Source organism: Lathyrus oleraceus, chromosome 5, assembly GCF_024323335.1.
Source record: "Lathyrus oleraceus cultivar Zhongwan6 chromosome 5, CAAS_Psat_ZW6_1.0, whole genome shotgun sequence".
NCBI lineage: Eukaryota > Viridiplantae > Streptophyta > Magnoliopsida > Fabales > Fabaceae > Lathyrus > Lathyrus oleraceus.
The window spans coordinates 522,524,950-522,597,038 of NC_066583.1; positions in this window are offsets into that span (position 1 = coordinate 522,524,950).

The following is a 72,089-nucleotide window of genomic DNA, read 5'->3' on the forward strand; positions in this document are numbered from 1 at the left end:
TAAGGAAATTGGCAGACACAAGAGGTGTGTAGTCCACCTCCTGCTATTCTGTTGAGTCGTCCCTTGGCTCACATCACATGTTGATGCCTTGTGGACATTAACCCAAGATCAGTTGAGTCAGTGTCTTAAGTGTAGAAGGGTTCCCACTTTCTGAACCCACACTTCCTTGTCTGAAGCTCTCCCTGGCCAGGGATAAGAGCTGTGAGGCACACCCCTCACTCACCTTTCATCAGCTTCACCCTGACTCTCAATGTCAGGGGTAAGAGCTAACACCACCCTGATACAGTTGACTTGCTTTGGCAGTCTAACCCTTGATTGAGCCACATCTGTTTGTATATAGTGTGTGCTAACTGTGAATGTTGGATTTGTTTTGTTTATGCTTGCGTGCTTTGCTTTTTCCTGGTTAGGATTAGCTTGCTGTTGTGCAAGTAGATAGCAAACCTTAACTTAGGGATGATTATGCATGATAACATCTAGGCTCGAGTTAGTCTCCCTAGTTGTGTCTCCCTCTGTTATCTAGTTAGGCTAGTCTTTCTCCCCTGTTGAGGGGAACTACGTTGCCCTGATCCTCATACCAGATGAGGTACGTAGGCAGGAGGTCGCGCGAGATCTCTCCGAGAAAAACTTTTTTTTTCTTTTTGTGTGTGTTTGCTTGACAGTTGCTAGGCTCGAGTTCCCGACTCCTTAGTAACTTGTTGATTGTTTCTTCTTGTGTGTGTAGGAGACGGATGTAAGCCCAGCCGTTGGCATTCCGTATCCTCTTGTTGTGTGCTTGGAGTCCGGTATAAGTCCATCAAGTGGCATCTGGTTTCCAGTGTGGGTTTGTCTGGTTCGGAAGCTGATGTAAGTCCAGCTATTGGCGTTCGGGTTCCATGTTTGCCTTTTTGTGCGTGTGTTTGTTTCGGCGTGTGCGAGCCGAACTACGGTAGCTCTGATTCTCGTTCCAGACGAGATACGTAGGCATAGGACGCGATGTCCTAGCGAGCCCTCTCCCCTTTTCCCACCTGTGTTTCTTGTGTGTGTGATGTTTGTTTTAGCAACCTTTTTCTATCTTTTGAGCGTGGATCCCGTCGAGTACGACGGACGTGAGGGGTGCTAATACCTTCCCCTTGCGTAACCGACTCCCGATCCCTTTCTCTTTGGTCGCGAGACCATGCTTTTCCCAGGTTTACTTCGAGCGTTTCCTTTCCCTCTTTTGGGATAAATAACGCACGGTGGCGGCTCTGTGTTGTTTTTGTTTTAGCCCGCCGGTTGTTTTTCGCGTATGCGACAGCTGGCGACTCTGCTGGGGACTATAGAAGTTGACCTATTGCTGGTCCATCTTCCCTAAGCGAGTCTCTCCTAGCGCTCTAGGATAGTTTAGGTTGCTTGTGCCGCTTTATTTATTGCATTTATTATTCTGACTGTGTGTATATTTGCATAAATATTTGCATGCATCATACTATCATGTTGCCGTCCTCTGTGCAGGTGGTTTCTCTGTTTTGGGGTGGGTGTTCTGAGTGGGGCTAAAACCCAGGCCCGAGTATACACCTAGGATTAGTGTGGTTTCATGTTGCCTCTTTCATGTTAGGTCGACATGTGTTTGGCAGTATGATGTACCACAAGCCGGACGAGGTTCTTTTGAGGGAGCTTTTCCTTTGTGGAGTATCCACTTTGGTTGAGTGACTTCATCTGAACTATTGACTCTGGTGACCGATCATTTCCCGGATCTTTGGTTTAGACGATCTCAGGAGAGCTACAATGGCACACCCGAAAGGGCAAACCCATTGAGTATCTTTGCCCGATTGTCGAGACTATTATCCGCCTTAGGATGACCTGATTAGAATTTACCTGTGAGGGGAGGGTGATTCTTACAGATGCATGTTCAGATGGTGACTTTGATGGTGACTATTGGTTCCGTTGATCAGAGTCCTATTTATAAGTCGGATTTATGGCCATTTATTTCTGAGACGCCGGAGTGCTGTCCGTGTTATTTATCAGTGGGGATCTGTTTATTTCAGGATTCCCCGGGCCGATTCAGATCTTGTGGTTATCTGCTCAGAGTTTGTCTGGTGATGATGATGATGATGTATCTTTCAGTTCCGTTTATTTCGGAACCCTTGAGTTGGATTTGTGGTTACATATTCCCTCAGATGGTTATGATCAGTTCAGAGATCAGGGCTGGGCCTCAGTGCAGCGGATGATCAGATGACTTGGAGGATGGCACAATGCATTGCATTCATTCATTAGCATCATCCACATTTTGCATTCACCTGCATCAAACCTATGCCTAGCCATATGGGGAGTATTACAGATCGAGAATATGGTTGAGAGACATCTTAAATGTCAGAATGTTATTGTCGAAATATTATCTGTCTCGATGAAACCAGGATCAAAAGACAGAAGCTTCCTCGTATGGATAGACGTTGCATTCATGCATATTAACCGGTTTGCTGTTTTGCAGGTATCAGTTCTAACGTGCTTGATTGTTTTAGGAATCATTGCTCGTGCTCGTAGAGTTGTACCTTTGCACTCAACACACCCGCACAGATATTTCACTCGACGCAATACTCCCAGACTGATGGATCTCCCGAACACAGATATTCTCGAGCTGAAGGACAAGATGAATGAGCTGATCAACATCATGCAGGGTTTTGCAATTGGTCAGAAAGCTCTAGCTGACAAAGTTGAGAAGCTCGAGCGGGCTTCTACTGCTAATAGTGGTGTGAACCTGGATGGTGTCTCCAACCAGGGGTTGGGTGGTTCTAGAGATGGTGGAAAAAGAACGATCGTGGGTATAGTAAACAATGCTGGAGGTTTTGGTGCTGCCACTGGTGGTCAACCTGTTCAGATGGGCAACGATATGAAAGATAGTCTATTCCCGCCATTCTTTGGAGTTGATGATGACAGGGAGGAAGACAGGGAGGCTGATCAATTCTCTATGCACAACGAATCGTTCGGTCAGTATGGTGCCCAACCACAGAATAAGGAGATTCAGTTGTTGGCTGAGAAGATCAGAGCCTTGGAGAGTTATGCCACTCCTGGGGTGGTCAATATGTCGAATATGGGGATGGTAGAGGGGATTGTGATCCCGTAGAAATTTAAAGCGCCCGCATTTGATAAATATAATGGGAGTTCTTGTCCAGAAACTCATCTTCAAGCCTTCGTCCGCAAGATCTCTGCATACACTATGGACCAGAAGTTGTGGATGTACTTCTTCCAAGACAGTTTGTCTGGAGGATCCTTGGAGTGGTACACCAAGTTGAAGTCTTCGGATATCAAGAGCTGGCAAGATCTGGGTGACGCTTTCTTTAAACAGTATCAGTTCAACGCTGACATGGCTCCTAGCCGTACCCAGCTGCAGGGTATGTCTCAGAAGCCGAACGAAGGGTTTAAAGAATATGCACAAAGGTGGAGGGAGTTGGCTGCCAGAGTGCAACCTCCACTGGTGGACAGAGAGATGTCTGATCTCTTCATGGGTACCCTGCAGGGGGTTTTTGCTGAAAGAATGGTGGGTTGTCCCGTCACCAACTTTGCTGACATTGTGGTGGCTGGGGAGAGAATTGAAAGTTGGCTGAAAATGGGGAAGATCCAGGGTGGTAATGCTTCATCATCAGGACCGAAGAAACCCTTCGGAAATGGCCAAAGGAAGAATGAGGGTGAATCGAGTGTTGTGTATGCCCAAAGGGGACACGGTAGGGATCGTTACTACCAGCACACTGCTGCGGTAATCACCCCTACTGGTAATCGATCTACACAACAGCAACAACAGCCACCTCAACAGAGAGCACAGAGAGATGGCTACCAAGTGAGAGGAAAAGGGATTGATCGCCATTTTGATAGGCCACCCGTGACATATGCTGTTCTGTTTAAGAAGTTGATGGATCTTGGGTTGGTTCAGCCAAGGACGATGGTTCCGTTAAGATCGGATCAGAGGCCTCCTAACTATGATGAGAACGCCCAGTGTGAATTCCATTCTGGAACACCGGGGCATAACATTGAGGGCTGTAGAGCTTTTAAGCATGTCGTCCAAGACTTGGTAGACTCCAAGGCCATCAATTTTGCACCATCTCCGAATGTTAATGCCAATCCCATGCCGGCGCATGGTCAGGCGATGGTAAGTGCAATTGCTGAAGATTCAGATTACGCCGTCGCAGTAGGTGAAGAGACTGACAGTGACTGCGAATTTGAGGGTTGGATAAAGCCGTGCGCACCAGGGATGGAGATCCAGAACTGGAAGGCCTAAAAAGATCATCACTGTCATTTATCCGGAAGAGTAATATTTCTGTTTTCAATTTTGTTTGCATGAAAGCCTTGCGTGTTGCCCGACACGTAATGGTTCATTGTAAGGGCCACCTCATGTTCATATTTGCAAAATTTTGCATCATTAATAAATGGATGTTTTTCACATTAAAAGCGGCGTTCCTTGTTTTTCATTTATTTTTGCAGTTTTAAAACAAATAAAAATGGCAACGTTTGTTTTCATTTTTCCCTTTTTTTGATTGGTCTCGTTCCGACTTCGAAAAGTAATTCTCCGGATCTCATTGATAACAATTTGGTTACACCTCATATGACTTCGACAATCCGATCTATCATGCCGAAGAAGAAGGCGAAGAAGATTGTGATCCGCTAGAAGATTAGCCAGGTTGTTGAGACAAGAGGAGAAGGTGATTCAGCCGCACGTGAAGCGAGTTGAGATTGTTATTCCAAGTGCCGCCGAGGTCAGAAAGGAAATGAAAATTGGGGGCCGTTTCAGAGGCGAGTCGAGAGCAGGACGGTAGCCCGTTGAAAGAACATGTGGATACCTTCGCCTGGTTGTGTCAGGATATGCCAGGGTCGGATACCGATGTCATTGTGAACAGGCTACCATGGAAAGAAGACTGTCCTCTAGAGAGGCAAAACGCCGGTGCTACTTATCAGAGAGCCATGGTGACTTTGTTTCATGATATGATTCATCATGAAATTGAATGCTATGTTGATGACATGATAGCAAAGTCCCGGACAGAAGAGGGGCATCTGGCAGATCTGGCCAAGTCGTTTGACCGCTTGAGATAATTCAGACTGAGGTTGAATTCGAATCAGTGCACTATCAGAGTGCGGTCCGGTAAGATGTTGGGGTTCATTGTAAGAGAGGAATCGAGGTTGGTCCTGTTAAAAAAAAAAAGAAAAAAAAGAAAGAAAACAAAACAAGAAATGCCTGAACCGAGAACAGAAAAAGAGGTTCGTGGTCTATTAGGTAGATTGAACTACATGCCATGGTTCATGTCTCACCTAACAGCCGCGTGCGAACCTATATTCAAGCTGTTGAATAAAAAGAGATCAAACGGTCAGGTGAAATATTGATTGCCAAGGGGCATTGAAAAATAAAGGAATAATTTGCGGGAGCCTCTGATTCTGATAACTCCTGTGGGAGGAGCAATTGTTAATCTGTACTTGACGGCCTTCGAGGGGTCTACGAGGTGTAGTGGGTCAGCATGACGAGTCTTGTCGAAAAGAGCATGCAATTTACCTTAGCAAAAAGTTTACCGACTGTGGAACAATACATTCACTGTTCGAGAAAACTTGATGTACTTTGGCATAGGCTGCTCGCCGACTGAGACAGTATATGCTGGTTTATACCACTTTGTGGATTTTGAGATGGATCTGATCAGGTAGATTTCTGAAAGAGCCAGCAATGACCGGGCGGGTTGCGAAAGGGCCAATGATTTTGATTGAATGCGATATTCGATATACCTCTTAGAAAGCAATCAAGGGGAGTGTATTGTCTGATTACATCGCCCAGCAACCCGTGGAGGATTATCAACCGATGAAGTTTGAGTTCCCTGATGAGGGCATCTCGAGGTGCTCTAATCGAAAGATTGAGAGTAACCGATCCCGGAGGAGGGGCCTGACCCTGAATCCGAACGGATTCTGATGTCTGATGGGGTTAATGTGAAGGAGTTATTGCTGCTTTGGTTACACTGAAAGGATCCCACATTCCTTTTGTTGCCCGGAAAGCATTTGAGTGCACCAACGATGGTGGATGAGTACGAGGTTTGCATTCTGGGTATTGAACTCCGATGCGTACATCTACTGGGGCAACGCCTTTCTCGTTGGTATATGGGATGGAAGCCGTGCTACCAGTTGAGGTTCAAATTCCCTCTTTGAGAGTCCTGATGGACGTGAAGTTGCAAGAGGCTGAATGGGTAAGAACTCGGTACGAAGAGTTAAGCCTGATTGAAGAGAAGAGGCTGGCAGCCATTTGTCATGGGCAGTTATATCAGCAGCGGATGAAACGTGCTTTTGACAGAAAGGTGCGACCTCGGGTATATCACGTAGGTGATATGGTGCTGAAAAGGATCCTTCCTCCTCAAAACGATCGTAGGGGCAAATGGACACCCAATTATGAAGGTCCATTCGTGGTCAAGAAGGTTTTCTCTGGCGGAGCCTTGTTGCTAACGACCATGGATGGCGAGGATTTTCCATTCCCTGTGAATGCAGACGCAGTTAAAAAATACTTCGTATAAAGAGACCCGATGGACGAAAAGAACAAAATAGTCCAGGCAAAAAGGGGCATCCCGGCGAACCAAAAAACAGAATGAAGAAGGTTCGGGCAAAAATTAGGGATAAAAAGAAAAAAGTACACCCGACAAGTCGAAAACCTGAAGAGGCGACTTGGGCAAAAAAGGGTATCCCGGTGGACTGAAAACCCGAAAGGGCGGTCCAGGCAAAAGAGGGATTGAAACGAATAGCTGCGTCTGGCATGATCGTTTGCGCTTTGGTTAAAGCAACACGGATAATCCCCGGTAGGGATCGATCAGAAAGCGTCTTATTCAGAAGGCAGAAAGCACGGAGAGTCTGAGGACATAGGGGGTGTAACCGAGTTGAGACTCGATGAGATCACGGGTTTCACATTGCCATTAGGATAGATTTTTCCTTTTGTGCGCAATTACCTCTTTTCAGGAATTGCTTCCTTTGTATTGCTCAATTTGAGCCACACACTTTTCATTCAATAAAATGCATATTCAGTCAAATAATTTTGTTTTTGTTTTTCATTACCGCTTTGATTGCAAAAACATCCGATTATTTTGATAAAGAATCTTGCATTTTAAGACATACAGGTCCCTTCCAATGCATGCTTATAAGATTGAAGCTTGAAATCTTATTCGGAAGGTTGAGTGACCCAAGTGTTGAAATCTTGACACGCCTGGGGCATGGTTTTATCTAACGATCTATTTTGCAGGTACTGTTAGATCTTTTCACTCACTTGCAGGTTGTGATGTGGAAGCTTTTGACAAAACAAATCCCCATGGAGTCCAGTCAGGGACGAATGATGAAAGAAACGGTGAAAAGACGGCGAGACGTACGACGATCCTTGGGATTAATCAAGAAGACTCTTCAAAGTCTGAAGATTGAAAAGTATGTATAAATCCCAGGAGTTCGCTCTCCGTCGAGCGCGGAGCAGTTGGGAATACGAGATGATGGAGCAGAAAAGGTCCCGACGAGTCTGGGAGTTCTCAAAATTGGAAAGATGACATGGGAGTTGGATATGAATGCCGTGGTTCGATGAGTCGACGGGTGTTCAGTACCAGACTGTCCTCCTCCCCAAGCAGAGTCGGAATGACTAATTCCCCAGCAGATTCAAGGTCTGTGGATTCCCTAGCAGGGTCAGGATGGTTATCCCCAGCAGGTTTTAGATCGATACTTCCCCAGTCGCCAGGTCTGAAGGTTGCTATTTCCCAGCGGAGGTATATGTGAGTGGTGGTTCCCCAAACAGAGTCTGGAGTGTTGCATCCCCAACAAGTCTAAGACTGGTGTTTCCCCACAGAGTGCATTGGTGGTTCTTTCCCCAGCAATTCCCCAAGCGGATCGGGTGCAAAGGAGGTTTTTCCCCAGCAAGGGTTGCCTTTTCCCAGCAGCAGCGCTATTCCCCAGCAGGGTGGAGATCGGAGTGATGGCGAGTTCCTCAGCAGAGTGTCTCGTGCTCCCCAGAAGAGTCCCTTGAGGGGGATACCTTTTTTATACATTCATCATGTAGATGAGCATAGCATATTGCATAAAAAAAATATAATAAATCGCGTAGCATTTCCATAATTATAGAGCATTACGCAGAAAAATCAATCATGCATCATATTGCAAGCATAGGCTAGTCTCAAGTCGTGGTTACCGTTTGAGGTATGGTTTTGCCAGTGGATGAAGATGCTACTCAAGCCGTGGTTACCGTTTGAGGAGTGGTTTCACTAGTTGGAAAATCAGTAGCATTGCAAGTATTAGTTACTCGAGCCGTGGTCACCGCTTGAGGCTGGGTTTCGCCGGATGGTGAAGATGTTACTTTGAGGAGTTTAACATTGTGGTGATGGATCAACAATATTCCCCGGTAGTGCGATACTGGAGGAGATTTTTGTCGTGCGAGACAGAAGTTGGAAGATGTTACTCTGAGGAGTCTAGCATCGTGACGTCAATGTTCCCCAGTAGTGCGATACTGGAGGAGACTTTTCCGTCGGACAGAGATGGAAATGTTACGCGATCAGCGCGATTCAAGCCGTGGTTACCGCTTGAGATTTGGTTTCGCTGGATGGTGAAGGTGTCACTCTGAGGAGTTCAGCATCGGGATTTTGGAGCACCAGTATTTCCCAGTTAGTCCCTGGCAAGCATCTGCCTGGTTTTGACATATGTGGATGTCGTCCTTGCGATACCAGTAAGTGTCGTGTCGATCCCTATCTGGTCGAGTTTTCTTTGGTGTCAGTCAACATCATTGTTCGATGTCCAGTAAACATCATTGTTCGATGTCCAGTAAACATCATTGTTCGATGTCCAGTAAACATCATTGTTCGATGTCCAGTAAACATCATTGTTCGATGTCCAGTAAACATCATTGTTCGATGTCCTGTAAACATCATTGTTCGATGTCCAGTAAACATCATTGTTCGATGTCCAGTAAACATCATTGTTCGATGTCCCGTAAACATCATTGTTCGATGTCCAGTAAACATCATTGTTCGATGTCCAGTAAACATCATTGTTCGATGTCCAGTAAACGTCGAGTTTTCTCCCGGTCATTGGTTAATGTCTGGTCGAGCTTTCTTTGGTGTCAAGAAAACATCATTGTTCGATGTCCAGTAAACGTCGAGTTTCCTCCCAGTCATTGGTTAATGTCTGGTCAAGCTTTCTTTGGTGTCAAGTAAACATCATTGTTCGATGTCTAGTAAACATCATTGTTCGATGTCAAGTAAACATCATTGTCAGGTGTCCAGTAAACATCATTGTTCGATGTCAAGTAAACATCATTGTTAGGTGTCTAGTAAACATCATTGTTCGATGTCAAGTAAACATCATTGTTCGATGTCAAGTAAACATCATTGTTCGATGTCCAGTAAACATCATTGTTCGATGTCAAGTAAACATCATTGTTCGATGTCAAGTAAACATCATTGTTCGATGTCCAGTAAACATCGAGTTTCCTCCCAGTCATCAGTATATGTCTGGTCGAGCTTTCTTTGGTAACAAGTAAACATCATTGTTCGATGTCCAGTAAACGTCGAGTTTCCTCCCGGTCATCAGTCAATGTCTGGTCGAGTGTCTTCTGATATGTCGCCATCGGAGTGGCGTTTTGGTGTTACTTCCGGCGTTGCCAGCAGAATTATCACAAGAAAGCGGAGAACGGGGTTCAAATGGAGAAAGGGAAATGTTGAGGCATTTTCTGGAGAACGGGGTTCACAATGGCGATCACAAGTTATCGTCAGGCGACTGGGGTTCAAATGGAGAATGGGGTTCATCATTTGGCAAACAAGATGTCGGGGTTCAAATGCAGTGATCCGGGATCATTTGCGCGAAAGAAAATTTTGGGGTTCAAGAAAACGAAAAAAGAGAAAATTTCGGGGTTCAAGAAAAAAGAAAAAAGAAAAAAGAAAAAAGAAAGAGATGATAATCCCCAGCGGATATGTGGTGTTCAGGCCATGGTTATCCCTGCGTTACCATTTATTTTGATATCCAGGTCGACGCTTCTGTTTCGGTATTCAGGCCGACTTTTCTCCGTACCAGACGGATTCTTCTTTCGAGATTGTTTCTTTGCCGATTCTGACAGGCATGGTTAATTATTTTCCCATCGGAGTGCAAATTGTTCGTCTGTTCTTGGTATTCAATCACTCTTCATCCTGGTCATCTGAAAGCCGAGGCTATTCATATCGACAGGTTCATAGTGGATTGAATAGGGGCAGCTGTAACACCTCAAAATTTGCCCTCCTCTCTTGGGACTAGCTTAACACTTTGCATATCATTTGTAGGTCATTAGGCATTGCATATTTGCATATCATGTGGCTACATTGAACAAGTCATCCTCCTAGGTCTTGGTTAGAAGATAAAGAGGTTGAGATTCAAGCCTGAGGGTTTATGGAGTGATCACTAATCATCTGAGGGTGTGTGATTCAAATTAGGGTTTCTTGATTCCTCAAGGGGGGTTGAGCTTCATCTTGGTTGAAATGATACATAATCATCATCATGGTCTTGTCATTACCAAGGGGTTCATCATGCTTGATTAGATACATTGAGATTAGGGTTTTGGCCTCTCGTCAACTCTAATCATCTGCATTGGGCCAATCAGGGCTTGGCAAGGAGATGAGGTTTTCAATGGATATGGGAATAATTTTATGATTATATTGAGCTTATGGAAGCTAGGGTTTCATCATTGAGCCATTTCATCAGGAGTTTGAGGCTCAACTTGATCAGTGCACAGCCAATTCATCTATCAGTCAGAAAAGTCAATTGTGGTCAACTGTGCCTGAATTGATGGATTTGGAGGTGGGAGAGGGTTAGATACACTTCATTCATGTCTAAACAAGTTTCATTTGACATTTCAAACATCAAGAATGAAGAAAATAAAGTCAGATGGAAACTTTCCAAAAATAGAAAGTGACTTGTAATTGAAAACTGCCAAAAATGGAAAGTTTTTTTTCTCAAAATTACATGTCCAAAAATGCTTCAAATGAAATTTTGTCCAACATGAAAGTTGTAGATCTTGCTCTCACCTTTCCAAAAAGTCCAAGAACATGAATTGCTCATTTGTGGTTGGCAAGTTATGGATTGATCATTGTCCAAAAAAGTTGAATTTCAAAGTGGCATAACTTTTGATTCACAAGGCCAAATTGAGTGAGGTTTCTTTGAGCAAACTTCATTTGACATGTACTATCATGATCCATCATCACATTTCATGAAAACTCATCACATAAAAAGTGCATTTTTTAAGTGGACTTAATTTAAAAAGTGGAGGGAAAAAGTGCATTTTGAGAAATATTCATTATTTTCACTCCATTCCTTTTGCACTAGCTCACATATGCCATTTGAAACTTGCTGCAACAAAGAATTTTCACTGTTACATTGGTTTGGCATAAGTGAGGGTGAATTGGTAATTGTCCATTTAGCATGAAAATGCATTTTCACTAATCCATTCCATTTTTCACTAATTGTGATTACTAACATCATTAACATAACATATATAAACATAATCCTAACTGTTTTTTGATTAACCATAACAGAATTTCAGATCTAGATCCAAAATTGCACAATTCTCTCAACTTTTCATCTTCACTTTTTTTGCAATTTCTTCAAAAACCTTGCTTAGATCTTCATTGTTTCATCATCCACATGCATTATTTAAGCTAATTGAAGCAAGAATTCATCATTTCCAAGCCAAATTTTGGACTGTTAAAGTGAGGTGCAACAATGGCAATTCAAGATTTCATCAAGATCGTGCGTAATTGAGCAACAAGACTTGTTCCATTCACTTCTACAAGCATCATAGAAGTTCTGTTTTCACATTTCAAGGCCTAAAACGCGCGATTTAGCAACTGTCCTCAAATTAAGGTGAGTTTTCGACTTCAATGATTCTTGAAATTGATTGATGCTTTGGATAGATCTTGTTTAGTAGAGAATTCTGCACTTTGAACCACTAAATTTGGTTGAGAAACGAGGAAGTTATGATGATTTGAAGTTTTGTGCACAAATATGTTTTGATTCGATTTTTTTATTTAGCAAGAATTAGGCTTAAATAATTATGGATTCATGATGTACGTTGAAAGACCTTTCCGTTGATATAAAGTTTGTCCAATTTGGTGAACATTTGTTCTTGAGCCTATGAACACATGAAGAACATGAAGAACACTTGAAAAATTTCAAAAAAAGCCATGCTAGATCCAATTTTCGCTCACTGTTCATGTTTAGAAGTGTTTGGGCGCCACTTTTTGAACTGGACCACGCTTCGAGTCCTGCTGGCGCCATTTCACATTTTTGCCTTGGCATTTATTTTCACATGCTTCATATGTTCCAACATGCTTATTTCATCTTTTTTTTTATTTTTTCCTTACCTTCAAAAATTCATATCTCCCAAACCATAAATCCAATTGATATGAAATTTTTTGCACCGTGATCCTTGCCCTATCTAGTATTTTTTGGTGATTTTTATGGAAATTGTGCACGTGTAAATTTTGGCATGGCCTAGGGTTTGTATGAACATATGTTTGCTTGCACCTTGCTCACTCTTTTGCTCATAAAATGATGATGCTTCATTAGAAATTCATGAAATTTTTTATTCTTAAACTAGACTCATTCCTGGTCATTTTGATATGTGGTTTGTAATTTTTGAGTTCCTGGATTGAGAGATATGATATGATCTTTGGAGGTGTGACATTTTGTATCACACCATATCTTGTGCATCTTCTTGATTTTATTTGCTATGATTATTGAACTTGAATTGAGCTGGATTTCTGCATGAGGATACTTGTGAATGTTGAGAATGCATGTGAATTTTTCTGGAATTTTTGAATCCATTTCCTATTTGATTGGTATTTTATTTGCTGTTTAGCCATTTGTGAACTTTTTGTGAGACATGTTTTTAATTGATTTGTGAAATTCTGGATATGTATTGGATGGACTTGAAATTTTGTGGAGTGATTTTAGACACATTGAAGTGTTTCATGGTTTTCGTTTGGTGCATTTATCATGTTCCTACACTGTTTTATGCTTGCTTGAAGTTGATACATGAAATTGTGCCTTGTTTGGACTTGTATAAGCATGACTTGACTTAGTGAATTTAATTTCCATACTTCCTCTTGTCCAAATAGACTGAAATTTGATATGTTGCTAATTGAATATGTTCTGTTTATGCTTGAATTTTCTTGGAATTTATTGAGCTATTTTGGTATTGGTTTGATTGTGATCATTCTGTTTGCTCCAATGTGATTCCAAAGTGCATAGTTTGACATGTTTTGTGTATGAAATGGATTTGGTGCATAGTTTTGATGTGAGACCAATTGGATTCTACTCTTGTTTGATAAATCTTGATTTTGATCAATTTTCACTTGCTGTTTTGAATTTTTCACCTCCTTTTGACCCTAGGCTTGTCCTAGTGGTCTTGTTTCTCATGTTTGAGTTTGCTTTTCAGGTTAGGAAGCAAATGCTTTAAGGAGATTAATGCAAGTTGATTGTTATGAACTAACTTGTTCTATTTTGTAGGATGCTTAGCTCACTTGCTTTGGGCTTGTGATTTGCACATGTGATTGATTGTGTTGACTGTTGGTTCTTATCTGTTTGTTTTGACTTTGTGATTGGTATACTGATTATATTTTATCGATTTCAGGTACATTAGTTGCTAATAGTTCCTTGAGAACTTGCTTGTGCTGTTGCTTGGTTGTGTTAACCAATCGAGGTAGAATTTCTTTTCTCCATGTAGTCTGGAAGACCTGGCCTGTTACTTGGCCAGGCACCTGTCTGAAGTCCTTCTTAAGAGGCAATGTTTGTGCTTGTTTATCTTTGTCCCCAAGCAGGAAAAGACCTTTGTTAAGGCAATTGGCAGACACAAGAGGTGTGTAGTCCACCTCCTGCTATTCTGTTGAGTCGTCCCTTGGCTCACATCACATGTTGATGCCTTGTGGACATTAACCCAAGAGCAGTTGAGTCAGTGTCTTAAGTGTAGAAGGGTTCCCACTTTCTGAACCCACACTTCCTTGTCTGAAGCTCTCCCTGGCCAGGGATAAGAGCTGTGAGGCACACCCCTCACTCACCTTTCATCAGCTTCACCCTGACTCTCAATGTCAGGGTTAAGAGCTAACACCACCCTGATACAGTTGACTTGCTTTGGCAGTCTAACCCTTGATTGAGCCACATCTGTCTGTATATAGTGTGTGCTAACTGTGAATGTTTGATTTGTTTTGTTTATGCTTGCGTGCTTTGCTTTTTCCTGGTTAGGATTAGCTTGCTGTTGTGCAAGTAGATAGCAAACCTTAACTTAGGGATGATTATGCATGATAACATCTAGGCTCGAGTTAGTCTCCCTAGTTGTGTCTCCCTCTGTTATCTGGTTAGGCTAGTCTTTCTCCCCTGTTGAGGGGAACTACGTTGCCCTGATCCTCATACCAGATGAGGTACGTAGGCAGGAGGTCGCGCGAGATCTCTCCGGGAAAAACTTTTTTTTTCTTTTTGTGTGTGTTTGCTTGACAGTTGCTAGGCTCGAGTTCCCGACTCCTTAGTAACTTGTTGATTGTTTCTTCTTGTGTGTGTAGGAGACGGATGTAAGCCCAGCCATTGGCATTCCGTATCCTCTTGTTGTGTGCTTGGAGTCCGGTATAAGTCCATCAAGTGGCATCTGGTTTCCAGTGTGGGTTTGTCTGGTTCGGAAGCTGATGTAAGTCCAGCTATTGGCGTTCGGGTTCCATGTTTGCCTTTTTGTGCGTGTGTTTGTTTCGGCGTGCGTGAGCCGAACTACGGTAGCTCTGATTCTCATTCCAGACGAGATACGTAGGCATAGGACGCGATGTCCTAGCGAGCCCTCTCCCCTTTTCCCACCTGTGTTTCTTGTGTGTGTGATGTTTGTTTTAGCAACCTTTTTCTATCTTTTGAGCGTGGATCCCGTCGAGTACGACGGACGTGAGGGGTGCTAATACCTTCCCCTTGCGTAACCGACTCCCGATCCCTTTCTCTTTGGTCGCGAGACCATGCTTTTCCAAGGTTTACTTCGAGCGTTTCCTTTCCCTCTTTTGGGATAAATAACGCACGGTGGCGGCTCTGTGTTGTTTTTGTTTTAGCCCGCCGGTTGTTTTTCGCGGATGCGACAAGAGCAGAAAGGAAGGAACACCAGGGATACCGGTTTGTAGGTATGTAATAGGTGACCGACCAAAGCGTGAATTGGTTTGTGTGCCAAAACACTCATCATCCTGAAGAAAGCTGGAAAAGCAGACTTGATTTTTTTTATTTTTTTTTAGGATGGATGTTCGACTCCACAAAGGGAAATACGAATCTTACTCGATTGGAGAAGGACAAAAGGCTTCAACCAAAGAGCGCATGAGATATATTATCTATTGCCGTCATAACGTAGATAATATACTCGCATGGAAGATTATCCATAACCGGGTTGTAGGTTGTTAAAGGATAGATCGACCGAAATCGTGAATTGGTGTGTGTTCCAAAACACTCATCATCCTGGAAGAAAGCGAAAGAAAACTTGTTAAAGGATGGACATTCGATTCCGAAAAAAGGAATACGAATCTTACTCGATTGGGAAACAAACAAAGGATTCAACCAAAGAGTGCATGAGATATATTATCTATAGCCGTTAAAACGTAGATAATACACTCGCATGGAAGATTATCCATAACCGGGTTGTAGGTTGTTAAAGGATAGATTTACCGAAATCGTGAATTGGTGTGTGTTCCAAAACACTCATCATCCTGGAAGAAAGCAAAACGTAAACTTGTTAAAGGATGGACATTCGATTTCGAAAAAAAGGAATACGAGTCTTACTCGATTGGGGAAGAATGAGACTTCGACCAAAGAGCGCATGAAATATATTATCTATTGCCGTCAAAACGTAGATAATATACTCGCATGGAAGATTATCCATAACCGGGTTGCAGGTTGTAATAGGTGACCAACCAGGGGGAGAAACGATCATTACCAACAAAAGGGTAGATGAAAGATGACTCGCAGGGGATATATTGATAAAAAATCAAAGATCCGGGGAACATATCACTGGCAAACGGTGAAAGAACCCGCTGGGGATAAAATTGCTTGCTCGGAGCAATTATCCACAAAAAGAGGGGCTATCAAGACCGAATATTGGATAATGATAACCACCAAAGAGTAACCGTCATCAACAGGGATGAACAACAAAGGTTAACTCTGCACAGGGGCAAAAGTAGGGTTTACAACTACCGGGTAGTGGGTAGAAAACCAACAAAAGTAGGACTTATAACTACCGGGTTGTAGGTATAAGGCCACAAATTATGCTGAGGGGAAGGTGAATAATCAATGATTACTGAACAATATTCACGCAAAAGAGGGATTACACCTACCAGATGACTGGGTAGGAAACCACAAACTCTGCTGAGGATAAATTGCTTAATCGAGACAATTATCCGAGCACACGAGGGAATATTAACATCGAATGTTGGATGAAGATAGACACCAAGGAAGGGATTACACCTACCGGTTAGTGAGTAGGAAACCACAAAATAGGACTTATAACTACCGGGTTGTAGGTAGAAGGCCACAAATTCCGCTGGGGATAATATGAATGAATTATTCATTTATACCACGGGGAAGCACGAGAGACAGTTGCAAAAAGGCCAATTCAGGATCAAACCAAAAAGGCAAACTGAATCAAGACTCATCCTAATGAGGATATAACTCAATAGGGAAATCCATCCCAATATATGTGTTGGGAGGAAACGGAAACAACCGTCGTCCACGAGGATGTATCTCAGTGGGGGAATGGCAGGAAAGGATAGACACTTTCTGCTTATGGGGGTGACTCTTAATGGGGAGATCAGACACACCGATATCTGCTTGGGGAAAATTGTATCACCAAAAAGTAGGAGGCAACAATCAAAAGATATATGGCAAAGAATGCAACATGAATATCTGAATGTTATGATTATGTATGAATATGCATGATTTATGTTTGATGAATGCTGACAAACAGACATTTCTAACACAAACAGGCCCAGGGAACGAACGCCCGGTACTACACCACCGGAGAAAAAGCCAGGATCACCGGAGAATAAACAATTCTGACGGGGATCAGGACATAGCAAGATCTCTGCTAGGGATGAATCACCACAGATAAAAATCCACCACCACAAATCTACTGGGGATTTATCCGAGGAAGAGAAGGAGAACTGGGGATCAACCACCAAATACCGAACCTTCCACAAGGAATCACAACTGCTGAGGAGGAAAGAATCACTGCTCTGCTAAAGGGAAGGGAGGTGAAAACCTCAACAAGCACTCTGAATGAGGAGGAGTCATAATAAAGGCTCTGCTCAACAAAGTCTGTTCGGGAGAAATCCCAACAAATACCCTGCTTGGGGGGGGGGGGGGGGAAATCTCGACAGAAGCTCTGCTTGAGGAGCAACCCCAACAACAATCTGGAGAAAGAGGATACAGCCAATGCCAGGAATATGAACAAATGTCTTACCCTGTCGGAAATCATGCCACCCTTGGGAGAGCACTGTGGATTTCTTAAGTATCCTTTCATCATTGTGAATGTTCACTTTGTTTAAAAACAAATTTTGAAAAATTTATTTGTTTAAAAACAATGATATTTTATCAATTAAAACATGCAAAACATTTGTTGAATTGAAACAAATAAGAGTGCAAATAATTGGATAAAAGCTCAAATTGATTTGATGGAATGGTAGTCTGCAAATGGAAAGACTCCATATATCTGTACAAATTTGAAATCGGCAATATATATTGGAAGAGGGCTACATTGAACATAATGACCATTTCTCTACCAATTTGAATCCGATGTATTTGAAGCATCAGTTGACGATGACTGAGCGAGAATCTCTGACGAAAAGACGGTTGTGAAACAGAAAGTCTTGTCAGGATGAAGTTACTTGCCAAATCCCTAATTTTTGCCTAGATTGCCCTAGGGTGAGGTACTCAATCTAGCGGGATGTAAATAATTATTTTTTTCATGTCTCTAATTTTTTCCTGGATCGCCCTTTCGGGTTTTCAATCCACTGAGACGCTCATTTTTGCCTAAGCCGCCCTTTCGGGTTTTCAACTTAGCGAGCTATTCTGTTTTTGTTTTTTTAGGCAAAGTATTTCTTGACTGCATCTGAATTCACAGGACGAGTGAAATCCTCCCCATCCATAGTTGTAAGTGTCAAAGCACCGCCTGAAAAGGCTCGCTTGACAACATATGGACCCTCGTAGTTTGGATTCCACTTGCCCCTGGAATCGGGCGTGAAAGACAAGACTTTCTTGAGCACAAGGTCACCTTCTCGAAACACACGAGGCTTGACCTTCTTATTGAATGCTTTCTTCATTCTCTGCTGATATAACTGACCATGGCACATGGCAGTCAATCTCTTCTCTTCGATCAGATTCAACTGGTCGTAACCACTCTGAATCCATTCAGCATCAGTCAACTTGGGGTTTGAGTGTGCAATTTTACTTTTATTTTTCTTTTATTTTTTTTTTGTTTTGATTTTGGATTTTGATTTTGATTTTGATTTTTCACCCCTCTTTTTTTTTTATTACATTTGTAATGCCCCAGTTTGACTGTTTTGTTGATTCTCAGGATACAGCTGAATGATCTTCTTTTCTTGCTCAAGAAGACGGGTAATCTCGTCAGGAATCCCTTCAACATCATCTTCCTCTGCTTCGAATACAGGGAATTCAAAATTGGGAGATGGCGTTGGATCATTATGTTCAATGGGTTTAGAAATCAACTTGCATAATGATTTTAGATATAAAAGCTTTTTAGAAATCAAACAAGGCAATCATTATGCAGATGAAAAGATTGATTTTATTCTTGTTTTTATGGTTTTTTGTGATCACCAATTTCATGCAAAAAGCAAAAAGTGAAAACAATTGGAAAAACAAATGTTTAACATGCGTTTATTGAATGAAATATCATTGTATATATGATGCCAACAATGTCATCACTCCTCCTTTTGGCATGGGAGAAGGGTTTTTAAACAATGCAAACATATTACGCTGACTTATGAATGACCGTAGGAACATCCACAACGACCCAATTGTGGCAGATCCCACCAGGGATGACAAAGTTGTCAGAGTCCTCTGCATCCTCTTCCAAGATAGCAGCAGCTTCTTCAGCTTGATCGGTGTGGATGGAACCTTCACTCTTGAACAGCCCTTGCTCGTTGAAGACCCCTGAAGAATAGCCAATGCCAGCCCGGGACTTATTGTCTTCAAGCTCGACCATTTTTCCTAGACCAGTAACTGCACCACATTCAATGGCCAGTTTTGCATCTCGATAGGAAGCAAATGAAGGAGTCCTTTTCTCAACAGGCTCGGCTATAGATAAAGCTTGGAAAGGAGTTCCAACTTCATCCTCAGCATCTATGTATGAGAAGGAAGACAAATGGATAACCAGGAGAGCTCGTTCTCCCCCTACCACAACCAGTTTCTTATTCTTGACGAATTTCAGTTTCTGGTGTAGGGTGGATGTCACGGCACCAGCCTCGTGAATCCATGGTCTACCAAGGAGACAACTATAAGATGGGTGAATATCCATAACCTGAAAGGTAATCTGGAAATCACTTGGTCCAATCTTGATTGGGAGATCAACTTCCCCAATCACAGTCTTACGCGACCCATCAAAAGCTTTCACAACGACTCCACTCTGCCTCATGGGAGGCCCTTGATATGACAATCTAGAGAGAGTGGTCTTCGGCAATACATTCAGAGATGACCCAATGTCCACCAGCACGTTGGACATGGCATCGTTCTTGCAATTCATGGATATATGTAAAGCCATGTTGTGGTCTCTTCCCTCCTCAGGGAGATCAGAGTCACAGAAACTCAGAGTGTTACAAGCAGTAATATTTGCAACAATGTTGTCAACTGTTCAATAGTGACATCATGATTGACATAAGCCAAGTCCAAAACTTTCTGCAGAGCCTCTCTATGCGGTTCTGAATTCAGAAGTAGAGATAACACGGAGATTTTGGACGGCGTTTGTAGAAGCTGATCTACAACGTTGTACTCACTCTTCTTGATGAGCCTCAACATCTCATCACAGTCTTCATTCATAGTGCCACTAGGGCCAACAGAAGCGGGAGTCTTTTGTACAGAGGAGGGTTTAACAACAGGTGTCGGATTCGGAGGATTCAACGCATTCCCAACTGGACGCTCAACAAAATCAGCCTTAGTCTGAGGCTTCGGCGGTGCAGAAAACACACGACCGCTGCGGGTCAAGCCACTGACATCAGCAATGTTCACCACAGAGGATGAAGGCAAAGGCACTTCTTTCCCATCTTCAACAGCAACAGCGCTGTAACGAAAGGGAATTGCTTTATCAGATGAATAAGGCACAGGACCGGCAGGCTTGATAACCAGGGAAGGAGAAACCTTCTGCTTGCTACCATCATATTTAATGATAACAGGTTCAGGTACTCGAAACACTGGAGAAATGACGTTGACCTCTGGCTCAACCTCGTCAACATTCCTGTTCTGGAGGATCTCAATGGTTCCCTCGTCCAACAATTCCTGAAGATCTCTGCACACTTGGCGACAACCCAATCTGTTAACAGAGCAGATTCGGCATTTATCATGATCATGCTTCAGATGACTGTAATCACACAGCAGACGGTGCAACTCAACAAGAGACTGTCGAATATGGCTAACATATTTGACCTTGTACTTGCCAGGGCAACCCTGGACCATGTTAACTGACTTCCCATGCTCGGGCAATGGGTTCTTTGTAACATTAGGACCTACGTCCTCAAAGCTCAGGATACCACACCTTACAAGGTCTTGAACCTTGATCTTCAACTGCAAGCAATTATTCACATCGTGGCCGGGAGCACCCGAATGATACACACAATGCAACTCAGGCTTATACCACCACTGAGGGTTAACAGGTATAGCCGGTGGGTCTCTGGGAGTAATCAATTTCCGCTCTATCAAAGAGGGATACAGTTCTGCATATGACATCGGAATCGGATCGAAAGTGATCTTCTTCCTCTCATAACTCGTACTGGCTTGATTACTGTTGTTGCGAGGCTGGTAGGCTTGCTGCTGAGGACGATGCTGTTGCTGATGATACTGCTGAGTTTGTTGTTGATTGGGATGCTGATATTGCTGATTGTCACAGAAAACAGGTGCTACATGAGCCACCTGGTGCTGACTGCTGGCATGACGCACAGACTTCTTCTTCATAGAGGGTCCTCTGGATTTCACATGGGATTGCACAGCATGTGCCTCTCCATCTTTCTTTTTCGTGAACGCCCCATATCGTTTGGTATAAGAGCCTTCATCTTTAGATAGACATCCTTCACGGACTCCTTCCTCTAGACGCATCCCCATGTTCACCATCTCGATGAAGTCAGAAGGAGCGCTAGCAATCATCCGCTCATAATAGAATGAACTCAAGGTCTTCAGAAAGATCTTGGTCATTTCCTTCTCTTCTAGCGGAGAAGTAATCTGAGCTGCCAACTCTCGCCACCTCTGGGCGTACTCCTTGAATGTCTCTTTGTCCTTCTGGGACATGGCCCTGAGCTGATCCCGATCGGGAGCCATATCCACGTTATATTTGTACTGCTTGACGAAGGCCTCGCCAAGATCATTGAAGGAATGGATGTTCGCACTGTCCAAACTCATATACCAACGCAGTGCAGCACCGGACAGACTGTCCTGAAAATAATGAATGAGAAGCTGGTCATTATCCGTTTGAGTTGACATCTTCCTGGCGTACATGACCAGGTGACTGAGAGGGCAAGTATTCCCTTTGTATTTCTCAAAGTCAGGCACTTTGAATTTCACCGGAATCTTGACATTGGGAACCAAACACAGCTCGGAAGCAGATTTGCCAAACAAATCCTTTCCTCGAAGGGTCTTCAATTCCTTGCGCAACTCAAGAAATTGGTCATTCATCGCATCCATATTCTCATGAACATCTGGGCCCTCAGACGGCTCAGAATGATATATGGTGTCGTCTACCCTAGGAACGGTATGCACGACAGGAGGAGGAACAACAAGGACCATGCTAGATGCCGGCATGGAAGCAAAAGTCGGAGCAGGAATCTCAGGCACAAAGTGAGGAGGCATCCCCCACGGAAACCCGGATGGCATGGCTGTTGGCACAAAATGGGCACTGGCAGCTGGCACTGTCGAAGAGACAATCTCAGAAATAACAGTCCTCCGGGGAGGAGTTGCAGGTGTCGGAGACGATTGGTTCTGAGCAGCCAGAAAAGATTCCATCAAAGCAGTGAGTCTGGAGACTTCGTCCTTGAGCTCATGGTTCTCTTGCTCTAGATGATCCATCAATCTGGAAGAGTTGGCTCTGGTGTAGTACCGATGAGTCATCTTGTCTTCAAAATAAATGAAGAGCACAAAATTAGGCCACAAGACCAGAGGCTGAGAACAACACCTGCTTATGCAAATGATGCATGTAATGCTTGTGCATATGATTTGTTTTTATATTTTGAAGGAACTTTTAGGGTATTATTTGAAAATTTTGAATATTAAGCAATTGATCGCATATGGAAAATATCTCATCAAATATATTTGAGAAAAGAGGTACAACATTGTCAATCATTACAAGAGAAAAGGAAAGTAAACATCCTATGGATCCCTAGAAGCTCGGGACGTCGGAAGATAAGCTGCACGGAGCCTCTTAACCTCTCTCTCATATGCTGCTTCCATATCCGTTTTCTCTTTGGCGAGTCTGTCATACCTCCTTTTCCTGAACTTGGAAGACTGGGGAAGTAGAGAAGTCCATGCATCGTTAGGATCGTCAATGACCTGATGCTCAAGGAACTCAATCAGAGCATCCTTCTCCTTAAGATGTTGGAGCAACTCTTCTCTTTCACGGATCCAGGCACGTGAAAGGTCTTCGTCTCTCAACTCCTCTACTCCTTGGTTAGGGAGGGTTGAAGGCCCAGCCACAACCAAAGGTGTAGGTCTCGGATAATCGTAAGGCATGAGATACTCAGATGCTCTCTTCCTTACCTAAGTAGTATACGGCTCCAGAGCAATGCAATTCTTTGGACCCAACTCACTTCTACCCTTCTTGTGAATCTTGCGCCAAGCGCGAACCATCCTGGTTTTCAAGCCTTGGGGATCTTTACCCTCCTGAAAGAACACACCTTCTAACAAAATGTTATTAGGTTTATCCTTTAGGGGGAACCCAAGCTGACGTCGTGCTAACACAGGGTTGTAACTAATCCCACCACATGTACCAAGAAGAGGCACATTGGAGAACTCACCACAAGAGTCAATAATCTGCACTCCATCATACACGCGATCATACCAAGAGATATCATCATTAGTGAGAGACATAAGTCTCGTAGACCACCGTAGACATCCCTTATTCTCCTTGAAAGCGAACATCTGCGGTAAGTGAGAAATAAACCACTTATACAACAGAGGTAAACAACACACAATAGCGCCACCACCCTTTGCATTCCTCAGATGCAAAGAGAAATAGGTATCACCCAACAGAGTCGGGACGGGATTAAGAGCAGAGAAGATCCTAATGGCGTTCACATCCACAAATTTGTCGATGTTGGGGAACAAAACCAATCCATAGATGAGAAGCATAAATATGGCTTCAAAGGCATCCTCACTCATGGCCTTCCCATAAACGGTAGCTTGAGCGATGAGGAACTCAGAAGGGAGACCTTGAATTCCACCTTTGGTAGTCATATGAGCTTTAACCAAGGATTCATCTATGTGCAACATGTCAGCTATCTCTTGAGAAGTAGGAATACTCTCCAAGCCACTGAACGGCAACTGGTCCAGAATAGGAATACCCACAAGATGAACATACTCCTCAAGGGTAAGCAATAGCTGAAAGTCTGGAAAAGAGAAGCAGTGATACAGAGGATCATAGAACTGCACCAAAGTACCCATCAATCCTTCATCAACCTGAGTAGTCAGAAGAGGCAGAAGCTTCCCGAAACGAGCTTTGGAACCCAAGGGATCTAATACATAGGATGTCAGATTCCTTAACTCTTTCAGATCGGGCTGTCTGAAGCTGTACTTCTTTGTATGCCTTTTTTGTCTTTCCATGTCTGAAAATTTTGCAAATAAACCCCTCAAGTTCCTTGAAAAAAATTCTCATTTTTTGATGATATGGATGCGGATGAATGCATGAATGCATGAATGCAACAATCACACTCAAGAATCAAGCAAAGCACACCAGACAAAGGTCATGGGATGGTTCATATTATCCCTAATATCAATCATCCATTTTGGTGGATTATGGTTTTCACCTTATCGACACCCAAGTTCCATTGATATTAACGATACATGAACGGTTCAAACCTCCTTAATATCAATCATCCGTTTTGGTGGATTATGGTTTACACCTTATCAACACCCAAGTTCCATTGATATTAAGGCTGCCTGAACGGATCAACCATGAATCACGTGTGAGTCACGAGCATGGAGTCTCGGTTAAGAACCACCCAAAGGGAGTGTACTAGGGTTTAAACCTGCCGAACATGTTCTACCAGAGGTTCCCATAGTCATCATCCCATCTTTCGAATATTATCGGAGGAACGAATACTCATATTCCAAAAATATTCTCAAGAGAGACTCTTATGAGTGTAGTATCGCGTAACAATCGCATCAGATATTACATCTGAACGACCTCCTCACTACGTCCTAAAAATAGGCCAAGATGGGCTTGGTAAACTAAGGTCCTTGGCTTCTATGGCACATATTGAAAGAATAATGCCTAACCACAAATGACTTGTGTGACATCATTAATCCAACATGACCTCCACCAAGTGAATGGACTCGCAAGTTAACTTGCTAAGGAATAACTCCACACAAGTCGACGAGACTATGCCATTCTCCTATCCTAAGGTGCACTCGAGTTCGGGTATAGAACTCATCTCGCAGAGATCACCAAAGCAATGCAAGCAATTGATATATCAAGCAATTCAAACATTACAATCAATACAGTAATCCCAAATTGCACCAAAAATATGTCATAAACAATATAACACAACAAGTGTGAAAAGTAGGCAAACCCACTAGGAATTTGCTCCCCAGCAGAGTCGCCACTTTTCTGTAGCGGTGTAATCGTCACCATTAGAAATATTAATTAGATCCAAGGTAAATCATACAAGGTAGAGTCGCCACCGCACTTCTATTTATCCAAAGGAATGGCTAGAAAGCGAACAAAAGCCTAAGAAGTTTTGTAAAGAAAACTAATAAAAGGAATCAGAGATCTGGGTAAGGGGGTAATTATGCTATGGGAAGGTGTTAGGCACCCACAACATCCTAGGTACTCCTAGGGAACCCTTTTCACAACTTGTTGCAAAAGGTATTGTTTATGAAATATTTATTGTGCAAACATGATTGAAGAGATGAGAAAAGAATGTGCAAATTAGTTATTTTTGTGTTTGGATGGATGAACCCATTGCCTACGTACCTTTTCATGAAAGATAAGGATCAAAACCCCGTAGTTCGGGTAAAAAATTTCGAAACAGATGAGTGGGTTGATTTTAAACAAAAGCCTTAAGGTCTTTCATTATCCACGGGAGAAAACTCAACCTGAGCCAACAATCCACCATGTGAGAATAACTTCGACATACTAGAGGGGTTAACCCTGTTATCAGTATGGAAGACTTACAATTTGATCACTAAGGATGCGGTGAGATTCACATCAACCACTAAGATAATTCAGATCTATGGCTAATGTATGAAAACTTGATTAAGAAGTGGACAAGGGTCACAAAAGCAATTGAGTGGGTTGAATTAACCAATTAGAAGTATTCCACAAAATGAAGTCAAAGTATAAATTAAAGTTCAATTCAGAAGAAGTATTAGGAAATGAGAGTTAGAAAATCAAAGGCTTAAGGCCTAGGTTTCTAGTTTTGAAAACAAGTGAAAATGTTTGCACAAAAGTTTTCTGGTTTGGGTTAAAGATGGAAAACATGGATCAAGGTTAAGCACAAAAGGGTTAAGGGAACAAAGCCACAAACAGGAGTTGCTTTCTCAAGATCATAGAAATGATCCAAGGAAGTTTCTTTGGAAATAGGCAACACAAAGCAATAAGCAAGGTCTCATAAGAGAACAACAAAAACTGGAAACGGAGTGCCAATCAATGGTCTTACATCCAACTCCACAAACAAGTTGGAAACAGATAGCCAATCAATGGTCTTACATCTAACTCCACAAAAGAAACAGGAAACAGATAGCCAATCAATGGTCTTACATCTGACTCCACAAAAGAAACAGGAAACAGATAGCCAATCAATGGTCTTACATCTAACTCCTCAAACAAACAAACATGCATGAAAGCAAACATATGAATGATTCACAAATAAGCAAATAAACAATCAAGTATCACACTCTATACACAAACAAGAGGCTCAGACAAGTTGGTTGGGCTTTAGTCAAGGGGTCATATCAACCTCGACAAACAAGCCAAAACTGTATGGGTGTTCTTGAGCTCTTAACCACTAACATTGAGAGTTAGGGTGAAGCTGATGAATAAGAAATGAGGATAAGACCTCATGGCTCTTAACCCTGGCCTGGGTGAGCTTGAATCAAAGAAGGTGTGGGGATCCAGAATGAGGGACCCTATTCCACATGACTGACTCTATACAAGATCTTGGGTGTTTATTCAAAAGCTTCAGCATGTAGTGCGAGCATAATGAAAGACTCAACTGAATAGCAGGGGATTGATTGCAAATCCCTTCTATCTGCCAATTGCCTCTTCACTTAGGAGGACTTAAGTCACATGCCTCGACAAGGAGGTCTTTAGCACAAAAGTAAACAATCATAGACATTGCCTCTTAAGGAGGACTTCAGCCAAATGCCTGCCAAAAGAAACGACAGGGCTTCTAGACTACATGGAGTTAGAGAGATTACCTAAGTGGTAAACCAACCACAAGCAAAGCAAAGCTCAAGTAATGAGCAAAAGCGACTAATGCACCTGTATGAAAAGCCAAACAATCAGTAGGATATTCAGACAAACAACCAATAGACAACAACAGTAAGACATTCCCATATGTACACAAAGCAAGTCCTAAAAGGCAATCACTCAAGTGAGTTCACCACAAAAGGACCTACAACACAATTAAAGTTAGTTAACCAAAGTAACTTGCATCTCAAGTAATGAGATCACATAAACCATTATAGCTAATTGCTTGAACCTGAAATACAAAGCTCAAAAGGTGAGTACAAACCACTAGTGCAAAGACTAGGGTCAAAGGCAAAACAAAAAGTCAAAACAGAAGTTGATGTTCAACATGAAGCACATTTAATCAAGTAAGAACATGTCCTAAAAAGGATCAAATCCAAATCAATAAGAAAAGCCATCAAATGAACAAGATAAGGCAAAGGCAATCACAATGCATCACAATTGGACATCAAACATAAAAAATCCACATTAAAACAGAAATGAGTCCAATGATCATGAAAATTTTTATGTGTGCACAATATGTTAAACACAAGCATCATGCAAAAAATTGGAATCAGAAAAGCTCAATTGACATGTATATGAAAATGAACAAGAGCAACATCAAAATGTGTGACACACATTGTCACACCATACATCCATGTGTCCAAAACAGAGATGGAATATGCTAAAAATGCCAAACAAAAGCTCAAAAATCATGTAACATGTTAGGAATCAACATATCAAATTTCAAGGTAATTGGACAATCAATGAGCATTTCACAAGTCAATTGGTGCAACATGTCACATTTGCATCATGTTCAAATAAGCAAGCATATTCCAAATTCCAGCAAGGCAAAAATCCAGAAATTCACATCACAAAATAAAAGACATTCAAATCATGTAGAAAAAAGTTTGGATTTATTTGGATTCATTTACTATTTTTAGTGATTTTTTGAATTAACATGAAATAAAAGGAAATACATGTGAATCATGGAAATAATATGAAATGAAATGAAAAAATAAAATGCATCAACAGGGATTCGAGTCCAGGTCATGTATGTCCAAGGAGGCGCTACAGTATGAAAGTTAATTGGAATAAAAGTGCATTTGCTGAGAATCGAACCCTGGTTTCAGTGGTCATATAAGCGCTCAAATAAAACAATTGAGGAAATCCAAATCAAGCGCACGCTGGAATCGAACAGAGGTGAGGTCGTATGCAAGCGCGTTTAAAGAAAATTAAAACAAACAAATGCCAAATGACGGATTCGAACGCAGGTCAGTGAGTATGCAAGCGCTCCAACAGTGAAGCCCTAGAACTGAACCAGATGACCGGAACAGTGTTTCCGGTCATTTTCTCCGGCAGCTTTCCGGCGACACTCAACAAAAAATTTCCAGAATTATGCATGGCATATATCATTGGAACCGTCTCAATGCCAGGAACACGGATCTAACATCCATTTAGTCTAAATCTCAATGAATCGCGCGAATCGAATAAAAACATAATTGCAATCAAACTTTCAACTCAGCATATCTCATTCAATATTCAACCATTTCAAATTCTATTCATATCAATCAGTGATAAAAGCTCTACATGTTCATGGCAATAGAATGAAGAATTAGGAGTTTCGAATTCCAACCTTTTTTTAGAGTAGTGGATGAAAACAGTGGATTTAAGAGCTCCAATCCTCCAGATCTCCTCTATCAACCTTGTAGTGAAGCTTTATGCGCGAAATATGACTTGAAAAGGCTCGGATCTTGATTAATTTGCAACTTCCATGTTCATCTTCATGAGCTTGATGTGCACGAATCTTGGCCAAAATCTTCAATCCAATGCTCAATTCTTCATCAATCACACTCAATAAACACAATTATGCAGTAAAATCAATGAGTTGTGTGCAAAAATTTGAAGTTTCAATTGAGAGAAAATTTGGAGGGAAGTGAAATTTCTAGATCTAGAATGTGATTGTTATGAAAATTCTGTTACAATTAAGCTTATATACCTTCCACTAATCATGCTGAAATAGTAATTAGGCATTGGCTAATTGTAATTAGGAAGATATGAGGTGTAATGCACAAATGGTAAGTGCACCCTATGCATGACAACAATGGACGTGAACAGTACTATGTGGAGGTGTATTTTCACTCAAAATCAACTCATGCACATAATTGGATTGGAATTAAACATGTATGATGCACCAAATTTGAATTAGGCATTTTCCCTCCAAAATACTCATGCATGGCCAAATGATCATGTGATATTATTTCATGCAATGCAATGATGGATTTGGAAAATATTGGTCACAAGGATCATTTTGAAAAAAGAGTGACTCAAATTGGAGTTTTGGATCAAAAGTTATGGCATGTTGAACTTCTATGCACCCTTGGCAATCATTTGATCATAATTCTTCAACCATTCATCAGATGCTCATGATCTTGGACTTTTTGGAAATGGGAGAGAGAGATCTTCAACTTTCATGTTCAACAAAAATTCATTTGAAGCTTCTTTGATGTTGGAAAGTTTAGTTGAATGTGAACCAAAAACTTGCCATTTTTGGAAACTTGAAATTATAGGTCACTTTCCATTTTGGGAAACCTTTGCACTGGCTTCAAATTCTTCAAGATAGATGTATGACATGATGAAATAAGCTTTGTTTGAACATGAATGAGGATGTTAAGATCAATTCCCCAACCTCAAAGCCTTCAATTGACTGTACAGTTGATTGTATTGAGCCTCAGATGACCTGAAAATGTCTGATGAACTTGGGCCTTTGCCACTTGGTAAATTTGCTTCAAAATGGAACCATTGCTCATGTAAGCTCACAATAACAATCATATGGTCCTTATCTCAAGAAAATACCATCAGCTCTTGTACAAATGATTCTCTTGAATTGCCTTGACCTGTGGCTGCTTAGACTGCAAAAACAAATGTTAGATGACATATTTTTGGTGCTTTTGGTTAGTGATTAAACAAGAAAAGCAATAATATACAATGCAAGCAATGCCTGGTGATCCAAAACCACTCACATAAGATCCCACCCAAAGGGAAAGGAAGCCAAAATGCTAAATGATCCTTGAGGCTATGCAATGCTATGATATGAAGCCATGAGGGATCTTAGGGACAAAATTGGGGTCTTACACCAACGGGCAATCCTCCCAGTTAAAGCAGGCCTGTCAAAGATATACTTGATTGGATCCATCTTAGAGATCAACCAAGTTGTATGATTCAACATATACTGGCGTAAGCGCTCAGCAGCCCAAGCCAAAGCACAACACGTTTTCTCAAGCATTGAGTATCGAGACTCACAATCAGTGAATTTCTTACTCAGGTAGTAGATAGCATACTCTTTCTTTCCTAATTCATCTTGCTGACCAAGGACACAACCCATAGAGTCTTCAAGAACTGTCAGATACATAATCAATGGTCTCCCTTCCACAGGCGGAGACAGAATCAGAAGCCCAGACAAATACTCTTTAATACTGTCAAAGGCTTTTTGGCAATCCTCGGTCCAATCATGAGACTGATCTTTCCGGAGGAGCTTGAATATCTGTGCACATGTGGCAGTCATGTGGGATATAAATCTGGAAATATAATTCAAGCGGCCAAGAAAACCTCGGACTCGTTTCTCAGTTTTGGGCGCAGGCATCTCCTGTATTGCTTTGACCTTTGCAGGATCAACCTCAATACCTCTTTCGCTAAAAATAAAGCCCAATAACTTGCCAGAACGGACTCCAAATGTACACTTGTTCGGATTCAGACGAAGCTTATACTTCCTCAAATGCTGAAAAAGCTTCAACAAGTGCTCTACATGTTCAACTTCCGTTCTCGACTTAGCAATCATATCATCAACATATACCTCGATCTCCTTGTGCATCATATCGTGAAATAAGGTAGTCATAGCTCGTTGATACGTGGCTCCGGCGTTCTTCAAACCGAAGGGCATCACTCGATAACAGAATGTTCCCTAAGGTGTGATGAATGTTGTCTTCTCCATATCCTCGGGTGCCATCTTGATCTGATTATATCCGGAAAATCCGTCCATAAATGAGAAGACATTGAATTTAGCTGTATTATCTACCAACATATCAATATGTGGTAGAGGGAAATCATCTTTCGGACTAGCTTTATTCAAGTCTCTATAGTCCACACACATTCAGACTTTTCCATCTTTCTTAGGCACGTGCACAATATTGGCCACCCATTGAGGATATGTAGAAGTCACCAGAAACCCCGCATCAATTTGCTTCTGAACTTCCTCTTTGATCTTCACTGCCATATCAGGATGAGTTCTTCTTAGCTTCTGCTTTACAGGCACGCACTCAGGCTTCAAAGGCAGGAAATATTGCACAATATCAGTATCTAGACCAGGCATGTCTTCATAAGAGCAGGCAAAGACGTCGACATATTCTCGTAGCAACTCAATCAACCCCTTCTTAACATATTCTTCCAGGAGTGCCCCAATCTTCACTTCTCGCACACAATCTTCGGACCCCAAGTTGACTGTTTCCAGATTCTCAAGATGCGGCTGAATGACCTTCTCTTCATGCTCAAGTAGACGGGTAATCTCGTCAGGAATCTCTTCAACATCATCTTCTTCCGCCTCAAATACAGGGAATTCAAAGTTGGGAGATGGTGTTGGATCATTATGTTCAATGGGTTTGATCAACCTGCATAATGATTTTGGATATAAAGAGATTTTAGATTTCAAACAAGGGAAATCATTATGCAGATGAAAAGATTGATTTTATTCTTATTCTAGGGTTTTATGTGATCACCAATTTCATGCCAAAGCGAAAAGGGAAAATAATTGGAAAACAAACATTTAACATGAATTTATTGAATGAAAATATCATTGTATTTATGCGCCAACAATGTCATCACTCCTCCTTTTGGCATGGGAGAAGGGTTTTTAAACACAATGAACATTACTTTGAGTTATCGATAACTGTCGGAATATCCACAGCGACCCAATTATTGCAGATCCCTCCAGGGATGATGAAATTGCCAGAATCCTCTTCATCTTCTTCCAGAATGGCAGCAACCTCTTCGTCTTGACCGGTGTGGATAAATCCACCACTCTTGAACAACCCTTGCTTGTTGAAGACCCCAGAAGAATAGCCTATGCCATCCCGGGACTTATTGTCTTCCAGCTTAATCATTTGCCCCAAACTAGCAGTTGCACCATGCTCAATGGCCAGTTTTGCATCTTTATAGGAAGCAAATGAAGGAGTTCCCTTCTTAATAGGTTCAGTGATAGACAAAGCTTGGAACGGGGTTCCAACTTCATCCTCAGCATCTATATAAGAGAAGGGAGACAAATGGCTAACCAGGAGAGCCTTTTCTCCCCCTACCACCACCAACTTCTTGTTATTCACAAACTTCAGTTTTTGGTGTAGGGTGGATGTCACAACGCCTGCCTCGTGAATCCATGATCTACCTAAGAGACAACTATATGATGGGTGAATGTCCATGACCTAGAAGGTAATCTGGAAATCACTTGGTCCTATTTTGACTGGGAGATCAACCTCTCCAATCACAATTTTACGCGACCCATCAAAAGCCTTCACAACTACTCCATTCTGCCTCATGGGAGGCCCCTGATATGATAACTTTGCAAGAGTGGACTTTGGCAATACATTCAATGATGACCCAGTGTCCACCAGTACATTGGACATGGCATCATCCTTGTAACTCATAAATATGTGTAATGCCAAGTTGTGGTCTCTTCCCTCCTCGGGGAGATCAGCATCACAAAAACTCAAATTGTTACAAGCGGTGATGTTTGCAACAATGTTGTCAAATTGTTCAATTGTGACGTCGTGATCCACATACGCCACATCCAACACCTTCTGCAGAGCTTCTCAGTGTGTTTCTGAATTCATCAGCAAGGATAATACAGAGATTTTGAATGGCGTTTGTAGAAGTTGATCTACCACGTTGTACTCACTTCTCTTGATGAGCCTCAGCATCTCATCACAGTCTTCTTCCGCATTGCCACTCGGGCCAGCAGAAGCAGGAGTTCTCAACGTAGAGGCAGGTTTAGCAACAAGTTCCGGATTCGGAGCATTTAGAGCATTCCCAATCGGGCTTTCAGCATAATCAGCATTGTCGTTCCTTCGAGCGTCAGCTTGCGGCTTTGGCGGAGCCGAGAAAACACGACCATTGCGGGTTAGGCCGCTGACGTCGGCAATATTAACGACAGACGAAGAGGGCAGGGGCACCTCTTTCCCATTCTCCAATGCTACAACATTGTAGCGATAGGGGACCGCCTTCTTAGAAGAGTACGGTATAGGGTCGGCTGGCTTAATAGTCATAGCAGGAGAAACCTTCTGCTTGCTACCATCATACTTGATGACAACAGGCTCAGGTATCCGGAATACCGGGGAAATTACGTTGACTTCAACAACATCTTCGTCAACATTTATGTTTTGAAGGATCTCAATGACTCCCTCATCCAGCATTTCTTGAACATCCTTGCGCACCTGGCGACAACCTCTTTGATTAACGGAACATACTCGACATCTATCGTGGTCATGTTCATAATGGCTATAATCACACAGCAAACGATACATCTCGACTAGTGATTGTCAAATATGACTGACGTATTTGACCTTGTACTTGCCAGGGCAGCCCTGGACCATATTGACAGATTTCCCATGCTCGGGCAATGGGTTCTTCTTCACATTCGGACCTACGTCCTCGAAAAACAAAATCCCGCTTCTCACAAGGTCTTGCACCTTGGTCTTCAAGGGATAACAATTCTCCACGTCATGTCCGGGAGCACCAGAATGATATACGCAATGAAGCTCAGGCTTGTACCACCACTAGGGGTTGGTAGGTACAACGGGAGGGTCTCGTGGAGTAATTAACTTTCTATCAATCAAAGATGGATAGATTTCAGCATAAGTCATCGGAATTGGATCAAAGGTGACCCTCTTCCTCTCGTAGCTGGTGCTGGTATTGTTGTTGTTGTTTCGAGGCTGGTAGGCCTATTGTTGTGGACGATGCTGTTGTTGCTGATGTTGCTGAGATTGTTGTTGTTGATAATGTTGGGCTTCTCTGAAAACAGGTGCTATATGAGCCACCTGATGTTGGTTGTTAATGGGGCGGGCAATCTTCCTCTTCACAGAGGGTCTTCTCTTGACATGGGAAGACACAACATGTGCCTCTCCCTCCTTCTTCTTTGCAAAGCTTCCATATCTCTTTGCTGAAGAGCCTTCATCTCGAGTCAAACGTCCTTCACGGACCCCCTCTTCCAGTCTCATTCCCATATTCACCATCTCGGTGAAGTCTGAGGGAGCACTGACTATCATTTTCTCATAATAGAATGAACTCAAGGTCTTCAAAAAGATCTTGGTCATCTCTTTCTCCTCAAGGGGTGGCACTATCTGAGCTACTAACTCGCGCCACCTCTGGGCGTATTCTTTGAAGGTCTCTTTCTCCTTCTGGGACATTGCCCATCAACTGGTCCCTATCAGGAGCCATATCCACATTATATTTATATTGCTTGACGAAGGCCTCGCCAAGATCGTTGAAAGAGTGGATGTTCAAACTTTCCAGACCCATGTACCACCGGAGAGCGGCACCGGACAGACTGTCCTGGAAATAGTGGATGAGCAATTGGTCATTATCAGTTTGCGTCGACATCTTGCGAGCATACATCACAAGATGGCTGAGAGGGCATGTGTTTCCCTTATACTTCTCAAAGTCAGGTACTTTGAATTTAATAGGGATCTTCACGTTGGGCACAAGGCACAACTCAGCGGCAGTTTTACCAAAAAGGTCCTTCCCCCTCAGAGTCTTCAGTTCCTTGCGAAAGCTCAAGGAATTGGTCTTTCATGTCATCCATCTTTTCATAAACATCTGGACCTTCAGATGGTTCAGAATGGTAGATGGTATCTTCAACTCTTGGTAGTGTGTGCACAACGAGAGGTGGCACTGAAAGGACCGGGCTAGATGCCGGCAAAGAAGCAAGAGTAGGAGCAAAACCCTTTGGCACAAAATTGGCGGGCATTCCCCACGGGAACCCGACCGGCATAGATGGCGCAAAGTGGGTTGTTGCAGCAGGCACAGTAGAAGTTGCGATCTCAGAAATGACCGTCCTCTGGGGAGGAGTTGAGGGTGTCGGAGAAGACTGGCTCTGGGAAGCCATAAATGACTCCATCAGGGTAGTCAATCTGGCTACTTCCTCCTTCAACTCGCGGTTCTCTTGTTCCAAATGATCCATCAGTCTTGACATGTTGGCTCTGGTGTAGTACCGGTGAGTCAGCTTGTCTTTGAAATAAATGAAGAACACAGAGTTAGACCATAGGACAAGAAGCCTGGAGCAAAACCTACTTATGCGCATGATGCATGCAATGCTTGTACATATGATTTAATTTTATATCAGAGGAACTTTAGAGTTCTATCTGCAAATATTGGAAATATTAAACATTTATCACATATGGAAATATCTCATTAATAATATCTGGAAATATTTTTACACCAAAGAAGTACAGTTTTGGTAACCAAATACAATACAAGAGAGAAGGAAAATGAACATCCTATTGATCCCTAGAAACAATCATCTAAAGCCCTAGACACAGGAAGATAAGATGCACGGAGCCTCTTCACTTCCCTCGCGTAGGCTGCCTCCATATCTGCCTTCTCCTTGGCGAGTCGATCGTACTTCCTTTTCCAAAACTTGGAAGACTGAGGAAGTAGAGAAGTCCATGCATCATCGGGATCATCAATAACCTGATGCTCAAGGAACTCTATCAAAGCATCCTTCTCCTTGATCTGCTGAAGCAACTCCTCTCGTTCACGGATCCAAGCACGTGAACGGTCTTCGTCTCTCAACTCCTCAACTCCTTGGTCAGGGAGGGTTGAAGGCCCAGCCACAACCAAAGGTGTATGTCTCGGATACTTGTAAGGCATGAGGTATTCAGAAGCTCTCCTCCTAACCCAAGAAGTATAAGGTTCCAACGCGATACAATTCTTCGGACCTAGCTCCTTTCTTCCTTTCTTATGAATCTTGCGCCAAGCGCGGACCATCCTGCCCTTCAAGCCTTGGGGATCTTTACCCTCCTGGAAGAACACACCCTCTAACAGAATGTTATTGGGTTTATCCTTTAGGGGGAACCCAAGCTGACGACGTGCCAAAATAGGGTTGTAGTTAATCCCACCACATGTACCAAGAAGAGGCACATTGGAGAATTCACCACAAGAGTCGATAATCTGCACACCATCATACACACGGTTGTACCAAAAGATATCATTATTGGTGAGAGACATAAGTCTCGTGGACCACCGTAGACATCCTTTGTTCTCCTTGAAGGCGACCGTCTGCGGCAAGTGACAAATAAACCACTTGTACAACAGAGGCAAACAGCACACAATGGTACCACCACCCTTTGCATTCCTCATATGCAAAGAAAACTAAGTGTCACCCAACAAAGTCGGAACGGGATTAAGAGTAGAGAAAATCCTAATAGCGTTCACATCCACGAACTTGTCGATGTTGGGGAATAACACTAGCCCATAGATGAGAAGTACAAATATGGCCTCAAAGGCGTCCTCGCTCATGGCCTTCCCATACATAGTAGCTTGAGCGATGAGGAACTCAGAAGGGAGACCTTGAATTCCACCTTTGGTAGTCATATGAGTACCAACCAGAGATTCATCTATATACAACAGATCAGCAATCTCTCGAGAAGTAGGAATACTCTCCAAGCCATTGAACGGAAACTAGTCTAGAATAGGTATACCCATAAGGTAGGCATACTCCTCAAGTGTAGGAAAAAGCTGGAAATCCAGAAAAGTGAAGCACCTATACAGAGGGTCGTAGAACTGCACTAATACACTCATCAATCCTTCGTCCACTTGAGTAGTCAGAATAGACAGAAGCTTCCCAAAACGAGCTTTGAAACCCAAAGGATCTAATACATAGGATGTCAAATTCCTTAGCTCTTTCAGGCCGGGTTGTCTAAAACTGTACTTCTTCGTATTCCTTCTTTGTCTTTCCATGTCTGAAAATTTGCAAATAGACCACTTTAGTTCCTTGAAAATTTTATTATTGTTTTGATGATATGGATGCAAATGGGTGCATGAATGCATGAATGCAACAATCACACTCAAGGATCAAGCAAAGCACACCAAACAAAGGTCATGGGATGGATCATATCATCCTTAATATCAATCATCCATTTTGGTGGATTATGGTTTACACCCTATCAACACCCAAGTTCCATTGATATTAAGGATACATGAACGGATCAACCATGAATCAAAGGTTTGTTGCAAGTCACGAGCATGGAGTCTCGGTTAAGAACCACCCAAAGGGAGTGTACTAGGGTTTAAACCTGCCAAACATGTTCTATAAGAGGTTCCCATAGTCATCATCCCATCTTTCGGATATTATCGGAGAAACGACTACTCGTATTCCAAAATATTCTCAAGAGAGACTCTTATGAGTGTAGTATCGCGTAACAATCGTATCAAATCTTACACTTGAATGACTTTCGCACTACATCCTAAGAATAGGCCAAGATGGGTTTGGTAAGCTAAGGTCCTTGGCTTCTAAGGCCTATATTGGAAAGAGTAATGTCTAACCACAACTACTTGTGTGACATTATTGATCCTAACATGACCTCCACCAAGTGAATGGTCTTGCAAGTCAACTTGCTAAGGAATAACTCCACACAAGTCAACAAGACTATGCCATTCTCCTATCCTAAGTGCATTCGAGTTTGGGTATATAACTCATCTCACAAAGATCACCAAGCATTCAAGGAATTAATATTCAAGCAATTCAATCATTACATACAATACAGTAATCCCAAATTGCACAAAAATATGTCACAAAACAATATACAATACAATACAACACAATATGAAAAGTAGGCAAAACCCACTAGGCAACTCCTCCCCAGCAGAGTCGCCACTTTTCAGTAGCGGAGTATTCGTTACCATTAGAGATATTGACTAAATCCAAGGTAAACCATACAAGTCGAGTCGCCACCGCACTTCTATTTATCCAAAGGAATGGTTAGAAAGCGAACAAAAACCTAAAAGTTTTATCGAATCAAAAACTAGTAAAAATGTCAGAGATCTGGGTAAGGGGGTTGGTTATGCAATGGGAAGGTTTTAAGCACCCAAAACATCCTAGGTACTCCTAGGGAGCCCTTTTCATACTTGTTGTAAGGTTGGTGTTTTATGAAAATTTATTTGTGCAAACATGATTGAAGAGATGAGAAGAGAATAGACAAGTTTATTTACATTTTTGTGTTTGGATGGATAAACCCATTGCCTACGTGCCATCTTAAAAAAGATTAGGATCAAAACCTCGTAGTTCGGGGTAAAAATCTCAAAATGAGTTGGTGAATTGATTGGTCCAAAAGCCTTAAGGTCTTTTGTTATCCAAGGGAGAAAACTCAACCTAAAACCACAAATCCACCATGTGAGGATAGCTTCAACATGCTAGTGAGGGGTTAACCCTATAATAAGCATGGAAGACTCATTGTCCATCACTAAGGATATAGGTGAGTATTACATCTACCTCAAGGAGAACTCAAACCTAATAGCTAAAGGTTATGAAAAATTTGAGTAAGAAAGTGGCCATTGAAACCACAAAAATACATTTGAATGGGTTATATTTACCAATGAAAAGTATGTACAAAATATGGTCAAAGTTGACTTAGAAGTTCAATTCAAAATAAGTGTTATGAAAAGAAAGTTTGAAAATCAAAAGCATAAGGCTTAGGTTTCTAATGTTTGAAAAGAAATGTTAAATGTTTGCACAAAAGTTTTGGCTTGGGTTAGAGTGGAGGGAAGAAGAAGAATGGCTAAAGTCCTAATCATGCAAGAGGTAAGGGATAAGAAACAAGATCACAAATGGAGTTCCTCTCTTGAGATCATATTGATGATCCAAGTAGCTCCCATCCTTTGGAATATGCAAGCATAATAATAGTAAGCTCAAGCAAGTAACATAATCAAACAAGCTCCTTAGGAGATCCCCAATGGATCTTGGATCTCTCTCTCTTAGAAGCCTATGGCAATGGTTCCTCAATTTGGCTCAATGTTGGAATTCCTAGCATAAGAACACACATATCAAAAAGTTCTATCAAACAAACAAAGAATGAACAAGAAGGAGTTTAGAGATTTGTTCTTTCAAAGTCCTCTTCAACATTCATAGCATTCTAAAGGCTCAATTGCCTAGTTGCTCTTTGACTTTTATAGCACTCTAAAGGCCAAATGCCTAGTTGCTCTTTGACTCAAAATTTTGCATAGGGGAAGTCCTAAAGTCTAAGTCCATTTGTCCATTTCTTTGCATTTGGTCCACAACAATCAAAACAAAACACAAGCACAATAATATATACACAATTATGTGCTCAAGTGAGCAAAAGGCAAATTGCATTAACATAAACATGTGCTCAAATGAGCAAAGGGAAAAGCAAATGAATAATATGTACAAGAATAGTAAATTGCATAAAAGTAAAGAGCAAAAAGTAAAGGTTAATGGTTAATGGTTAGTGTTAGTAGTTAGTGTGCCATAAGGCAAATTTAGCGCTATGTTAAGCAATCGTAATTGAACTTATGTAGAAGTCACAACTATCTAAGGCCGGTCAATAATAATGTAGGCAACAACACAAGTTAGAGATCTTGATTAGTGAATCAAACTCCAACAACTTGCCATGCCAAAAAAGAAGAAGAGAAATGATTTTGTATTGGTTTGAGTCCTTTGCATGATTTAGAAAGCAACCTATCCTTAATGCAAAGCCATTCACTTGATCATTTGATCAAGATGAATTAGATTTGAATCAAGGAAGATTAAACCTCCCTAATCAATGCTAACCATCAACCTCTAACTCATTGATCAAAGAGAAAAGAAGAAGAAGAAGAAGATGGATAATGGAAATGAAGAAAAATAAAGTGCATTAAGTGAAATGGAATGTACCAATCCACAAATGTTGACCAAAGATAGGGAAGATCAAGGTCAAACCATAAAAAACAAAAGTGAGATGAAGATTGGAAGTCAAGAAATAAACAAAATATTTTTGGCATTTTTAATATTTGAAAATAAACTTGAATTAAAATATTAAAGAAAGGTCAAACTTCAAATTAACTTTGAAAAGTCCAAGTGAATTATCCAAAGTTCAACAAGGTCAAACAAAGTTTGACAAAAAATTTCAGCATTTTTAAAAGTCAGAAACTATTTTTAATCAATTAAAAATGAAGAAAAATAACCTAATTGAACTAAAATCTCAAATAAATCTCAAATCAATTAATAAATTGATGAGAATATTTTTCATAGATCTATCATCATTCAAAGAGGTTGAGAAAATATTTTTGTATTTTTTGAATATCGAAAACTATTTAAAATGAATTAAAAATAACCAGAAAAGGGAAAATTACTAAAAATAGCAAATGATAAAATAAAAAATATTAAAAATCATTTTTAGAAACTAGAAATTAAAAGAGAAATAATGCAATTGGTCCCATAATTTTTGGACCAATAATAAAAGAGATATGAATTTTAGAAAATGAAATGGAATTAAAAAATGAAATAGAAAATAAAATCAGAAAATGAAAATATGGAAAATCCACACGCGTTGGATCTAAGCTCATTAATTGAGCTGGATCATTAAACGGCTATGACATGCGCGCGCATCAAACACTCCAGTCAATGAGTCACATGGATATTAAATAAAAGTCATAACAATGGAGCGTGGAGATTAAATCTGGAGAATGCATCGCACGACTCAGATTGGATCTGGCAAACAGACGGTGGCCAGCGCCACCGTTTTCTCCGGCAAGCTCCGGTGAAGATCAAAAAACACAGAGATTCAAATGTTAACTAAAATGAACGATCCAGGCACCATTCGAAAGGTGAAGGGATGTACATCACTCCTATGCCATTCAATTCCACTCTAGATTCATACTAAGAGAGAAATCGGAGATGGAAGTTTGGTGGTGTTCAACTGAACTTGCTCGATTCCAACAATTAAACACACAATAATGATGCCTCTATAGAGAGGACTTCAGACAACCCAAGATCAAGGCAAATGAAGCAAAGTATAATGAGATTCGAAGCAAATTTCAGTCGAGCAAAACCTTTGGATTGTGAAGAATTGAGTCACTCTCTTTGGTTCCTTTTACAAATAGAAGCTTCAATGGATCAAATGGTGAAGGTCTAGGAACTTTAGATCTTAAAATTCAACCAAATGCAATTGAATTTTAGATCTGAAAATTTGGAGAAAAATGGAGTTTGTTCCTTTAGGTATGGCTAGGGATTCAATCTTGCAGCACTTCAGGCGCCTTCAGGTTACCTTTCAAGTGAAGCAATGCATTCTATTTATAGCTGGAGCTCAAGGAGAGTGTGATGAAAACCGTGTGCATGAGAATTGGGTCCTCCATGCATGGGCCTGTACAGGTGCATGTGAGGCCCAAATCAAATGGTTTTGCATGCTGAACTCAAATGAATCAACTTTGGACGTGTAAATTGAAAGGCATTGGCTTGTGCATGAAGATTCATCATGAAATGCATAAATGGTCACAAAACTTCAAGTCTTCGAAAATCCCTTTTGCAAAATGGAAACATAGGCATGTGGGTAATGGTTGGAAAGGTCTTGACATAAGGAACAAATGTTATGTTGGACAAAAACTTATTTGGAGTGTGGAATTTTATGAAAACATGCCATGAAGTTCAATGTACAAAATATGCCTTTGAGAATTTTGTCAAGATGAACCACCTTCAAGCCCTTATGTTTTGATGATGCAAGCTTCAAATGGAAAAGCCTCCAACATTAAAGTTGTAGATATTTTCAAGACAATAAATTTGGACTTAAAGTTTGCATCATTTGGATTTTTGATGAAGAAATTATGGGCACTTGAATTTGGGCTTTTTCACATTTCAATGCATTTGGTCCAAAGTGACCTATAATGTTTTGCATTATCACATGTATTTATTTTGGGATTATGAAATTTTGTCCAACAGAAAATTTGAAGTAGACATCTTAATATTTCCAATGCATTTAGTACCACCTCAAAATCATAAAAAATGAATGAGTTATGTTCTTGGGAAGTTGACCCAAAATTAGGGTTTCAGTCAAAATGACCTATAATGTCTTGGAGTGGAAGATGACCTTCCAAGCTTCAAATCAAATTTTGATGAACATTAAAGTTGTTCATATTGTCCTTAAGAACATTTCTTCTACTGGGGTCATCTCCATTTGACCAACACATAAAAAGTTAGGTCTCAGTGCATTTCAAGATATTTAGATGAATTGACTGATCAACTTCTCAAGTCCACAACTCATACCTTGATGAATTGATGATTGAGGGCACTCAAATAAGTTCAAATATGAATGAAATTATGAACTATATAACTTCCCTTGATTGTATTTGACCATGGGTTGAGGTTGCTTCAAGAGCAAGGCACAGTTGATGAACAGATGAATTAGGGTTTCCTTGGGAAACAAACCTCAAACCCCTTGACTTGCTTTGATAAAAAATGATGAATTAAGATACTTAGGAGGCATATTTGATGGATGAGAGCTTTAGGAACCATTACCATGCTTGCTTTCATCTTCTCTTGACCATGTCATTGCACATAGGATCACCTAGAAGCTTTGGATCTTGTGACTGCTCAAGCTACAAACAAAAGATGTTAGTGACGTATTTTTGTGCTTTTGGTTAGTGAATAAAATGAGAAAAGCAATAATATACAATTCAAGCATGTTTGGTGATCTCAAACCACTCACAAGGGATCCCACCCAAAGGCAAATGGAACCAAGATGCTTATGATCCTTGAGGCTATGCAATGTTATGATGCCATGAGGGATCTTAGGGCCAAAATTAGGGTCTTACAAAATGAAAATCAGAAATTACAAAAAAAGCGTGGACCACTTGATCTCCCTCATTAATTGAGGTGGCAGATCAAGTGGCCACAAACGCGTGTTCCATGATGGAGTTGAGTCAGCGCACCATATAAGTGGTCATCAAAACCAACGCTCGTGATTAAAACAATTTGAATATATCACGTGGCTCTGGACCATCTCAACTCACCACCGGAGCAAATCTCCGGTCATCTTCTCAGGCGAGCCTCGCCGGATTGGTCCAATCATAACCATCACTAAAATGAAAAAGGAGGACATGATCTTGAAGAAAAATGGCATAGATCACGAATCTGACCTCAATTTTAACTAACTCCAAATATATAGAAATATATGTGGAGTTGAATTTTGAGGTGTGTCAACTGAGTTGCTTCGATTTGACCTCAAAGCAACTCAATCTTCTTGCCTACATTGGTAGGACTTCAGACAACCAAAGATCCAAGAGAATTGATGAGAATTGAGTCAGAATCGAAGAGAAGAAAAAATCTAGAAAATACCTTCAATGTTGTGCAGAACTTGATCTCTCTTTCTTCAATTCGTGTTTGATCTTGCTCAAGTAGCTTGCAGCAGTGGCTTAGGATTGGTACAAAGCTTTGGATCCTGGAGTTTTTGAATCTCCAAACAGTGAGATTCAAACTCATTTTTCAAATGAAAATTATCAGGTTTTCCTTTTAAATGTGGGGGTTTCAAGAGTGGAGGCAAAGCTGGCGCACAAGGGTCCTTTGAAATGAGCACAGAGGGTCTCTATTTATAGCAAATTGGAATGTTATTTGCACACTTGAAATTTTGTCCAATTTTAGCAATGCCATGTTCATGCTTGCATGGGCGTGCACAGGCCCATGAAGCAATGCAATTAGGTCCAAAATCAATTGTGTCGAGGTTTGAATCAAACTTGAATGGCAAGGCAAGGTTATGTGATCATTTGAAGATTTGATTTTGCCAACTGATGCAGGCCTGTTAACACCATGTGCAACCCTATTAAACATTATCTAAAATGAATGAATCAGGACTCTTTGGAAAGCTTAGGTCAAGAGGAACAACTCTTATGTTGAACACTTTTCAATTTGGAACTTGTATCATGGTGAATTCTAAGGTGGAAGTTTGGAAATTTTAACATGTTGAAATTTTTTCTAAGTGTCAAGTCACATACTTCATTATTCCACCTTGCTTAAATTTTCATGTGAGCTCCAAATAAGGAAAGTGTATTTATCAAAGTTGTATCTATTTGAAAGACCTTCAAAATGGTCACCAATTTGACATCATTTGGATTTATAATGAGTGAGTTATGCATTTTTGAAGTTGAGGAAAATCACTTGTTCAATGGTATTGGTCCAAAATGACCTATAATGTATCCTCATATCACATGCTCATAAAAGTTGATTTAGCTTTCACTACAAACATCAAAGTTGAATTAGACATCTTCAATTTGATTATGCAATTTGGAAATCTTTCATCTCATAAAAATTGAGCATGTAATGGCCTTGGGAAGTTGACTTTCAAATTAGGGTTTAGACAAAATGACCTATAATCTTTCAACATATAAAATACATTTCCAAGAAAAATTAGCTCTAGACCTCAACATGAAAGTTGTTTGGAATGTCACTTAGAGTCACTTTTCTCTTGGAGTCATTTTCATATGATGAAAATTGTAGGAGATAGGGTCTAGGGGGACAAAGTTTTGATCAGATGAATTCATCTGGCCAACCACCATCAACCAACTTACTAACTTGTAATTCTCTTGACTTTTTAGGCTCATGGTATATCATTGTAAGACCCCAATTTTGACCCTAAGATCCCTCATGTAATTCCATCATAAGCATTAGCATTGGGATCATACCTTGGCATCCTCCTTACCCCCTTTCATTGGGTTTGTTTTGGGAGAGATCACCAAGCACTTTGAGATTATATCATACTTGTATTTTATCATTTCACTAACCAAAATACCAAAAATATTTCCTTGCATTTGTCTAACTCTTTTGTAGGAAGGGCATGATTCCATTGATTCATCAAGTTCACATCTACGGTTTGAGACCCTCATGAACAAAGAGCACAAGCAAGAATTGATTCAATAATGGTTATGAACATAATATATGAGTCCCAAAGTTCTCTACATGTTATATTGATCAAGTTTTCTTCAAGAGTTTGAGGGTGATTTGTCTTGGAAACCCTAGTTTGACAGGGTATCTTGAGTAACTTCTCCAACAAGCTATCTCACCATTTGATAAAATTTCTCAAGGGACACTTAAAATTTCATCATCTTAAGCATATATGATCTACCATGAGCCAAGAATGTCAATAGAATGGGAAGTTAGCAAGTTGGGTGATGGTGGTTGGCCAGATGAATTCATCTGATCAAAACTGGGTCTCCCTAGACCCTATCTCCTACAATTTTCACCATATGAAAATGATTCCAAAAGAAAATTTACTCTAAATGACATTCCATACAACTTTCCTGTTGAGACCTAGAGCTAGTTTTTCTTGATCATTTCATTTTCTATGTTGAAACATTATAGGTCATTTTATCTAAACCCTAATTTGAAAGTCAACTTCCCAAGGCCATAACTTGCTCAATTTTTATGAGATCAAAGATTTACAAGTTTCATAATCAAATTCAATGTGTCTTCTTCAACTTTTATGTTTGGAGTGGGAGCTAATTCAACTTTTTTGAGCATGTGATATGAGGTTACATTATAGGTCACTTTTGACCTATACCATTGATCAAGTGATTTTTCCAAACTTCAAAAATGAATAACTCTATCATTTCAAATCCAAATGACATGAAATTGGTGACCATTTTTAAGGTATTTGAGATATCTACAACTTTTATGAATACACTTTTCTCATTTGAAGCTCATATAAAAAGTTAAGTAAGGTGGAATATTGAGACATATGGCTTGACACTTAGAAATATTTTGATATGTCAAAAATTTCCAAACTTCCACCTCAAATTTCTCCAAGTTCCAAGATCCAAATGAAAAAGTGTCGAACATGAAAGTTTTTCCTCTTGATCTCACCTTTCCAAAAAGCTCAAATTAATCCATTTTGGACAAGGAATGCATAGGTTGCGCATGGCTTGAACAGGGCGACATCACTTGGCAAGGATCAACCTTCAAACATCAATGCACACTTGCCTTGCAATCCAAGCTTACTTTAGACCGTCCAATATTCATTTGTGGACCTCAAGCAATGATTTCATGGGCCTGTGTGCGCCCATGCACCCTTGCATCACCATTTGCCAAAATTGGAAAGTGATTTGGAGTGTGCAATTATCAACTGTTTTGGCTATAAATAGAGCTTCAATTGCTCAGAAATGAACAGACACTGGCGCCAACTTTGATCCCCCATCTCAAACCCTCACTTTGCAAAGGATAAGCCTGAGAATTTCTCTTGAATTTGAGGTTTAATTTCCATTGTTTTGAAATTCAAATCTCCAGGAATCCATAGCCTTTCAAGCATCTAATCCTTCTTCAGCAAGCAAGTGGAGTGAGATCAAGCACATGCAAGATCAAGATCAGTTGAATCCATACCTCCATTGAAGGTATTTTCCAGAAATTTTGAACTCTTCGATTCTCTCAAATTCTTGCTCAATTCTATTGATTCTTTGGTTGTCTGAAGTCCTACCAATGTAGGCCAGAAGATTGAGTTGCTTTGAGGTCAAATCAAAGCAACTCAGTTCATTTACCTCAAATTTCAACTCCATGTATCTCTCAATATACTTGGAGTTAGAGTGAATTGAGATCAGATTCGAGCTCAATGCCATTTTTACTTTAAAATCATGTCCTTGTTTTTCATTTTGCTGATGGTTGATGGTGGACCAGTCCGGTAGGGTCCACCGGAGAAGATGACCGGAGCTCTGGCTCTGGCGATGCGTTGGCAAGGCTCTGAACCACATGATCCATCCATTATGTTTTAATCCTGAGCGTTCTTTTTAATTACCACATGTGCAACACAGTTGACTCATGACCACATGGAATGCGTGCTAGGGACCATCTGATCTGCCACCTCAATTAATGAGGAAGATCAGATGGTCCACGTATTTTTGATTTTTCTGAATTTTTATTTTTATTGCATTATTTTCAATTATTCATATTAAATTCAATATTGATCCAAAAAATATGGGACTTTCACCTAAAAAATTTCAAATATTTTTCTCTTTCATATTCTGAATTAAAATTACTTTTTGGATCATTATTAATATTTTTTATGAATTAAATGATTTTACATTTGTTTTTAATTGTTAAAAAATATATTTAAATGTCCAAAAATTATGAAATTTTTTCTCCAAGGTCCTTTGACCTTGTTTGACCTATGATAAATCTCATAGCCATTTCTTAGGTGTTTTGATGAGATTTTAGGAATTGGACAAGCCATATTTAATTAAATGCACTATTTTAGTATTTTAAATTGAATAAATGCCAAATAAATTTGTTGACCAATTGTGATGACTTTGTTTATGTTTGACTCTTGTTGTTGGGCCTTGGTCAAGGTTGATTTCACTTTGTCAAATTAATATAATTGGATTTAGGGGATTGATGGAATGTACATTCCATCTCCCAAAATGAATGAATGATATTAATTTGGTAAAAGTCCTCCTTTGACCAATTTGTGATTTCATTCATTCCCCTCCCACTTCATCTTATTCCCCTTCTTCATTCATTCATTCCATTTAGCCTATGACATCTCAAAGTCCTAATGCTAGTTGATTGAAAAATTGACATGAGTATGGATGAGATTAGGCCACACCTTTTGCATATTTTTGTGTGTGTGGTATGTTTCATGAGCATAGTCCATTATACTATGTCTCTAACATGCATTAACACTAAAATTCTATTGCCCGACCTCAAATAGTTGTGACTTCTACATAAGTCCAATTACGATTGCTTAACATAGCGCTAAATTTGTGACATAAAAGGCATAAGCATTCTAGTTATTGAGATTGTAAGTCTCCCCTCTTTCATGGTATTGTGTGGAAACTTGGCCTTCTTTCCTTCCTTTGGAATATGTTTTGGTTCAAGGATCCATGCTTGTGATAAGTGGGTTGAGCGTTCTCCAAAAAATGTCTTGAAATGAAAAGCAAAAGCAAAACAATACTAACTCTTAACCTAGTAACTACTAACTTTTAATTTCAAGCTTTTACTTTAATGCAATTTACTTTTAGCACTCTATTTCATTTGCCATTGTTCATATCATTCTAATTGTTTATGTTAATGCAATTTTCACTTTGTCCATTTGGACCATATTGTGTGATATATTTTGTTTGTGTATATTTTGCTTGTTTGTGTGGTCTTTCACCATTAATGTAGATGATAATAACAAAAACCCTAAAAAAACTTTTGAGTGGACTGTTGGCTTGATTTTGGACAAAATGGACTTAGAATCTAGGCAACCTTCCTATGCTAATGAATTTGGCCAATGCCAACTTATTGAAGAACCCAGTGCTTGCAATTTGAAATTCACCTGATACATCTTTGAAGACCTCTCTAAGTTCATCTGTAACATGATCATTGTGAAGCTGTTATTTTGAACATGTGACTTGTGGATTTCATCTGTTACATGGGCTATTTTGAGGAAGGTCATGGAATGGATAAGCTTGGATATGGCCATCTTTATTTGATGCCTTGCTCTTAAAGATAATTTAATTGTTCAATTGTGTATTGCTTGATTCTAAAAGTCCAAGGGAATTCTGGGTTTCTATTGACATACTTGTCTATTGGATTGCTACCCATTTGGTCAGATCTTTTCAACTCTAAACTTTTAATTTTTGTACATAAGATAGTCTCTTCATCTTCTCCCCATTTCTTTAATTTCAAAATCTTTCCCTCCTTTTTTTCAAAATCTTCTTTGTGTGAACTACTTTTGTTCTAAAACTTTGACCACTTTTGCAAAAAGATAGAAACTTTGGCCTTATGCCATTGCATTTTCAAACTTCTTTTCTTAAATCAAACTTGTAAATAGACTTAACTATACTTGACTTAAACTTTCAAAAAAGCCAAAAAAGAACTAACTCATTCAAATCATTTTTAGGCCTTTGTGCCTTTCAAACTTAATTTTGTTAAAAGCAATGCATCCACTTTGAAATTTGTATCACGAACTACGAGGTTTTGATCCCTCATTTTTTTGTTGGTATGTAGGCACAAGACCGAAGGTCTTGTCAAACACAAAAATATAATTAATGAATTCTTTTCTTATCCCTCCATTCTATTTGTTTGTAAATATCACTTTGTACAAAATACATATGCACACAAAAAGGGATCCCTAAGAGTACCTATGACACTTTGGGTGCTAACACCTTTCCTCTGTGTAACCAACCCCCTTACCTGTGATCTCTGACTTTTATTAGTTTTTAGTTGAAAACTTCTTACTTTTTGGGTTTTGTTCGTACTTTTTCCCTTTTCCCTTGGAAAAAATAAAAGTGCGGTGGCGACTCTTGTTATTTGATCTCTAGCTTGTCAATAGCTTGATGATCATGAATTTCCCGCTACAGAAATTAAGTGGCGACTCTGCTGGGGAGTAGTCTCCAGTGGGTTTAGCCTACTTTTTGTGTGAATATATTTGTATATATGTGATGTTTGTATATATATGTATGTGTGATATAATTTGCTCGTTGTGCTTGGTGATCTCTGAGTGGTGAGATAAGTTCTAACCCGAACTTGAGTGCAATTAAGAGAGGAGGATGGTATAGTCATGTTCGACTTGTGTGGAGTAGTCCTTAACAAGTTGGCTTGAGATCCATCTGCTCAGTGGAGACTCCTTTGGATTTGGAAATGTCACACAAGTATTTATGGTTAGGCATTACTACTTCTAATCGGGTCTGAGAAGATGAGGACCTTAGAACATTTAACCCATCTTGGCCTATTTAGGACGTAGTGCAGAAACTGTTCAAGTGTAGACTTGATAACAATTGTTACGCGATGCTACACTCAAACGAGTTTCTCTTGAGAATATTATGGGTCGATAAGTCAGTCAACTTAACTTGTAATATTCGATAGATGGAATTAAGGCTCTAGGAACTTTTTAGAACATGATCTACAGGTTTTTATCCTTAGTTCACTCCTTTAGGATGGTTCTTACCTAGACTCCATGCTCGTGACTTGCAACAAACCCTTGATTCTTGGTTGATCCAATCAAGTCTTGTCAATATCAAGGGAACTTGGGTGTTGATAAGATGTAAACCATAATCCACCAAAATGGATGATTGATCTTGACAATGACTTGATTCATCCCTTGACCTTTGTTTTCCTTGTGTGTGATCCCTTATTTGTGATTGTTGCATTCATGCATTCATGCGCATCATAACATTCATCACACAAAAATTTCAAGGAACTAAGGTATCATTTGCAAATATCTTCATACCAGGGATAGTGGACGAAGGAACACTAAGAAGTACAGTTTCAGATTAGATCCCTTGGAATTCAAACAACGTCATGGGAAGCTTTTATCCATCATGTCTGCTGATGTGGTTGAACTACTCTTGAGCGTGTTGGTGCAGTTCTATGATCCTCTCTACCATTGTTTCACTTTCCCAGATTTTCAGCTTGTGCCTACCTTGGAGGAGTATTCTCATCTTTTGGGGATACCTGTTTCTAGTAGAATGCCTTTTAGTGGATTGGAGGAGATTCCCCGATCTAATATTATAGATGAAGCTCTTCACTCTAAGAAGTCTGAGATAGAGGCTCATTGGGTGAAGAAAGGAGGGTTATTTGGGTTGCCATCTGTTTTCCTCATCAAGGAAGCTACCACTTTTGCTCAAGGTAGTAGTGTGGATGCATTTAAAGCTATCTTTGTGTTTCTCATCTATGGATTAGATTTGTTCCTTAACATTGACGGTTTTGTTGATGTTAACGCCATTAGACTTTTCTTGATCGGGAATCATGTGCCTACTTTTTTGGGTGATATGTATTTCTCTTTGCACCTAAGGAATTCTAAGGGCGGTGAAACTATTGTCTGTTGCATTCCTCTTCTGTACAAGTGGTTTATTTCGCACTTGCCTCAGACGCTTGCTTTTGTGGAGAACAAACAATGTCTAATGTGGTATCAGAGACTTATGTCTCTCACTAATGATGATATTGTTTGGTATGATCCGTCTTTAAACAGTTTGGAGATTATTGATAGTTGTGGTGATTTCTCTAATGTGCCTCTCATTGGTACATAAGGAGGAATTAACTACAACCCTGCGTTGGCTCGACGACAACTTGGGTTCCCCTTGAGAGACAAACCTAATAATACTTTGTTAGAAGGTCTTTTCTATCAAGAGTGTAAAGATCCCCAACATTTAAAGCAGAAGATTGTGCATGCTTGGCATAATGTGCATAGGAAAGGAAGATCTGAGCTTGGTCCGCGCAATTGTGTAGCTTTGGAAGCTTACACTCTTTGGGTGAAAAAGAGAGCTTTGGAGTTGAAGATGCCTTATCCTTGTGAAAGACCTATGTCTATGGATGTGGTTAAGCCATTAACTCTCCCTAACCAAGATGTAGAGGAGTTGGAAGACGCGCTCGCCAAGATGAAGCAAGAGAAGGATATGTGGGAAGAGTGTTTCCGTGCTTTGAGCAAGAAGCATGAAGAGTTGCAGTTGGAGTCTAAGGAAAAAGATGCATTTATCGAGCTACTTGAAGACCGGGTGACGAAGAGATAGAGAGATCCAGAGGTTTCATCTTCTAGCATGCCTCAGCCTTCCGTTGCTTGGAAGAAGATCGTTGACCAGCTTGTCCTCGAGAAGACTCAGATGAAGGCTTCTTTTGAGACCGAGATCCGTCGCATTCGAAGGAAGTACGCGCCTACAGCCAGATCTTCTAACATTGTTGTTAGGGATCCTTAGGATGACTAGTCTCCTTTTCTCTTGTATTTTCCATTTTGTTTCTGAAATGGTACTCAGTGTAATCCTTCCAATTTATATAAATAAAAAGAGATTTTTGGTCATATCAAATTGTTGCAATTGCCATTTAAATATTACATATTTGCAAATGATATAGTAAGTTCCTTGAAAATAAAAATAATCAAGCATTGCATTTCAGGCATCATTTGCATAAGCAGGTTTTCGCCAGATGTCTGATTGGTGTTTCTTCTGTGCTTTAGCCAAGCTGACTCATCGGTACAACACCCGAGCCAATCATTAGAAAATTATGGAACATTTGGAGCAAGAGAACAGAGAGCTGAAGGACGAGATCTCCCTCTTGACAGCCATGATGGAGTCAATTCTTGCTGCTCATAACCAAGATTCTCCAACGCATGCAACTCCTCCCGCGAGGACTGTTACTTCAGAAATGGTTACCTCTACCGTGCCTGCTGCTACCGCCCACTTCGCGCCGAACCTGCCTACCGGGTTCCCGTGGGGAATGCCATCCAACTTTGTGCCAGAAGGCTTTGCGCCTACCTTTGCTTCCATGCCGGCATCTAGCCCGGTCATGTCCGTGCCACCTCCCGTCGTGCACACATTGCCTCGCGTAGAGGACACCATCTATCATTCCAAGCCGTCTGAGGGTCCGGACATTTATGAGAAGATGGAAGAAATGAAAGATCAATTTCTTGAGCTGCGCAAGGAATTGAAGACGCTGAGAGATAAAGATCTGTTTGGGAAGAGTGCTGCCGAGTTATGTTTGGTGCCCAATGTCAAAATCCCGGTGAATTTCAAAGTGCCTGACTTTGAAAAATATAAGGGGAACTCTTGTCCGCTTAGCCATCTTGTGATGTATGCCCGCAAGATGTCAACTCAGATAGACAATGACCAATTGCTTATTCACTACTTCCAAGATAGTCTAGCTGGTGCTGCACTCCGTTGGTACATGAGGTTGGCTAGTGCAAGCATTCGCACTTTCAACGACTTGGGAAAGGCTTTTGTGAAGCAATACAAGTACAATATGGACACGGCGCTGGATAGAGACCAGTTAAGGTCTATGTCTCAGAAAGACAAAGAGACATTTAAAGAGTACGCGCAAAGATGGAGGGAGTTGGCTGCCTAGATCACTCCTCCTTTGGAGGAGAAAGAGATGACAAAGATCTTCTTGAAAACCCTGAGTTCATTTTACTATGAACGCATGATTGCTAGTGCCCCCAGTGACTTTACCGAAATGGTAAACATGGGGATGAGGCTTGAGGAAGGAGTCCGTGAAGGACGTTTGTCAAAAGATGAGGCGTTAACGAGCAAGAGGTACGACAGTAATTTCGGTAAGAAGAAAGACAGTGAGACAAATGCAGTAATCAGTGGGAGGCAAAGGAGGCCTCAGATCAGAAGAAATCCACCACCCCGTCAATATCATCATCATCATCAAGTGTCATTAGTAATTCCGATATTTTCTAATCAACAAGCAACACCAATTCAACAACAACAACATCAACGTCAATAACCACAACCACAACAAAGAACGAACACCTACAACAACAACAACAACAATACCAACAACAATCATCATCAACAGAACTTTGAAAGGAAGAAGGTCTCTTTTGACCCGACTCATATGTCATATGCAGAGCTGTATCCCTCACTAGTTCTCAAGAACTTAATTCAATCGAGGAACCCATCGCAGATCCCAGAACCACTTCCCTGGTGGTATAAACCTGAGCTCCGATGTGCTTTTCATCAGGGTGCACCCGAACACGATATTGAAAACTGCTATCCGTTGAAGTATGAGGTTCAAAAGCTTATGAAGAGTGGTATGGTGTCCTTTAAGGACCGCACGCCAAATGTGAAAGCAAACCCTTTGCCCGCTCATGGGAACTCTTCAGTGAATATGGTGGACGGTTGTCCTGGAGAATTCAAAGTTTTTGACGTCCGGTTTATTCGAAGGTCCTTGGTGCAGATGCATAAGGATATCTGTTTGGTGAGTGAATGTGAACATGACCATGATGCTTGTGTTGTTTGTAGTGTGAACCCAAGAGGGTGTGATGTAGTGAAAAGGGACATCCAACGTCTGATGGATGAATGCATGATTCAAATTGTTCAATCTCGTCATGTAGATGACGACGTCAATGTCATAGTGCCCGTTTTCAAGCAACAAGAGCGGTTGGTAATCCAGTATGATAGCAGCAGCAATAAGAGCGTCAGTCAAAGATCAGTATCGTCGTTGGTAATACGATTAGCGGGCCCAATCCCGTATTCATGTGATAAGGCTGTACCGTACCAGTACAATGCTACAATGGTAAAGAATGGTCAAGAGGTCCCGTTACTTACGACTAGTTCAGGAGTGAGCATTGCCGATGTAACGAAGGTGACCCTCAGTGGTCGAGTGTTTCAGCTGGTGGTCCCAGAAAGTAAAGAGGAAACGATTGTTGGTAAGAAGGTGGAGGTGCCTAATGTAGATCCGGTTGGTTGTTCAAAGGATAAGTCTGGTGAATCCAACAACTTGAAAGCCAATGATGATGATGAGGTACTCCGATTAATAAAGAGGAGCGAATTTAATGTGGTTGAGCAGCTACTCCAGACTCCCTCGAAAATATTAGTGTTGTAGAGAAGCACTATAGAGAGTTCTTGGACAGGCATATGTAGAGCATGATGTTACTGTGGATCAGTTTGATCACATTGTGGCTAACATCACCTCATGCAATAATCTGAGCTTCTACGATGAAGAACTCCCTGAGGAAGGAAGAAATCATAATCTGGCTTTGCATATTTTAATGAACTGTAAGGAAGATGCTTTGTCAAATGTGCTTGTTGACATTGGTTCTTCACTAAATGTGCTTCCGAAGTCAACTTTGTCAAAGCTATCTTACCAAGGAGCACCTATGAGGTATAGTGGTGCAATCGTCAAGGCGTTTGATGGTTCGCGCAAAACGGTAATTGGTGAAGTGAACCTTCCATTCAAGATAGGTCCGAGTGATTTTCATATTACGTTTCAAGTAATGGATACCCACCCGGCCTACAACTGTTTATTGGGAAGGCCATGGATTCATGAGGCAGGGGCCGTTACTTCCACTCTGCACCAAAAGCTCAAATTTGTCAAGAATGGCAAGCTAGTGATTGTTAGAGGAGAGAAGGCGTTGTTGGTTAGTCATCTGTCATCTTTCTCGTATGTTGAATCTGAGGATGAGGTTGGAACTCCATTCCAAGCCTTATCTATTACTTTTGAGAAGAGAGTTGGGGCACCTATGTCCTTGTTGAAAGATGCTCAGAAGATTGTAGAAGAAGGTGTTGTTGACCAGTGGGGTCGCCTAGTAGAGGTCTCCGACAACAAAGGCAGAACCGACTTGGGGTTCTAGAAAGGCTCATCAACTGTTAGATTCGAAGATATGAAACTTAGCTTCCGTAGCGGAGGGTTCATTCATGGCAATGAACAACACTTAGCTGCTGTGCTAAAGGATAGCGAAGAGGAAGACTACACCAACTTTGTAACGCATGGAAAGACATGCAACAATTGGCCTGCTGTTGATATTCCTGTTATTTTACATCGATCTAAGTAATTGCTTTTATATTTTAAAATCCTTCTCCTATGCCTAAGGGAGAAGTGAACATTGTTTGGGCATTTTAAATTGATCATCAATAAAATTAATTCTATTCAACTTCATCTTTGATGGTTATTTTTACTTTTTGCTTTATTCTGAAAAGGGTAATCACAAAAAACATAAACAATATAATTGTCCATCTGCACAATATTTGGTCACAAATTCATTTCTCTAAAATCAAAATATCAAATCATTATACAGGTTGGTTCCTAACCCCATTGAATACAATGATCTTTCTCATTCTTCAAATTTTGAATTCCTTGTGTTTGAGGCCGAGGAGGAAAGTGAAGTATAAGTGAGTGATGAATTATCTCGTCTTCTTGAGCAAGATGAAAAGATTATCCAGCCGTTTGAAGAGAAGATTGAGCTAGTTAACTTGGGTTCCGAAGATGATGTGAAGGAAGTCAAGATTGGGTCTCGATTGTGTCTGGATGCTAAGAAGGGGTTGATTGATCTTCTTCAAGAATATTCAGATGTGTTTGCTTGGTCCTATCAAGACATGCCTGGGGTTGGATTCTGAGATTGTAGAGCATAGATTTCCGTTGAAGCCAGAATTCCCGCCAGTCAAGTAGAAGTTGAGAAGAACACATCCTGATATGGATGTGAAGATCAAAGAGGAAGTGCAGAAGGAGATTGATGCCGGTTTCCTTGTGACCGCTGAGTATCCGTAATGGGTGGCCAATATTGTGCATGTGCCGAAGAAAGATGGAAAAGTCCGTATGTGTGTTTGACTATAGAGATTTGAATAAAGCCAGTCTGAAAGGTGATTTCCCTCTGCCACACATTGATATGTTGGTAGACAACACTGCTAAATTCAAAGTCTTTTCGTTTATGGATGGATTTTCCGGATATAATCAGATCAAGATGGCACCCGAAGATATGGAGAAGACCACATTCATTACACATTGGGGAACATTCTGTTATAGAGTGATGCCTTTCGGTTTAAAGAATGTTGGTGCAACTTACCAAAGAGCAATGACTACTCTTTTTCATGATATGATGCATAAAGAGATTGAAGTATATGTCAATGACATGATTGCTAAATTAATTGATGAAAAGGAACATGTTGAGCATTTGTAGAAGCTATTCTAGCGTTTGAGGAAGTATAAACTCCGTTTGAATCCCAATAAGTGTACTTTTGGTGTTCGTTCTGGTAAGTTGTTGGGCTTTATTGTCAGTGAGAAGGGTATTGAAGTTGATCCTGCTAAGGTCAAAGCAATACAAGAGATGCATGTGCCCAAGACTGAGAAGCAACTCAGAGGTTTTCTCGGCAGCTTGAATTATATTTCCAGATTCATTTCCCACATGACTGCCACATGTGCGCCTATATTCAAGCTTCTTCGCAAAGATCAGTTTTGTGATTGGACCAAAGATTGCTAGAAAGCTTTTGACAGTATCAAAGAATATTTGCTTGAACATCCGATTTTGTCTCCCCCTGTTGAAGGAAAACCGTTGATCATGTATTTGAATGTGCTCGAAGATAGTATGGGTTGTGTTCTTGGCCAACAAGATGAGACTGGAAAGAAAGAATTTGCAATTTACTACCTCAGTAAGAAGTTCACCGACTATGAGACTCAATATTCTATGCTTGAGAAAACTTATTGCGCATTGGCTTATGCTGCTAAGCGTCTGCGTCAGTATATGTTGAATCATACCACTTTGTTGATATCCAAAATGGATCCAATCAAATATATATTTGAGAAGCCTGCTTTAACTGGGAGAATTGCCCGTTGGCAGATGTTATTATTAGAGTATGATATCGAATACCGATCTCAGAAAGCAATCAAACATGGTATCTTGGCTGACCATTTGGCCCACCAAACAATTGAAGATTACCAGTCAGTACAGTATGACTTTCCTGATGAAGAGATTTTGTACTTGAAAATGAAAGATTGTGATGAACCATTGCTTGAAGAAGGGCCAAAACCTAGTTCCCGTTGGGGCATGGCATTTGATGGAGTTGTTAATCAATATGGAAATGGCATTGGGGAAGTGATTATTACTCCTCAAGGCACGCATATACCATTTACAACAAGATTGACTTTCAAGTGGACAAATAACATGGCAGAATATGAAGCTTGCATTATGGGGCTTGAAGAGGCCATGAATCTCAGAATCAAGTATTTGGATGTCTTCGGTGATTCAGCTTTGATCGTGAATCAAATCAAAGGAGAATGGGAGACATATTAACCCGGTTTAGTACCATATAGAGATTATGCAAGGAGGATTTCAACTTTCTTTATAAAGGTTGAGTTTCATCATATCCCTCGAGATGAGAACCGGATGACAGACGCTCTTGCAACGTTGGCATCAATGATTACAGTGAAGTATTGGAATGAAGTTCCCAATTTATCTGTGATGCGTCTTGATAGGCCAGCCCATGTGTTTTCTAATGAAGAGATTAAGGACGAGAAGCTGTGGTATTACGACATCAAATGTTTCCTCCAAGGTCATATTTACCCGCCTGGGGCATCTTTGAAAGATAAGAAGACTTTGAGAAGATTAGCTGGTAATTTCTACTTGAATGGTGATATACTGTACAAGAGAAACTTCGACATGGTTTTGCTCAGACGCGTGGATAGACATGAAGCAGACTTGTTGATGACCGAAGTGCATGAAGGTTCCGTTGGTACTCATTCCAATGGACATGCAATGGAAAAGAACATGTTGCGAGCAGGTTACTATTGGCTGACAATGGAATCTAAATGTTGCAAATTTGTGAAGAAATGCCACAAGTGTCAAATTTATGCTTATAAGATTCATGTTCTTCCGACACTATTGAATGTTATCTCTTCCCCGTGGCCTTTCTCCATGCGGGGAATTGATATGATTGGGATGATTGAGCCCAAAGCTTCGAATGGACATCATTTCATTTTAGTGGAAATTGACTACTTCACAAAATGGGTTGAAGTGGAATCGTATGCAAATGTGACCAAGCAAGTTGTTGTAAGGTTTATATAGAATCATATCATATGTCGTTATGGTGTGCCAAGTAAGATCATTACTGATAATGGATCGAACTTGAATAACAATATGGTGGATTCTCTTTGTAAAGACTTCAAGATTGCACATCATAATTCTTCTCCCTACAGACCTAAGATGAACGGGCCTGTTGAAGTTGCGAACAAGAACATCAAGAAGATTATCCAAAAAATGGTTGTCACGTATAAGGATTGGCATGAGATGCTCCCATTTCCTTTACATGGGTATCGTACATTCGTCCGCACTTCAATAGGGGCAACCCCTTTCTCTCTTGTTTATGGTATGGAAGCAGTGCTCCCCGTAGAGGTTGAGATTCCTTCATTGCGTATGCTCATGGAAGCCAAGTTGACTGAAGCTGAATGGTGTCAGACCAGGTTTGATCAGCTCAATTTGATTGAAGAAAAGAGATTAACTGCCATGTGTCATGGTCAGTTATATCAACAGAGAATGAAGAAAGCTTTTGATAAGAAGGCCAAACCTCGTGTGTTCAGAGAAGGTGACCTTGTGCTCAAGAAGATTTTATCGTTCAAGCCAGATTATAGAGGAAAATGGACTCTTAATTATGAAGGCCCATATGTTGTTAAGAGAGCCTTTGCAGGTGGTGCATTGATTCTTACAACTATGGATGGTGAAGAGTTCACTCGTCCTGTGAACGCGGATGCAGTCAAGAAATGCTTCGCCTAAAAAGAAAAGAACAACTCGCTAAATTGAAAACCCGAAAGGGCGACTTAGGCAAAAATGAGCGTCTCGGTGGATTGAAAACCCGAAAGGGCGATCCAGGGAAAAATTAGAGACATAAAATAGAAAGAAATTCCTGATAAGTTGAGTACCCCTCCTTGGGGAAACTTATGCAAAAATTAGGGATTATGGAAAGTAACTGCATTCTGCTGATCTTCAGTGTTTTGAAGGCTTCTTTGAGCATAAGAGTTGACATCGATTCATTATCCCAGCAGCGATCAAGAGCACAATGGATATCAAGAGTTGGATGAAGGATTAAGGATCATTTGTATTCAATGTAACCTTTTCCATGTAAATTACCATTTTCAACTTTGTAAAATCTATGGAGTCTTGTCATTTACAGACTACCATTCTATTAAGTAAAGTTGAGCTTTTATCCAAATTGTTTCTACTCTTATTTACTTCAGCCAATAATTTTTAATTTTATTATGATCATTTTGAAATTAAATATTTTAAAATCAAAATCAAGTTTTCTTTAATATTTAAAAAGCAAGAATTTTTTCCAAAGCAAGTAAAAGGAATATCAACAGTATTTCATAGGATAGCAAGTCCTTAAGTGCGAAGCATCAGAGGTTCCCCAAGCAGTTAACCCTTCGAGTATCCCTAGAAATCAGTATTGATTCAATCCCTCGGTGGAGTGTTCGATCCTCGGTGGAAATTCTTTATCCCCAGTCAATTTGGTTGATCCAGATACCTTGCGGTGTGTTGTTTTTGTAGGAACAAAGTTGGTTCTACAATAAATTTCTAAGATTTTGATGATAACAAAGGATGAAACCCAAAATGGCACCCTAACAAGATTTTTTCTTAGTGTGCAGGACTCTGAACATTTATGTAGGACTCTGAACACTTACGCAGGACTCTGACCATACATCAGATACAAACTTATGTCAGATGTAAAGTATTAGATGATCAGACGCCACTCAAAAAGGAATACGTCCAAATGGTTCTGATTCTGATCAAAGAGAGACAACAAAAAGTCAGAAGCTCCAACAGACTACTGGTTTTAGACTCTGATACTTAAGAAGACTAGAACACTGAGAAGCTTTGAGGAAGTCAGATGTAATCATCTTCTGAAGACTGACTCTGGTACATCAAGACTCTGATGAAGATTCACAAGTCCAAGACGCGTAACGGAAATAAATCTCACTATGGAAAGGAAGTATTTAAAGAAAGGATTAAAGAGGCGGACAAAATGGTTTTAGAAAGAAACAACAGAAGTAATGACATTAATTATTCTTCAATGACCAAGATTATGTTATCACTCCAACGGTCCTTCACAACTACTATATAAAGGACGGATTACTTCTCTAGAGAGACACACCTGAGATACACAGAAATATCATTCACACTCTCTCTTATTTTTCACGAGCTACTGCTCTTACGTGAAAAGCTTTTGCTCTCATACTTTTTTGTAATACTTGCTTGTTGTTAGAAGCACTTTACATTACAACTTACTTTTTGCTTAAACTATTTCCTCAAGTGACTATGCGCAGTCTGTATACTTGAAAAGGCTAAGAGATTACTCTCTTAGATGACTGGTTGTGCAATCTTTCAAGATTAGTGGATTAAGTCCTTTTTGAAGGAGAAACCACCTTGGTCGGGTGGACTGGGGTAGCTTTGATTTTCAAGCGAACCATCATAAAATTCTGTGTGTTTTTATTTCTGAAAAAGCTTTTATTTCCAAAACAATTCAAACCCCCCTTTCTTGTTTTTCTCAACCTTCAGTTGGTATCAGAGCTTCGGCTCTGTTATTGATTTTCTAATCAAACACTTAACAGTATAGAGAGATCCAGCGTGAGAAAAACTATGGCCAACACAAATGAAAGAGATAGTTACAACGCTAAACCTCCAATCTTTGATGAAGAGATATTTGATTATTGGAAAGACAGAATTGAAAGTTTCTTTCTGGGCTACGACGTTGATCTCTGGAATATTGTCACAATTGGCTACACACCACCTGTGACAGACGCTGGAGTTGCTATTCCCTGAAGCAAAATGTCAGATGATCAGAAGCGTGAATTCAAGAACCATCACAAAGCCAGAACGATACTACTCAATGCCATTTCCTACAATGAATATGAAAAGATCACCAAAAGGGAAACAACTAAAGAAATACTTGACTCCCTGAGGATGACTCACGAAGGAAATTCTCAAGTCAAAGAAACAAAGGCTCTAGCTCTAATCCAGAAATATGAAGCCTTAAAAATGGAGGACGATGAAGCTGTAGAGGTAATGATTTCTAGATTCCAAACTTTAATTGTAGGACTCAAAGTGCTAGATAAAGGATATACAACTGTGGATCATGTCAAAAAGATCGTCAGAATCTTGCCAAAGAAATGGAGACCTATGGTCACAGCCTTAAAACTATCAAAAGATCTGAATAATATTAGCCTTGAAGAACTCGTCAGTTCACTCAGAAGTCACGAGATAGAACTGGAGGAAGATGAACCTTAGAAGAAGATCAAGTGTGTAGCACTAAAGTCCAGATCAAAAAGACGCAAATCAGATAGAAACAAAGCCTTCTAGGCTGAAGTAGAAGACATTGATGACTCTGAAAAGGAAGACTCTGACGATGAAGAAGAATTATCCCTTTTAACCAAAAGAGTAAAACAACTCTGGTGAAAAAGGAATAATAACTTCAGAAAACCAAGACCCAAAGGAGATCGATCAAAATCAACTTCAAGAGGTAAATGTAACAAAGATATAACTTGTTATGAATGTAAGGTAACAGGTCATTACATAACCGAATGTCCCAAGTTGAAGAAAGAAAACTCTAGAAGAGAAAATTCCAAGAAAAGTTCCTTCATAACCAAAAAGGGACTGATGGCTACCTGGGATGACAGTGGATCTGATTCCTCAGAATCAAACTCTGATGAACAGGCAAATGTTGCCCTCATGGCTACCACCTCCAGGAATACATCAGATGGAGAATCTGAACCCGAAGAGGCATTTTCTTATCTTTCTCGCTCTGACCTCGAATCATGTCTGTCTGAAACTCTAAACTCATATCAGAAACTTAAACAAAAATTTAAAGCTATAAAAGAGGTTCTTGAAGAAACCCTCGAAGAATGTGGTAAACTTGAGATAATAGTTTCAGATCTAAAAGATGAAAATCGAATTTTGACATTAGAAAGAGATTCCACAAATAAACAATGTTTAAAACTTGAAGAAGTGTTATCTCAAGCTCCACAAACTTCAAACACAGTAATTTATGAATATGAAAAATCTTTTCAAAAGTTTCTGAAGAATGGGATAGAAAGAAGCAGAATGGCATCCATGATTTATGGGGTTAGTCAGAACAATAGAAGAGGAATTGGGTATGACCCTAGTAAAGATAAATCTTCCACTAATGACAAACCTAAATCTCCGTTTTCTTATCACTACACACATACACATGCATAACATTTTGATAATGCCAGAAAACCCAAAGTTTTAAGAAATTCTGGGAAAACTAATCACAAAGGACCCAAAAGATTCTGGGTACCAAAGGATAAGATTGTTTATGTTGCAGATATCTTATGCAGCAGAGTTAAGACACCAGTCATGGTACCTGGACTCTGGATGCTCACGACACATGACGGGAAGAAAGTATATGTTCCAAAACCTGGAACTTAAAGATGCTGACTTCGTAGGTTTCAGAGGAAATCAGAAAGGAAGGATCAAAGGCTCCGGAACTATTGGTAATGGTACTCTTCCCTCTATATCTGATGTTCTCTATGTAGAAGGATTAATGCATAATTTGTTATCAATAAGTCAATTAAGTGATAACGGCTATGATGTGATCTTCAATCAAAAAACATGTAAAGCAATTAATCAGAATAATGGAACAGTCCTATTCACTGGCAAGAGGAAAAACAATATTTACAAAATAAATCTTTCAGACTTAAAAGAACAAAATTTAAAATGTCTAATGTCTGTTCATGAAGAGCAATGGGTATGGCATAGACGCTTAGGCCACATTAGCATGAGAAAACTATCTCAGCTAAATAAACTCGAGTTAGTCAGAGGTCTACCTAAGCTGAAGTTTTCTTCAGATGCTCTGTGTAAAGCATGTCAGAAAGGAAAATTTTCAAAATCATCTTTTAAAAAGAAAAATATTGTTTCTACATCTAAGCCTCTGGAACTTCTTCACATTGATCTGTTTGGTCCTGTTAAAACAACATCAGTCAATGGAAAGAAATATGGACTAGTTATTGTTGATGATTTTAGTCGCTGGACATGGGTAAAATTCCTAAAGCACAAGAGTGAGTCTCACTCTGTATTCACTAGCTTCTGTTCCAAAGTGCAAAATGAATTTGACTCTAAAATCATCAGAGTCAGAAGTGATCATGGTGGAGAATTTGAAAATAAATTTTTTGAGGAACTATTTGATCCTAATGGAATATCCCATGATTTCTCCTATCCTAGAACTCCACAACAAAATGGAGTTGTAGAAAGGAAGAATAGGACACTCCAAGAGATGGCTAGAACCATGATCGATGAAACAAATATGGCTAAGCACTTTTGGGCTGAAGCAGTAAATACAACGTGTTATATTCAGAATAAAATCTCTATAAAACCTATTTTGGAGAAGACTCCCTATGAACTGTGTAAGGGAAGAAAACCCAACATTTCTTATTTTCATCCTTTTGGATGCTCTTGCTTTATTCAGAATACTAAAGAACATCTGAAAAAGTTTGATTCAAAAGCACAAAAAAGTATTATGTTAGGATACTCAGAACGCTCTAAAGGCTACAGAGTATACAACACAGAAACCAAAATTGTGGAAGAATCAATTCATGTTAGATTTGAGGATAAGCTTGACCCTGAAAAGTCAAAGCTAGTTGAGAAACTTGCAGATCTGGAGATTACTCTTGCAGGTTCTGACGAAAAGATCAAAGCACCAGAAGTATCTGATATACAAAGTCCAGATGGAACTAAAGCCCCAGCGATCCAAAAAAATCAAAAAGTATCCCCATCATCTCTGAAGATTTGATTCTGGGAAACAAGGATGAACCTATCCGAACTAGGTCAACATTCAAGGTACCTGAAGAAATTCCTCTAGGAGTAGTATCTCTGATTGAGCCTACTTCCTGTGATGAGGCACTTCAAGATGATGACTGGGTTCTAGCCATGCAAGAAGAGCTAGATCAATTCTCAGAGAATGACGCCTGGGATCCTGTTCCTAAGCCCAAAGGCACTCACATTATTGGAACCAGATGGGTGTTCAGAAACAAGCTAAATGAAAAAGGCGAAGTTGTCAGAAATAAAGCTCGACTGGTGGCACAAGGGTATAGTCAACAAGAAGGCATTGACTATAACGAAACCTTTGCCCCAGTCGCCAGGTTAGAATCTATTCGCTTACTTATTTCATTCGCTGTAAATCCTTCCATCAAACTATATCAAATGGATGTCAAGAGTGCATTTCTTAATGGTTATATATCAGAAGAAGTGTATGTCAATCAACCTCCAGGTTTTGAAAACTCAAATTGTCCACAACATGTTTTTAAACTTAAGAAATCTTTATACGACTTAAAACAAGCTCCTAGAGCTTGGTATGAAAGGCTAAGCAATTTTCTTCTGGAACATGACTTTATTAGAGGAAAAGTTGACTCTACACTCTTTTATAAAAACATTAATAATGACCTCATGATATGCCAGATATATGTTGATGACATTATTTTTGGTTCAGCTAACCCTTATGTATGTCAAGAATTCTCTGAGCTAATGCAGGCAGAATTTGAAATGAGCTTAATGCAAGAACTAAAGTTCTTTCTACGAATTCAAATCAATCAAGCTTCAGAAGCCACCTATGTCCATCAAAGTAAATACATTAAAGACATTCTGAAGAAATTTGAAATGGCGGAATGCAAACCTGCTAAGACACATACGCATCTAACTTGCATTCTTGAAAAAGAAGAAGTTAGCCAGAAGGTTTGTCAGAAGCTCTATCGTGGTATGATAGGCTCTCTTCTCTATCTGACTGCTACACATCCTGATATTCTGTTTAGTGTATGTCTCTGTGCCAGATTCCAATCAGATCCTAGAGAATCTCATTTAACAGCTGTTAAAAGAATACTCAGGTATCTGAAAGGAACTCCTAACATGGGCCTGATGTATGAGAAAACATCAGAGTATAGACTTTCTGGTTATTGTGATGCAGATTACGCAGGGGACAGAATGGAACGTAAAAGTACATCTGGAAATTGTCAGCTCTTGGGAAAGAATCTGATATCCTGGGCCAGCAAAAGGCAATCAAACATAGCTCTGTCCACTGCAGAAGCAGAATATATTTCAACATCACTATGCACTACTTAGATGCTCTGGATGAAGAATCAACTAGAAAATCTTCAAATCTTTGAGAGTAACATTCCTATCTTCTGTGACAATACTGCTACCATCTATTTAAGTAAGAATCCTATTTTGCACTTCAAAGCTAAGCACATAGATATAAAACATCATTTCATTAGAGACTATGTTCAAAAAGGGGTAGTATCGTTAAAATTTATTGATACAGACCATCAATGGGATGACATTTTTACCAAACCCCTTGCTGAAGATAGATTCTCTTTTATCTTAAAAAATCTAAACATTCAAAATTGTCCTGAATGAAATGTGCCTCTGAGTTAGCAAAATAAGACTCTGAAGTAAACAGTTGGATTCTGTATCTGACTCTGATGCTACTACTAGTTAGAAGTCATCTGAGTTAGAAATCTCCAGGAACCTACCCTTTGGTATTCTTGAAGATCAGATAAAGTAACGTGTGGAACTTCATTCGTCTGACCTTGGAACTTCTAGACAGCTGTCTAGCAGTAATCGAGAAATAGACTCTTGACATCTCCTCGAGCAATGTGCTGATTTTGGGATTAGACATCATTTATGAGTTGTAATCATTCTCCTATCGAGCGTGCGTAATTGGGTTATGTGCTATCTGTTAAACTCACACTTATGTATCGTTTTGCATGCGCCCTAATTTGGGTATATATACTCTCCATATTTTACAATTGCACACTTTTACACTCACGAACTCACCTAATCCTCTCTCTCAGTTTTCTCCTCTCTCAAAGGCCTTTCTGCAGTTCTCATTAAATTTCTTCAACATTCATCTCATCTTCAACATTCTTCATGGATCCTCAGCAACAGTCAGTGTACAACTTCTCTTAACAGATGAACTCAACTGAGCAAGCTCCAAGTTCTAGTCATCAAAACCCTGCATTAACCGGCATCGTTTCCACTCCCATCTACAAAGAACCTCACATTCTTGATCATGAGCCTCACATTCATCTTGCAACCCCGTTTGAGAAACTGGAAGTTCTGTGTGAAACCTTGGTGGACTTTGACAACATGAAAAGAAATGGCGTCGACCTCACTGATGAACTAAAGAAGAAAGGGTGGGAAAACTACTTTCAACGCCTCTATGGCCCAGTATACACAAATCTGGTAAAGGAGTTCTGGCGTTTCGCCGACTCTGATGATCACTACATTGTCTCCTACGTTCTGGGAGTCAAGATAGTTATCACAGAGAAATCGATTTCTTCTCTTCTGAACATGGAGAAGACTGGAGGAAGACGCATATATAACATCAACCCTAGGGCAAAGTATCTATCCCAGGAGATAAACCCTACAATTTTCCAACAGAATGCTAAAGGCAACCATTCCAAGAACAAGGAACTGCATTAGAACCTTCGGGTATGGCTGAAGATCATCCTAGGTGTAGCACCTCAAATTTGCACCTATCATTGTACATACATACTCATATTAGGTCATAGCATATCATGGTCCACTGCATAGCATTGCATTGTCCCACTTTGCCTCAAGTGCAAGCAAGTCAAGAATTAGGTCAAACTGATCAGGAGATCAGTCAACCAAGCAAGCAAGTTTGTTTCTCAAGGAGCCAAGGCCCTAGGGTTGGTCCAATTTGTTCACATGACTTGGAGGTCCATTTGAAGTGTTTAAGTCAAAGATTGGAGGCTCAGAGGTCATCAGTCAATGCACAATCAGTCAGAAACCCTAGAAAGTCAAACTTGGTCAACTGTGGTTGATTTTATGGTTTTAATGGATGGATTTGGTTTGAGAGAGCTTATTCATGTCCCAATAGGCCTCATATATCATGGCAAACAATATCTTTGAAGAATTTGAAGCCAATCAGAAAATTTCCAAAAATAGAAACTGGACCTGTAATTTTAACTGCCAAAAATGGAAACTTCTTGATCCCAAACTTACATCATGATACAAGCTTCAAATGAATTTTTGCCCAACATGAAAGTTGAAGATCTTGTTCTCCCATTTCCAAAAAGTCCAAGAACTCTCAATTCCCATTTATGGTTGTCAAGATATGATCAAATCATTTTCACAAAATCTTGAACTTCAAAAGGCCATATCTCTCAAACCATTTGGCCAAAATTGGTGAGGTTTTTTCCAACAAACCACATTTAACCTCCTCTTTCCAAAAATATAAATTTCATGTGCCAAAACATTGCCAATCAAAATGGCACTTTTGAACCTAGCATGTTTAATTTCAAGTGAGGTGCAATTTTGACTTTTTGAATTAAGTGATTTCCATCCAAATGGCCAATTGGAATTAGTTCAGAATGTTATTTATGACCTGTGCAAGGCCCATTTCGAGCTCATACTACCATCATACCTCCATTTGGACCAAACTTGGCAAATTAGCAAATGGTGTCAATTGAACAAAACTTGATTAGCATTGCATTAAGAGAGTTAAAACAGAAGTATAAAATCACTTTTTCTGTGAATTGGAACCCTAGCTGCAGCCTCAATCAGACAGAAATTCTCATTCTCTCTCATTTTCCATTTTTTACATCTTTGCATTATTGCTCGAAACCTCCAAAGCACTCGAGCAATTCTCGTTTGCTTCATCATCTGGCCAACACTTGGAAGCCTTTTGCAGCATCAAACCCCAGCTGGAAGCTCATTTCGAGCTCTGTTTTTTCCAAGTTCATCAATGGTGATTTTCAATCTGAGCTATTCCCAGGGTCTTTAAGCTACAAGTCTTTCTCCATTCATCATTTCAAAGCATAAGGAGCATCTGTTTTGACCTCTTGCAACCAGAAAACCACATTCCAACTATTTTCTTCAAATCCAAGTAAGTTTTCGATCGCTCTATTTCAAAAATCATGAGGTGCTTAGGATAGATCTTTTGATGCTGATTCCATTGAACTTTGTAGCACTTGAAATGGTTAACTGTGCTGGGAGAAATCTGAGTTTAAAATTTTGTTGGTTGTTTTTGTTTTGCATGATTCCATGATGATTAGCTCGAGTTCATGAATTTTAATGGTAGCATGTTGATATGCATTGTTTGTTGATTCTAATGATATGCTTTCTATCCATTTCTGTGACCAAAATTTTTTCGAGTTGATTGGAAGTGATGATGAACACTGTTGCTGTTAGAAACCCTAAAAGCTTTTTTCCAGAATTTCATGTTAACGTGTTTTGCTTGCTATTACTGTTCCATTGGTGACAACCAATGAGAACATTTCATTTGCCTGGCCTTAAGCGCACCGTTTTGATTAGTGATGCCCAGAATTACCATTGTGCCACCGGTCAACACTTTGACTAGTAAACCATGTTTATTTTGTTCATTTATTCCAAATTGATACCACATTTTGTAAAATTCATAACTTATCTATTTCAAATCCAAAATTCATGAAAATTTTTGCATCATGTTCATATGAATGTCTACTTTTTTATCATGATTTTTTGCTGATTTTTTGGATGGCTGGATTTTTAATGGCATTAGGGTTTTGCTCATGTATGCATATTTTGTACATCTTGCCAATTCAATTGTGAAATTGTGATGCATTGTCCATTTGATCTGAATTTTTTTGTGCTTAATCTACACTCATCCATGTTTATTTTGATGTAAAGATCATGATTTTATCTTATGTGGTTTGAGAGTTGTGAATTTTTGAAGTAGGATGTGACAATGTGTGTCACACCAATGATATGCAATTTCATGATTTTTGATGACATGATTCCTGACTTCCAATTAATGTGAAATTTTGCATGAACCTTCTCTTTTATGTCTAGTTTGCACCTGATTTTTCTTGGAATTAATTATGCCATTTCCTAATTGTTTGAGATTTTTCTCCCCTGTCTAGTCAAATGTTGACTTTGTGTGATACATCTTGCCATTCCATTTGGGAAATTCTCATACTTTATTGGATGATCATGAAATTTTACATGTGCATACTAGACATCTTAAGCTTTGCCATGGTGTTGATCCCATTCATTTCTCATCTGTTGTCATTGAGTTATGATTTTTTGAAGTTGATACATGTTTGTTTGACTTCTTTGTGCATGCTTGAAATTGTTTTGACTTTCTGATTTTAATTGACCATCTTCCCATGATCCAATTGAGCTGAAATTTTATATGCATGCCATGCTATGTGTTAGGAGTGATCATGATTTATTTGGTAATTTTTGAAAATGTTTGAGTTGACTTTTGATGCAAGTCATTCTGTTGACTTCTATGAGCTTTCATTTGCCATGTTTTGACTTCTTTTGCTTATGAATTGATGATGATGCATGATATGAACTTGAAACCAATTGGGTTTGCTTCTTAAATGATTGAATTTGATTTTGATTGGATATGGCTTGCTGTTTTGACTTTCTCATTTATTTTTGACCCTAGGCTTGTCCTAGTGGTCCTGTGGCTTATAATTGAGTTCATGTTTCAGGTTAAGCTACAAGTGCTTCAAAGAAACTTTTGCAAGTTGATTGGGTTTATCTGTTTATCATGAGCTAACCTTGGTTTTGTAGGTGGCTTGACTCATATGATTTGGGTCTTGTGCTTTTGCACATTTGTCTGTTGATTTAACTGTTCATTCCTACTTCCTTTTGCTTAAACTTTTGAACTGTGTACTGATCTGTTTGACTATTTCAGGTACCATTAGTTGCTTAGAACTTGCTTTGCTTTGCTATTTAGCAATTTGCTTTGAGGTAATCCCTTTTTCTTCATGTAGTCTGGAAGACCTGGCCTGTTACTTGGCCAGGCAACTGTCTGAAGTCCTCCTTAAGAGGCAATGTTTGTGTATGTTTAAATCTTGTCCTTGTACATAGTCAAAGACCTCCTAAGTGAAGAGGCAATTGGCAGAACCCAAGGGATAAGCAACCTATCCCCTGCTAGTCTGTGTGTCACTCACATTGCTCACACTACCTGTGTTGATGCATAGTGGGTAAAAGCCCAAGATCCATAGAGTCACTTGTGGATAGAGTTCCCCCATTCTGAACTCCCACACCTTCTGATATTCAAATGCTCTCCCTGGCCAGGGATAAGAGCAATGAGGCACACCCCTCATCTCCTTTCATCTGCTTCACCTTGGCTCTCAATGTCAAGGTTAAGAGCACCATCACCCATTTCCAGAGGTTTGTTTGTTGAGGTTGATATGACCCCTCGACTAAAACCTAACCCTTGTGTGAGCCCCTTGTGTGTATATAGTGTGTGCTACCTGTGCTTGTATGTTTGTTTGACTTGCTTCCTGTGCAAGTTAGGTTTAGTTTAGACTAATCCTTGTTTGCTTTCGCCCTCGTTGCGATCCTTTCTCTCGCCCTCGTTGTGATCGAGCCTTTTCCTTTCTCTCGCCCTCGTTGCGATCGAGCCTTTTCCTTTCTCTCGCCCTCGTTGCGATCGAGCCTTTTCCTTTCTCTCGCCCTCGTTGCGATCGAGCCCTTTTCCTTTCTCTCGCCCTCGTTGCGATCGAGCCTTTTCCTTTCTCTCGCCCTCGTTGCGATCGAGACTTTCCCTTTCTCTTGCCCTAGTTGCAATCGAGACCTTTGTCCCTACGTAGCCGAACTACGGCAACTCTGATTCTCATGTCCAGATGAGATACGTAGGCACGAGATGCGATGTCTTGTCGAGTTTGACTAACAACTAACACTAATTCTTTTCTCTCGCCCTCGTTGCGATTGAGACCTCCCCTTTCTCTTGCCCTAGTTGCAATCGAGACCCTTGCTTCCTGTGCAAGTTAGGTTAGGTGTGGCTTGCTTCCTGTGCAAGTCATGTTTAGGATAGGTTGGCCCTTGTGCCATTTAGCTAGAAACCATAACTTAGGGTTGATTTTGCATGACAACATCTAGGCTCGAGTCGTAGTCTCCCTAGAGTTGTGTCTCCCTCTGTTATCTGGTTAGGCTAGATCCTTTGTCCCTCCGTAGGGGAACTACATCGCCCTGATCTTCATACCAGATGAAGTATGTAGGCAGGAGATTGAGCTGATCTCTCCGGGCGCCTTTTCTTTTCTTTTGTGTGTGTTGTTTGACAGTTATAGGCTCGAGTCCCCGACTCCCTATTAACCTGTTGTGTTGTTGTGTGCTTGGAAGCCGATGTAAGTCCATCGAGTGGCATTTGGGTTCCAGTGTGTGTGTGTTTAGGTTCGGATGCTGATGTAAGTCCAGTGATTGGCATTCGGGCTCCACGTTTGCCTTTGTCTGTTTGTTTGTGTGCGTGTCAGCCGAGCTACGAATGCTCTGATTCTTCTCTCGTACGAGAAGATACGTATGCATAGGATGCGATATCCTAGCGAGCATGTGTCGTCTCCCCATTCCGAACTACTTCGACTCTGATGTCTATGTCTGATAGACTAAGTAGGCCCAGGATACGATGTCCTGCCGAGTCAGTTTCAGTCAGTTTCTTGTGTCTCTTTCAGCCAGTGTGTGTGAGTTTGAGCAGTGTTTTAGCAACCAATTTCCTTTCTATTGTGCGTGGATCCCGTCGAGTACGACGGATGCGTAGGGGTGCTAACACCTTCCCTTCGCATAACCGACTCCCGAACCCATTATCTTTGGTCGCGAGACCATGTTCTTTCCTAGGTTTACTTGGAGCGTTTCCTTTCCCTCTTTTGGGATAAATAACGCACGGTGGCGGCTCTGTTGTTTCTTTCTTTTCCCGCCGGTTTTTCGCGTGATGCGACAGCTGGCGACTCTGCTGGGGAAATTCAGAAGTTGACCTGTGCTGGTCCATCTTCCCTGAGCGAGTCTCTCCTAGCGCTCTCTAGGATTAGGGTTTTGGTTGCTTTGTGCTGTGTTTATTTATCGCATTCATTATTTGTTCATTTCATTTATTGTTTGCATTGATTGTGTGCATTAATGTTTGCATTCATATTCGTTATTCATGCTGCCTGGCTGGTTGTCTGTTTTTTCTGTGTGGGGTGGGTGTCAGTCGAGGTAAAAGGTCCAATACCCAAACCATGAGTGAGATCTAGGATGATTAGGAGTAGAGTGATTCATGG